The sequence below is a fragment of the Podarcis tiliguerta genome (genome assembly GCF_965153285.1).
Source record: "Podarcis tiliguerta genome assembly, chromosome: 6".
NCBI lineage: Eukaryota > Metazoa > Chordata > Lepidosauria > Squamata > Lacertidae > Podarcis > Podarcis tiliguerta.
The window spans coordinates 1,185,220-1,244,426 of NC_139539.1; the positions used below are offsets into that span (position 1 = coordinate 1,185,220).

Below are 59,207 nucleotides of genomic sequence, written 5' to 3' on the forward strand. Positions count from 1 at the left end.
TGAGAAGCCAAGATACAGGGAACCAGGCCGAGGGCCTTCTCAGTAGTGGCGCTCTCCCTGTGGAACTCCCTCCCACCAGATGTCAAAGAGAAAAACAACTACCAGACTTTTAGAAGACATCTGAAGGCAGCCCTGTTTAGGGAAGCTTTTAATGTTTGATGTTTTATTGTGTTTTTAATAGTCTGTTGGGAGCCGCCCAGAGTGGCTGGGGAAGCCCAGCTAGATGGGTGGGGTAGAAATATATTATTATTATTATTATTATTATTATTATTATTATTATTATTATTATTATCATGGCTAGCAGACAGACTTATCCTCCATGAAATTGGCTAATCCTTTTTCATAGAATCGCAGAATTGTAGAGTTGGAAGGGACAACAAGGGATCATCTAGACCAGGAGCTGTCAACCTGGTCCCTACCGCACACTAGTGGGCGTTTCAGGATTCTAGGTGGGTGGTGGTGGGTTCTACAACACTAGCTGAATCTTCCTTCCATCGAGCGCTGGTGGGCAATAAGGAAATTTTACCATCAAGAAAGATGCATAAGTGGGCAGTAGGGATAAAACGGTTGACTACCCCTGGTCTAGTCCAACCCCCAAATGGGGCTTGAACCCCAACCCTGAGATTCAGAGTCTCATGCTCTCTGCTAACTGAGCTATCGGTGGCTGCCACCGTCTCCTGAGAACTGAGTTCTGTAGTTTCCATCCCTTTGTTTGTACTCCTGTCAGGGTCAGATTTAGGTTTCATGAGGCCCTCAGCACCTGAAGGTAATGGGGCCCTTTATATGTCCAGCTGTCCTTTGCCAAGAACAAATTGTCACTGTTTTTTGTGTTGCTATATGGTAATTTATGGACCTAATAGGTATCTCAAGCTGTTTGCACATAACAATCAGGAGCCTACACAACACAAAACACTGTTGCTGTATGTAGGTTTTATTATATTTGTTTTTTATCTTATATTTTGGAAATGTACATCCAGTTTTTTTCATCCTTTAAATTGTTTTGGGGCCCCCAAGCGAGTGGGGCCCTAAGCTATAGCTTGTTTAGCTTATACATAAATCCGGCGCTGACGCCTGGCCTTTCCCACTTTTAAAATTTGTTTATGTGAGAAATATGACCGCGGTGTTTAAGTACCACCTTGTCTCCTTCGACAATTCTCTGGAGGTTTGCTCTTTCTAAAACCTTGAGGCACAATTTGGACCAGGAGAACTGAAAAGGAAGGTGAGGACAACTGGCATTTTTTGGGCATGAGCTCAGCCATGGTTTTTCCACCCGAGGGTGACATTTGTCACCAGCCAGCACATGCCTGAGCATAAACATCTGAGGCCTCCCTGGGTTTGCCTGTGCATTTCCAGATCCGGTTTGTCCGGTTATGCAAAGAATTCTCCTCCGTCCTTCTTTCTCCCCTGCATGCCCAAAAGATCAATCAATAGGGTAGAAAACCAAGCGCTGCCAACTCAGGTGGGGGCCTTCTGACGTTTCCTTCCTCCTAAGGCCTGCCTCACATTGCTTTGCACTCTTCCTTCTCTCCCTCTCTCTGGACCCCACAGACTTCTGCCGCCTGCCCTCGGTCTGCGGAAACTGCAAGGCCATGTTCGCTCGCTACTTCTACAACGCCTCCACCCAGAAATGTGAGCAGTTCGTCTATGGCGGCTGCGGTGGGAACAAGAACAATTTTGACACGGTAGACGACTGCATCCGAACCTGCGGGAAGTCCCGTGAGTATTCGCTTTTAAGCTTGGCATTAGCTGACAGTGTGATGCTGCAGCAAAAAAGGCGAAGGCTATTCCAGGTTGCATCGACAGAGGTCTAGTGTCCAGATCAAGGGGAGCCCTAGGAGCCCTCTATTCTGCCTTGGTCAGATCCCACCCAGAATCCTCTTTTGGGCACCATTTCTTAAGGTGGATATGGACAAGCTGGAAGGTGTGCAGAAGAGGGCGACCAAGATGATCAAGGGCCTGGAAACCAAGCCTTATGAGGAACGGTTGAGGGAGCTGGGTGTGTTTAGCCTGGAGAAGAGACGACTGAGAGGTGATATGAGGAAGGGCAATGTAGCTCAGTGGTAAGAGCATCTATCTTGCAAGCTGAAGGTCCCAGATTCAGTGGCACCTCCAGGTGGAGTTGAGAGAGACTCCTGCCTGAAATCCTGCAGAGGCGTTGCTGCCAGTCGGTGTAGACCAGCCTTCCTCAACCTCGGCCCTCCAGATGTTTTGGGACTACAACTCCCATGATCCCTAGCTAGCAGGACCAGCGGTCAGGATGATGGGAATTGTAGTCTCAAAACATCTGGAGGGCCGAGGTTGAGGAAGCCTGGTGTAGACAATACTGAGCAATGTGGAACAATGGTTTGATTCAGTATAGGGCATTTTCCTAGATCCCCATATGATCGCCATCATTAAATCTCTGAAGGGGTGTGATATGGAGGGTGGAGCAGCTGGAGTATTTCTTCGGAGCTTCTTGGTGCAGTCATCCAGCTGATATTTGGACCCACCAAGCTCCAGAGGAGGGCATGCCCTTTCTCTAAATTGTCCTCCTTTCTTTTCCAGGGACAGCCTAGACTGAGAAGGCCATCGGGGCAGACCTGTCCCCTCGCTGCGAGACCTGACTCCGTCCTCCTCTCAGCAGCTGCACCTTCTTTCCTGGCCTGGTGGAGAAGGGGCTCAGAGACCCCTGGCATCTTTGACTCTGTCTCAAAAAATGGGATGAGGGGAGCAAGGGATCCTGGGTGCGCGTTCTGCCTGCTCTCCAGCCTGCCAGCTCCTTGATCGTGGTTTCCTGGGAATGCCTCACCCTCTGCAATGCATCCCACATGTTTCTGCATGAAAGCAATACCTGTGTCGAAAGCCCGTGTCACAATCGATACTTAACCCCCGTCTGACACATCTCTGCTGCTTTCTGTCTCCAGAGTGGTAGTCTTGGCAGGGGAGACCAAGAACTTGTGCTTCAGGCCTCTTGGTCCACATCTTCGTAGATCCTTGATCCTGTGGAGAAGTTTAGGGATCTCCAAAATCATAGAATTGTAGGCTTCTAGACCAACCTGCTGCAATGCAGAATCCCTGACAGGTGGCCATCAAACCTCTGCTGATAAACCTCCAAGGAAGGAGATCATTTTACCCAAGGAGTGCTGCTGGATGACCCTCTGACGTGGCTGGCCCCCTCTCATGGTTTCCGTCGCTCCTCGAATGCTGCTTGCAGCCCCCACTGCCTGCTCCCCTGCAGCTGTCCCTGACCTCGGTGATGACCTGAGTGGCATGAGATGCACTTGCTTTGGAAGGGGAGAAGGGCTTTGATAGGATATACGGCTGCGCTTCCCACCCCAAGGAAACGAGAAGCAAAAACTGCATTTGCCCAAGCAAAGCTCATAGCAGATCCTCTCCCCCCATTTGGAAACTGAGCCATGCAAGGCAGGTGCCCGCTGAGAAAAAGAGGTCACTTTATGTCCAAGATACAGAAAAAGGCAGATATTGGCCACCTCCTGAGTGTTAAGTTCCTAGAATCCTAGAACAGTAGAGTTGGACCCCAAGAGTCATGGGCATAGCCAGGATCTTTGCTGGGGGGAAGAACCTCAGTTAGCTATGTATTTTTTAATTTTTTTATTGATTTAGGGGGGCAGCTGCCCCTCCATGCCCCCCGGCTATGCCCATGCCAAGGGTCATCTAGTCTCTCTGTTGATGTGTTGGTGCTTTCTAAATACTCAAATAAAGAAATAAATAAACAGATTTTGGCTGGTGCTCATGAATGAATGAATGAATGGGTACCAACTGTCACCCGTTGGTGGGTCTATGTTCCAGGCAGCACCTGTCCAAGCACAGAGGTGTAGGCAGAGAGGGAGGGGGCTGGACAAGGGGCAGGGACTGAGAACCAGTCTTGTTTGTGATGCCAGTCCTTCTTAGGTACTCCTTAAAGGTAAAGGGACCCCTGACCATTAGGTCCAGTCGTGGCCGACTCTGGGGTTGTGGCGCTCATCTTGCTTTACTGGCCAGGGGAGCCAGCGTACAGCTTCTGGGTCATGTGGCCAGCATGACTAAGCCGCTTCTGGCAAACCAGAGCAGCGCATGGAAATGCTGTTTACCTTCCCACTGGAGTGGTACCTATTTATCTACTTGCACTTTGAGGTGCTTTCGAACTGCTAGGTTGGCAGGAGCAGGGACTGAGCAAAGGGAGCTCACCCCGTCACGGGGATTCGAACCTCCGACCTTCTGATTGGCAAGTCCTAGGATCTGTGGTTTAACCCACAGCGCCACCCATGCCCCAACATGGGTGCTCCTTAGCTGGGTCTAAAGAGACATGTAAACTGGGCTGGACTGGCCAAGCTTCATCCTTTGCAGATCTTTCTCTGGCGTCCTCAGGTTCAGGTCCTGGCCAGCAGAGAGGGCTGTGTCAGCTGCTTGCCTTATTTGAAGGCAGAAGTTTCCAAGCTGTAGCACTGAGACCTGGACAGTGCTGGATTTACGTATAAGCTAAACAAGCTCTAGCTGGGGCCCCCCAAAAAAATTAAAGGAAAAAAACCCTGGATGTACATTTCCATAATATAAGATAAAAAACAAATAAAATGAAACCTACATACAGCAGCCGTGTTTTGTGTTGTGTGGGCTCCTATGATGTAAGTCATGGTCCCCGCCTGCTCGCCTGCTCCCTAAAATATCACTGGTTTGCTCATTTCTGTATATTGGGTGCAACTCTTGAGAGTTGCATGGACTGCAAGAAGATCAAACCTCTCCATTCTGAAGGAAATCAGCCCTGAGTGCTCACTGGAAGGACAGATCCTGAAGCTGAGGCTCCAATACTTTGGCCACCTCATGAGAAGAGAAGACTCCCTGGAAAAGACCCTGATGTTGGGAAAGATGGAGGGCACAAGGAGAAGGGGACGACTGTGGACGAGATGGTGGGACAGTGTTCTCGAAGCTACCAGCATGAGTTTGACCAAACTGCGGGAGGCAGTGGAGGACAGGCGTGCCTGGTGTGCTCTGGTCCAGGGGGTCACGAAGAGTTGGACACGACTAAACGACTAAACAACAACAACACATTCTGCATGGACTGGTTGCATGACCACATGTGCAAATGGCTTCAGATACCTATTAGGTCCATAAATTACCATATACAGTGGTGCCTCGCAAGACGAAATTAATTCGTTCTGCGAGTTTTTTCGTTCTACGAGTTTTTTCGTCTTTCGAAGCACCACTGTGTATTGACGGTTTCCCGTAGGAATGCATTGGCAGTTAAAAAAAAAAAAGGCGCAAGACGTTTCGTCTTGCGAAGCAAGCCCATAGGGAAATCCGTCTTGCAAAGCAATTCAGAAAACGAAAAACTCTTTCGTCTTGCGAGTTTTTCGTCTTCCGAGGCATTCGTCTTGCGAGGTACCACTGTAGCATATATTCCACACACAAGGAGCAACAATTTGTTGTTGACAAAGGGCAGCTGGACATATAAAGGCCCCCATTACCTTCAGGAACTGAGGGCCTCATCAAACCTAAATCCGGCCCTGGACCCAGAGGACGCCATGACCCTCATCCTGCTTCAAAAAGCCCTTTTAGAGCTCATTTGCATGCCCTCAGGCTTCCCACAACAGCTGGGGCTAGAAACTCGAACCTTCAGCAGGAATTCCCCCACCGCCCTGCAGTTTTCCAGATCTTTTGATTCAGAAGAATTTGGGGTCTGGAAAATCCCCACAAAGCCGCCCTCCGCATGGCACCAGCAGTCGACAAAGCTGGGAGGAGAGTGGGCTGGCGTTGGAGTCTGGGCTGAAGCTGCTCACAAAACCTTGGGGTAGGAGCACGACAAGCGATTCTACCACGAGCCCCCCAGGCCTGGCAGGCTCAGAGCAGAGGGGCAGGGTTGCGGTGCTGTGAGTTTTGGGGTCAGTCTGGATGATGCCCCTTCCAGTTCTTGGGAGCCTACGAGGGTGAAATGGAGGAAGCAGCTGGCCAAACGAGTCTCTTTGGCCAGACAATGGCTTTGGCTATTTATGCACCACCATTAGCTGAACCGAAGTAACTTCTCTGTGCCATAGAACAAATGGGGGGCAGTTTTCTTCCACCCCCTCACCTAGCTGCTAGGTAGGTGTTACGTACTGGGTTGAATAGGATCCAAAAGGCAGCAGTTTGATTGGTCCTAGAACAATAGGATTCAGAATGCAGCAGTCTGATTGGTCCTAGAACAATAGGACCCAGAATGCAGCAGTCTGATTGGCCCTAGAACAATAGGACCCAGAATGCAGCAGTCTGATTGGTCCACAGGAGCCACCCAATCCAGCTCCAGGTGGAAGTGAATCCGCAACCTGATTGGCCTACAGGAGAATCCCGGAATTAGCCAATCATATGGGGCCCATTGTGTAAATAATGTACATAAAGCAGACATTCTGGCGGAACTCCCATTCCTCCTCACCACTATGAGCTGAATAAAGAGCATGAAATCCACTCTCGACTCCGAGTATGTTTCAGTAGGAGTCAACTGAGATAGAAAGCAGGCTGGAAGCTGGAGACACTGAGACCTGCTTGCGAGAGCTGTTTGGGTGTCTATGCTGTAAGCCTCCAACCCCACCCTGTTCTCTGGATGTTGTTACGGAGCAGAAGGGGGGGGGCAGGTTTGTTAGGTCCCCCTTCCCAGAATACCTTCAGATACCTCAGTCCGACGAGCTAGGTGGCAGAGCAGCCTCGCACCTAGATTTCCGTAACAATGTACATGAGTGTAAATAAAACCCTCTAGTCTAAATAAACCACAGTCTTCTCTGACCTTCATTCCAAGGAAACTGTGCCTGCAACTCCAGGAGGCCATCACCGTTTGGCGATTGGAGTGTCATGTAACAACACAATCACCAGATTTTCCAGGCTGCAGATAAGGCAGTGATTATTATTTTTTAAATTTTATTAAATGTTTTCACATAACAAAGTATTCCAACAAATCATCTTCATTATGTTTTCCCCCCATTTCCCCCTCCCCTCCCCCCTCCCTACGACTTCCCTCAGTTTCTCTCTCTGATTTTTTAACACATATTATTCTCTGCATGCTATAAAAAGGTAAGGATCCTCAACTTATCTATCTATTATATTAGTAACAATAAGTTTGTGTATGTTTGTTCAAAACCTGCCAAGGAGTCCAGTTCATTTTGTTGTTTTTTAAAATAATTTGCAAAAGGTTCCCATTCTTCTTTAAAGTCACAGTTGTCCTTATCTCGCAATTTATATGTCAATTTCGCGATAAGGCAGTGGTTTTATTGCAGGGTGCACAAAGCTCAGCTTAACCCTCCAAGCAAACCAGCAGCTGGAACAGCCTTATAATGGTGGGGGTGGAAATAGTACCAGCAAGCATGGGCATAGCCAGAGCCCTCCCTAAATCCTCCCAAATGACCGAAAAGTATTAAAAATACAAAATTCACTTTGGTTCTGCCACACCCCAGCAGAAGCCTGCTCCCTAACAACTCCCACCCCCGACAACAAAAATCCTGGCTATGCCCATGCCAGCAAGGCATATGGTGAGTACCAGAAGCAAAGCCAGGTCCCTGCCCCAAAAGCTTACAGTATGATGGGAGGCAGGGAGGGTAACGTAACGAAGGATGATTGTATTGTGCATAGACTTTGCAGAAAAGGAGTTTTGAGAAACGAGAGAGATGGTATCACAGGGCTATTCTCTGGAAGGGGGGAGGAGGACACAGAATCATGAAATTGTAGAGTCGGAAGGGACCCCAGGGGTCATCTAGTCCAACCCCCTGCAATTCAAGGATCACCGTTGTTATTGTCACATGACCTTTCTATCCCACCCAACAGAATCATAGAATAACAGAACTGTAGCATGGCTTAAGTTGGGAGATGGGTGACTTGCCCAAGGTCACCCGGTGGGCTTCATGGCAGAGTGCTCTAACCACTGCCCCACACTGCCAGAAGGGGCAGCAAGGGAGAAGGAGTCCCTCTGAGGGAGCAGGGACCCTTCTGAGGGCTGTGGCTGCAGAAGCAAAGATCGAGGTCTTAAGATATAAGTGTGGGCAAGTAAGGGGGAGAAAGAGAGGAGAAGGAAGGGGGAGTCAGCCTCGGGTTGGTGGTCTCTTCCTTGGAGGGTCCCAGGAGCTTTGTATCTTGCCTTGGAGGGGGGTCACTGTCTACCTGGAAAAAAAAGAGAGGCACCTCCATCAGTCTCAGACGGCTCGTCTTACCAGCTGGAGATTTGGAACATGATAAACCCATCAGAAGACATGCTGGGTCCGGCCAGGGACCCACCTAGACCAGCATCCTGGACACACAGTGGCCAAACAGATTCCTGTGGGAAATCAGCATGCAGGATCTCTTGCGGTTTCCAGAAACTGGCAGCTAGGCTGGTGATTGGGAGCGGCCACCGAGACCACACAACACCAATCTTGAAAGACCTACATTGGCTCCCAGTACGTTTCCCAGCACAATTCAAAGTGTTGGTGCTGACCTTTAAAGCCCTATATGGCCTCGGTCCAGTATATCTGAAGGAGCATCTCCACCCCCATCGTTCAGCCCGGACACTGAAGTCCAGTTCCGAGGGTCTTCTGGCGGTTCCCTCACTGCGAGAAGCCAAGTTACAGGGAACCAGGCAGAGGGCCTTCTCGGTGGTGGTGCCCGCCCTGTGGAACGCTCTCCCACCAGATGTCAAAGAGAAGAACAACTACCAGAGTTTTAGAAGACATCTGAAGGCAGCCCTATTTAGGGAAGCTTTTAATGTTTAACAGACTACTGTATTTTAATACTTTGTTGGAAGCTGCCCAGAGTGGCTTGTGAAACCCAGCCAGATGGGCAGGGTACAAATAAATTATTATTATTATTATTATTATTAGTATTATTATTATTACCATGAGCTGCGCAGAACTGGAGGCAGTCTTCTTTCGTCAAAAAGTTGTTTCCGTTGCCTCCGTGCCCTCGATAGATGAACCCCTCACAGGTCCTGGAGGTGGGGCTGTAGTAGAAGCGAGTGCGCAGAGCATCCCCGTATCCTTGATGCTGTGGGAGCCGGCAGACACCTGGAAGGAAACAGCAGGAATTTGCCTCCCCAAAATCTTTCTCTGTGCAGGCACAGGGCCTTCTTGGTGGTGGCGCCCTCCCTGTGGAACCCCTCCCACCAGATGTCAAGGAAATAAGCAGCTACCTGACTTTTAGAAGACATCTGAAGGCAGCCCTGTTTAGAGAGGGTTTTAAAGGCTTGGTGTTTTCATTATGTTTTAATTTCATTTTCACTTTTTTAATTTTGTGTCTTTTATTCTGAGGACTGTTTTTAGGAGACTGAACTTAGTTTGACTTCACACTGAATATAAATTTTCTGACAAAGGGAAAAGCCATGTAGAATCAGATGAACAAGTAGCATATTTTTTAATCAGAAATGTAAGAGAACTTTTAAAAAGCCAAATTTAATTTAATGAAAATGGGGGTGGGGAGAAATTTATTATGTTTTTAGTTATAAAGCCAGTGTGGTGTAGTGGTTAAGAGCGGTAGTCTCGTAATCTGGGGAACCGGGTTTGCTTCCCCGCTCCTCCACATGCAGCTGCTGGGTGACCTTGGGCTAGTCACACTTCTTTGAAGTCTCTCAGCCTCACTCACCTCACAGAGTGTTTGTTGTGGGGGAGGAAGGGAAAGGAGATTGTGAGCCGCTTTGAGACTCCTTAAAGGGAGTGAAAGGCGGGATATCAAATCCAAACTCTTCTTCTTATGCTGTAAGCTGCCCAAAGTGGCTGGAGAAACCCAGCCAGATGGGCAGGGCATTATTATTATTATTATTATTATTATTATTATTATTAATTTAAGAGAATACTGTAAACAACCACTCCCATGTGGCCCCTGAAAGATTGTCCATGAGGGAAAATAGCCCTCAGGCGTAACGGGCTCCTCAGCCTGGTCTAGGGCCTTTTCAGTGGTGGCTCCACATCTGTGGAACTCCTTGCCCAAGGCAGTCTGTTTGGCCTGTTCCCTTCTGGCCTGTAGACAGCAGGTAGAAAACTTTTGTTTCAAAGAGCTTTAGACTGTAGGAAACTTTAGCCCATGAGTAGACAAACTAAGACCCATGGGCTGGATCCGGCCCAATTGCCTTCTAAATCTGGTTCGCAGACTGTCCGGGAATCAGCTTGTTTTTACATGAGTAGAATGTGCCCTTTTATTTAAAATGCATCTCTGGGTTATTTGGGGGGCATAGGAATTTGTTCATTCCCCCCTCCCAATATAGTCTGGCCCCCCACAAGGTCTGAGGGACAGTGGACCGGCCCCCTGCTCAAAAAGTTTGCTGTCCTCTCATTCCTTGGCCCTTCTTTCATCTTGCATACAGTATTTCACGGCATGCATAAAGCAAACAGAGAAAGGGATGAATTTACCCTCCCTGTCCCCAGCCCACCGGACTGCCCCCTGCCTGCTCACCAGGATCCGCGCACGTCTGCAGGCAACTCAGCTGTGTCCCAAAGTTGTTCCTGTTGCCCCCGCAGCCTCGGTAGAGAAACCTCAGACACTGCCCCGTGTGGGAGCTGTGGTGGAATCGAAGGGTGGAGTTGTCGCAATGGCCGGGGTCACTGGGGAGGTTGCAGAAATCTAGGTACGGAGGAGAGACCCGTTTTACAGACTGTGGCGAGGTCAGAGAATCATAGAATGGTAGAGTTGGAAGGGACCCCGAGGGTCATCTAGTCCAACCCCCAGCAGGAAGGAATCTCAGCTCAAGCATCCCTGACAGATGGCCACCCAAGCTCTGCTTAAAAACCCCCAGGAAAGGGGACACTGGGTGGGGATGGCGCTGTGGTTGCCATATGTATGGCGCTCAGAAATAAAATCCACAACAGCAATGAGATGACATGGTTGGAAACGTAAAAAGATAAAATAAACTTTGGGGAATTATTTATAATGAGCTAAAACAATAACATTTAAACATTTAACATTTCATCAAAAACCCAGAAGCCTCCCTTTTAGGCATCATGGCGGCAGATATTCCGAAGGAACTGAGGAAGGTATTTTTGCATGCAACCACCGCTGCGAAAATGCTGATAGCCAAATGGTGGAAGGGACACAAAATGCCAGCTAAAATGGCGTGGCAGGCGAAATTATTTGGCCATGTAGAATGACAGGAAAAATTAGGAAGCAGACAAAGCAAAAGTTTAACAAAGAATGGGATACGTACAGATTATATTTAAAAGAACATTGCTCACATATGAAATCTTTGACGTGCTTTGATTAACTTCTGCAGTGTTCTATGCTACAAAGATTATAGATAATTTATGATAAGTTAAAGGTCACACAATATGCAGTCAACAAGGAAACGAAGAACCCATGCTGAGAATGGCGGAAGTCTCAACGTATGGAAGAATTTATTTTATATGTAACATGTCCTTTGTAGTTGATGTGTTTTGCTTTTCCTTTGGTTCTTTTTGTGGGGAATGGATTCAATATTAAAATCGATAAAGATTAAATTGCAGAGAGAGAGAGAGAGAGAGAGAGAGACAGAGAGAGAGAGAGAGAGAGAGAGGACATTGGAAGAGCCAAAGGAGGTCAGGAGAAATAAGCAGGGTGGGAGGGGAGTGTTGGTGGGTGGGTGGGAAACATTAAACTAATAATAATCGTAGTAGTAGTAGTAGTAGTAGTAGCAATAATAATAATAATAATAATAATAATAATAATAATAATAATAATTTATTTATTTATACCCCGCCCATTTGGCTGGGTTTCCCCAGCCACTCTGGGCGGCTTCCAACCAAATATTAAAATACAGTAATACATAAACCAAGAACATAAACACATCTCATTCAGCATCCTGTGTTCACAGCGGCCAACCAGAGGCTTGTGAGAAACTCAAGAGCAACTCTGCCCCCCTGTGGCTTTCCAGCAAGTGGCCTTTGAAGCCATTCACTGCCTCTGACTGTAGAGGCAGAGCAGAGCCATTCTGCCTAGGAGCCATCGACAGCCCTCTCCTCCTGCTTAAATCAATCCAAACCTCTTTTAAAGCCATCTGATTAGCCCAGCGGTTTTCAGCCAGTGTGCCATGGCACCCTGGGGTGCCTTGAAGGATGGTGCTGCGAGCAACACTGGCCTCCATCCCTCTTTCCTTCCATCCCTCCTCTGATGCCTCTTGCATCTCTGCCTCCCAAAGGCTTGAGCAGCTGGAGGGGCGTAGGAAGGGGACAGTGGGGCGGCCCACCCTGGGTGTCATCCTAGAGGGGGGTGACAAAATCTGCCCTGGGCGGATCGCTGCCCCGCCCCCTGGGTGCCAATCACCGTGCCGATCGCCTCCCTGGGTGGATCGCTGCCACACCCCCTGGGTGCCAATTGCCATGCCGATTGCCCCCAATGGGCACTGATTGCCATGCCAATTGCCCCCCAGGTGCACAGGATGTGCTCCACTCTGGGTGCCCGAGTGGCTAGCTGCACTACTGAGGCGAATGGTGCTTCTGCGTCTGGCCAGGGGGTGCTGGTGGCCAGGACCTGAGGTGTCCTTGGAGTAAGCAAGCAAGCAGGAGCCCAGCCAGCCAGTCCACCAGCCCTTGCTGTTGGGAATGGACAGACAAGTCCCAGGCCCCTGTGGGGCAGGGTGAGGAGGCACCTCTCTATGGGGTGGATGGGGGGCAGCTCAGAGACAGGAGTGGCAGCAGCGGCTGCTGGAGGGATTCCCAAGGAGGCTGAGGGAACACTCCACATGGGAGGGTGTTTGAAAAGGGTTGGGGGCTGCTGGCTTTGCAGTCAAGGGGTGGCGTAACTGGGCTCCCGAGCCCCACAGGGGTGCCACAGAAAGAATGTAGTTGGTCAAGGGAGCTGTGGACTCGCAAAGGTTGAAAACCTCTGGACCAGCCAAACGATTTGCAAATAACTTGAAGAGAGAGAGAGAGAGAGAGAGAGAGAATGCTAAAAACACACAGAGGAATGTTTGCCATGCTAGAGGCATCACCAGCCTGTTGAGAAAACTTGTGAAGGTGCCTTCACATCACAGACTTTATACTTACCAGGAACAGAATGGGATGCCAGCTCTGTCAGAAGCTCCTCATCAGCTCCTAAAGGAAGAGATAATGGCAGGTGAAATTCAAGAGGCCAACCTCAAGTTCCATGTACGAGGGAAAGGCTAGAAATTAACCGGGTCGCGTCAGCTTCCGTCTGGCACTTGGCATCACTCCTAACATCTTTCTCAGTGGGGCCCTGCCCCAGAAGCATCTTGATGCCAAACTAGAGGGACCTTTCCTTTCCATATGCCAGGTGTGGGGAACCTTTGGCCCCCTGGGTGCTTGCTGAACTACAACTCCCATCTTCACCCCTGGCCATTGGGCATGCTTGGTGAGGTGGAAGGGAGTTGTAGTTCAGAAACATCTGCATGGGCCATGAATGCCTCGATCCTATTGCAGCACAGCCAGCTGCCGTAATCCAAAACAGCTGCCAGGACTCAGGCTAGAAAAGGCTTCATTACCAAGACCTGCCCTCAACACCTAGAGGGCAGAAAGCATGCACAGCTGGACATGCAGGGCCACCAAAAGCGGGTTTGGCCCCTGGTGAAATTTTTTTGGGGGGGGGCACCTCTGCGAAGGCTAAGAATCTTTACATGGATATAAAATAACGGTGCGGTCTCATTTTTATGTTAATAATAAATATGATGGTATCCATACTTGTTGAGAATATCAAGATCCTAATGACTCCTATCAATAATACAAACACCCACACGATTGTTGCAGAACCAACCATGCACTTTAAATGTTAAGCCTGCGTGGGCAACAAAACCCAATGTGTATCACACAAGCGCTTTGTTGTATTCGCACGGGCTTCGCTTACGAAAACATACAATCATAAAACGAGGCTGTGCTGTCCTGCCATCAAAGCGCAGGAGCAAATGTTCCTATAGATTTGGAAATGCTCAGAAAGGCTCAGTTCACAGCACAAGTGTGCAAGCCATTGCTCAGAACTGTGCGTGCATTGAACGTAAAATATGGATTTGTTTAAGAATTACATAAACCAAGAGTTGGACTGCCAGGCCCCAGGAATCTGGACCTCATCTCAGCCCTGTGAACCTGCAAGCGCTGAGGGCGAAAGGGCTAAATGCTTCTGGGCATGACCACCCGACGCAGTCCTTGCCTGGTTGTCCTCATGAGTCCCCTCTGGCCTGGGCAAACAGAGACCACCCTCAGGTGGGGTGCATGGCCGCCATGTCCCCCACTCACCCCTTGGCAGGTGACGCCGGCTCTCACCATCACCACCAGCAGCAGAAGAGTTGGCACAGCTGGAGAGGAGCCCCAGAATCAGGAGGAGAAGGGCAAGGTGGAGCTGCATGGTGCTCTCTGGAAGCAGAGTGGGGGCTCCCTGGGGGTGGGACCTTCTCATAAGGCAGCTGGGGGAGGTGAGCCAGGAGCAGTTGAACCACAGGCAGCAGGCGACAGTTGCCCATGGCTGGCGCAACTTTCCTCTGGGCCAGAGAATGACATTGGGAAACCAAATAAAAAAATTCCTTCCAGTAGCACTTTAGAGACCAGCGAAGTTTGCTCTTGGTATGAGCTTTCGTGTGCATGCACACTTCTTCAGATACACTGAAACAGAAATCACCAGACCTTTATAGATGGCTAAAAATAGCTTTATCATGTATAATGAGATAAGAATCCAATTTCTCTATTCAGACCAGGTCTCTCCATGGTTTTAAGTTTGGCAATAAGTTTGGCAATTCAGCAACTTCTCTTTCCAGTCTATTTCTGAAATTCTTTTGTAATATGACAGCTACTTTGAGATCTTGTCTAGAATGTCCTGGGAGATTGAAGTGTTCTCCTACTGGTTTCTCTGTCTTGCAATTCCTGATGTCAGATTCATGTCCATTTATCCTTTGGCGTAGGGTTTGGCCTGTCTGTCCAATATAGAGGGCTGAAGGGCATTTGATGGCCCTTGATGGCATACACAATGTTTGAAGATGAGCAATTAAATAGGACTATTACAAAAGAATTTCTCATTATACATGATAAAGCTATTTTTAGCCATCTCACCCCTTGCTTTTTCCTGTAAGACCAATTGCAGTCATTAACTGTTGTCAACAGGTTTACCACACCTATCAGCCAATCACCCATCTCCCACCCCCCTTCTGAGTAATACCCCTCCCCACCCTCTCACTATATATAAGGGTCTGGTGACTTCGGTTTCAGTGTATCTGAAGAAGTGTGCATGCACATGAGAGCTCATACCAAAAACAAACTGAGTTGGTCTCTAAGGTGCTACTGGAAGGAATTTTTTTATTTTCTTTCGACTACGGCAGACCAACACGGCTACCTACCTGTAATTGGGAAACCAAACCCCTAAGTGCTGGGGCAGTGAGGAACCCCAGAGCAACTAGGGGTCTTAGCAGACTGCAAGCTGAACACGAGTCCACTCTGGGATGCAGCAGCAAGAGAGCTGCTCCTGTTCTAAGCTGCGTCAGCAGAGCTATAGTGTCCAGGTCAAGAGAAATAACAGTACCACTCTATTCTGCGTTGCAGGGGGTTGGCCTAGAGGACCCTTGGGGCCCCTTCCAACCTGACAATTCTATCATTCTATGCTTCCATGGACTCCCTTGCACAAATGTGCATGGATGTTCAGTCTGTGTGTATGTGTGTGTTTGTGTACCTGTATGCAGAAAATATTTTGGAGAAGAGCTGCCTGTTTAACAAGCACCTGGCTGCTGAAATAATATTTTGCAACTGTCAGGTCTAACCACTCCAGATAGTATCGCAATTGCTGCATCAGCAGTTGAAGAAATACTCCTGGCTGTTGCTGCCACCAGCTGGGTTCTCCTAGGTAGCACAGAGCCCAGGATAACTCCCCAAGGCTGAGTTTGAATGAGACTCGTCTACCTGCAGAACTCTTCTAATGTCAACCTGCCATTTCTTTTTCCCCAGATTCGAATTGTGAGCTGAGAGTTTAGTGGGCGGCAGAGTCCATGATGCACCCTTTATTCTTTTTTAAATTTTTTTTGTACTCAATAAATATTGAAAAAAAACAAGACAGATGTTCCATACCTGCATTGATTTTCCCACAGGACTTCTGACATTCCTCCTTTGTGCTAAATCGGTTGCTGTTGCCCCCGCAGCCGCCATAAACAAACTGAAGGCACTTCCTCCGCACTGGGCAGTAGAAGTAAAGTTGAACGTATGCTCTGCAAAATCCGGTCTCCGGAGGCAATACGCATCGGTCGCTGGGAACTGTGGGAGGCAGAGGGGATGGAGTTCAAGGAGGGGATGTTCTTGGGCCCCAGAGCCCTGAGGTCTGTGCCCTTTTTGCCCAGGTGTCGTGCCAGTACCTGGGTCCAGGCAGTCCCGGCCACAGCCGCTGAAGCAACATTTCTTGGTGACGTCACAGTCTCTGTCGTCTCGGCACTTGTCCTCGCAGGGGGCAGAGCTATGCACCACTTTCTTTCTCGGACACATGCCAGGATGCTCTGGGGGAAGAGAAAAGAGTGGTGAAGGAGGAGAGGTTTGCATCTGTGCCCTGAACCACAGAAGCAGGAGCCCAGTTCTAAGTAGCTTATTTTTCCTTCTTTTAATAAGTTCAATGTGGTGGTGGTGGTGGGGTGACAAGAATTTTTCTGCACTGGGTACCACCTGACCTTGCTATGCCACTGGTTCTATCTCCTCCAGCCACACTCTTGTCTGAATGACGCCGCGAGTCCCTTCCAGTTCTTGGTGTGGGATGTGAAACACAAGATCAGTCAAGTACAACATTCCTAGAGTGAATATGTTTAGAGATGGGGAGGAATGTTTGTCCAGCCAGCAGGTCAACTTCCTGTTTCCTTCTGGGCTGGGACAGACTTCCTCTGCATGTGACTAGAGGTGGGCGTGGCCTCACCTGTGCAGGTAACGACAAAAGCACAGGGCAGGGCAGCCATCTCTCTCTTTTTGACTATATGCATTGAAGAAGCAACATCTGCTTAGCCAAAGATGCTCTCTGGGCTTCCAGAGAGGACAAAGGGACTTTCCCCTTATGAGATAGTTTCCAGTTATATATTACTTTTCTAAGCTAAGTCTGCCTTCTGGGATCCTATTGTGAACAGAATGATGTGTGAGTAAACCTTTTTATACTTTTATAGAAGACTGTGTCGTGTCTTATCTTTTATGAGGGAATAAGGGGAAAATACCAGAATAGTTATTATAGAGGCTTTAGTGACCCTGAGTAAATGCATCCGCTGCAAGTTTAAAAAGGGGAATGTTACTCTGCTAAATTGTGAACTTGTTAACACAAGTTGGAAAAGGATATAATCAGACAATATATTCTCTCCTGCATCCCTGAACATTCCCACACTTGGGGTCTTGCACCCAGGGAGGGTTAGAACAGAACAGTGGACAGTCTCTTTGTGAGCCATTGGCCTTGGCTGGCCCCTTAAGTGTCCTCTTCAGCATCCCCAAAGGATGAGTGATGGAGCTCTCCAGGCTAATGGTGTGTGGGGAGCTTTCATCGATCCCCCTCACCCAAGTGCTACATAGCAGGAGTTTTTGAGTGTGAGCTGAGCTGGAAGCAGGCTGGAAGCTGGAGACACAGAGACAGAATTGCTCTGTGCTGGATCCAAGGCTGTGGCTAATGGAGAAGCAGGGGCTGTTGGGGTGTTAATTGTTAGAATTCCTGCTCCGTCATGGGATTGTTGTCTATCACATGCCGGTGTATGTTTTGACTCCACAGAGTGGGAAGTGACGGAGACAGGATGTTTGTGTTCCTGTGTTTCGTGAAGAGGGACTATTGTCCTTTGTTCTTTCTCTCTTTGCTGTTTGATGCTAGAGAGAGAGGGAGCCATGTTGCAGTGCTCCATGTGTGTTTATATGTAAATAAAGTAGATTAGCCAAAATGCTGAGTTGCTGAGGTCTGTTACGCAAGCTGCAAAGACTCTGCGGATCCCTAAGTGTGCCGGTGTTGGTTGGCATCAGTCGCTGTGATGTTCAGGCTGAAGAAAGCTTATGAAGCTCCTGAACGATCGACCAGTCGGGCATGTGTCTCTGCCAGGGTCCTACTTGAGTGTAGGCTGAACTCCTGACATTAATGCCATGAGCCCCTCCATCCTATGCCCAGGCTGGATATATGTGTGAATACAACCACATATCCTAAAGACACCACAGTCTGACCTCCAAGGAAACCTGGGTAAGTGCCTTGAACCCCTGTTTGGGGAACCCCTGTTTAGGGAAAACCCAGCCAGATGGGTGGGATATAAACAAATTATTATTATTATTATTATTATTATTATTAACCCTCTCCCTTCTTCTGGCCAATGCTAATGGTCTCTCTTGTCTTTCATAGCTGCATGTACCTGAACTATCCTCTCTGGATATCTCTGAAAAAGGCACTGTGGCAACAGAGTCCAGAGGCTCAGGATAGTGTTTTGAATGCCAGGGCTCAATCCTAGAATGTATGAGGAAGTGACAAATGAGAGTGCCGCTGAAGCATGTGCAGAGTGCATTGCTCTCTCCCACCCCCGGGTCCCACAGTACTACCACAGGCAATCACAAAACAGCTGGGCATTAGGGAGTGGAGATTCTGCAAGCGGCCTCTGCACCACCCCTTCTTGGGCAGGATCCAAGCTCTGGGCTCTACAAAGCCCCATGAACATCCTTCCCAAGTCCAGCTGGCATCGCCCCCCCCCGTCATTCCTGGAGAAGCAATACCTTCCTCAGCCTCCAGGCAAGTCTGCAGATGCCCGTAAGTGCAGCACTTCTTCTTCCTTGGGGAGTCAGTGCCTGAACCACAACTTAAGTCAGAAGAACAATTTGCCACATTCTGGCTGGATTGGGGAGGCTCCTTGGGGCAGTAGCCTCTGGGCACTGGGTAAAAAAAAGAAAGGGAGACGATTGAACAGGAGGAAATTCTGGAAAGGCTGCAGGGAAAGTTGAGGATGATCTGGCAAGCCAAGCTGGAGAGCACCCCCGGTGTTTTCTTCTATCGCCAGGGCCTTTCTCACCTCCGAAAGGGAGCAAGCATTGCCGCCCACACATGGTCTCGCAGCAGAGCTGGTCCCCTGGGCAGCTGGCATCCGTGGAGCAGAACTGGAGGGGCAGCGACTCATTGCCTTGAGCCAGAGCAGGGCAGATGCCAGGCTTGACTGTAACAGAGAGAGAGATTACATTGAGCCCTTCATTGGCACTGAGGATTTCAGCTCTTCTGCTTTTGCTTTTATTGGGTATTCTGTTTTCTTATTTTGTACAGTGGTACCTTGGGTTAAGTACTTAATTCATTTCGGAGGTCCGTTCTTAACCTGAAACTGTTCTTAACCTGAAGCACCACTTTAGCTAATGGGGCCTTCTGCTGCCACTGTGCCGCCGGAGCAGGATTTCTGTTCTCATCCTGAAGCAAAGTTCTTAACCCGAAGTACTATTTCTGGGTAAGCGGAGTTTGTAACCTGAAGCGTATGTAACCCGAGGTACCACTGTATTTTCATGTTGTGAACTGCCCTATGATCTTCGGATGAAGGGGCAGTGTACAAATTAATTAATTCAATCAATCAATCAATCAATCATAAAAACATCAATTTCATTTTCTCTCAATTTCTCCTTTTCCCCATTCTTAAATTCAGTTATCCACATTTCTGTATCATTTGGCACTTTAAAAAATCACCAGAATCTCCTCCCTACACGTTTTCTTTTTATTCAGTTTCCATTCTATGCTTTCTTCGCCAAAGTTCTGTCCAATTTGCCCAGGTGTAGAAGACCCACTGCCCCACAGCTACCCCACAGCTTGCTCAGTTCCAGATCCAAAGGTGTGACTCATGGAGAAGCGAGATCTGCTGGGGTGCTGATGCTGCGAGCGCCTCCATCTTAGGTTAAGGTTGCATAGATGTGCAAATGAAGCTGCTCAGAGCGATGGCTTGGGCACCCGCTGACTTCTCTTACCTCCAGTGACTTTCATGCATTGGTGGCCACAGCCGTTGCTGCAGCACTTCTGCCCAAGCGGGCAAGAGGCATCACTGCGACAGAGCTCTGCGCACGTCCCGGATCCATGGGGCACAGGGCACCGTCCGGGGTGCACTGAAAGAGAGAAAGGGGACTCTCACACTAGGATGCTCTACAGAGGTGGGGTGCAACCAGGGGTGTCACGGGGGGGGGGGTGTGTGCCCCAGGTTTCATGCCTGGGGAGGGCGACAAAAATCCCCCCTGGGCATGGTGACGCTCTCACCTCTGGCAGGTGGATTTTCATGACTGGCACGATCGTTGCAAATACGCTCGCGATCAGCCTGGCACTCCCCTGGTGGGTGGCACTTGCATCCCAGGCAGGCGATTTTATGCGATCAGCGGTCAGATTTTTGTGGTTAGCGGATGCCGCTGGCACCCCTGATGGGCAGTGCTCACACTCCCGGTTGCCAGTGCTCACACCCCTTTCAAAAGTATGTATTCTGACAAGGAATACAAACTCAAATATCTTTATGAGTTTGAGTTTGTAATCTCTGTTAGAGTTTGTAACCTCTATTTGAGTTTGTATTCATTGTCAGGATACATACTTTTGAATGGATTAGTTTTTGTTACTATTGACTATTGATTTGTGAGTAGGGACCACTATTGAAACTTACATTGGCCTGAGTTCTTGGTGTGCTTTTTTCTTGGTATATTTAATAACAGGAACTCCAGCTTATCTTAGGTTAGTGCTCACACCCCTGGCAACGTTCCCAAAAATTGCAAGGGGGGGTGACAACAATTTTTTCGCACCCGGTACCACCTGACCTTGCTATGCCTCTGGGTGCAACCAGTGTCGGCAGGAGCCTCTCACTGCTTGCCTTGGACCACTGAAAAATGGGTGGGGGGCTATGCAGAACTCTAGACTTGGAAGTAGCAGCTCTTGAAGGCTCTTGGTTCCTTTCACTCCCTTTTTATGGAACCTCAGACTGAAGCCATGAACAAAATCTCCTAACAACACACTTCCTCTGGGACACCTGCCCAACTGTGGAAGACCCACCACCCCACTTCTACCCCTGTTCGCCCTGCCTTCCTCTGAAGGAGGGGGCTAGGCCCTCTTCCTGGAGTCAACAGGAGCTCTTGACCTCCTTGCAATGAGGCCAAAATGAGAATCCTGCAAACATTCCCACTGCTGCTGTTGCTGCTTCTGGAGCCTCTAGACTCTGCTGACGAAAGACCCTCCCTTGGCCCAGCGGCAACTTGCCAGAGAGAGATCCACAGCAGACCCCTCCCTCCGAGGCAGCTTCGGTTCCCCCCTAGAGCAGGGATCGGCAAGGTTTACCACATCTGGGCAGGTTCACTCCAGCAGAGACCCCTCCATGGGCCAGATTATGTGCACGCCCGCGATTTCCAGTGTCTGCACAGACACAATTTCTGGCACTGCGGAAGCGAGTCCCCGCGCAGCATTGTGCCGGTTTAGCGCAGCACGTGGGAACTTGCCAAGTGGGTGGCTGAGTTCAGGGGTGGCTTGTGGGCTGGCAAAATGACCCTCGTGGGCTGATTGTGGCCCATGGGCCTTAGGTTGCCAACCCCTGCCCTAGAGCATTGCAAGGGGGATCCGTGGGTCCCTGCCAACTCTACAGTCCTCTGAGTCTGTGGTTCTATAACTCACCTTCCTCCTGCCCGCCATGCCCGCTGGGGTCAGCCTTCTCCCTTTCCCAGAGCTGCCTGTCGCGCTGCCCGCTGCCCTGATGGTGAATCTCGGGGTCGACACACTTCAAGCCACAGTCTTTAAAGCAGCACTTCTGCCCAAGGCTGCAACTTCGGTCGTCCGTGCACTCGCTGTCGCACGGGCGGGACGCGGGCAAAAGGCGGCTCTTGGGGCAAAGGCCCCTTTTCTCTGGAGAGGAAGGGAAGAGTGAAGCAGGGAAAAGGCATCCTGAGTCTGTTTCCGTCAGAACTTAAGGACATAAGACGAGCCATAAGAAGAAGTTGCATTGGAGGAAATGACGATTCAAAATCATGATCAATGATTCACGTATATGGATTGACAAAGGACGATTAAATCTACTTGATTAACTGGGGAAATAGTTAAAGAAAAGTCTCAGCGGGAATTGAACATGAGCAGTCCATGGCAATAGAGAATGGATGGGAAAGTAATAGAAATTAGGAAGTATTTTATTGTGAGCAGCAAAGAAGGGAGGGAAGAGAAACATTTTGAAGGGGGGGGGGTTAAAAGTCAACTTTCACGTCAAGTATGGTCATAGACCAGCATAAGCAAAACATCCAAACAAATAGCAGAACAGTATGGATCCAAGCGAATAATTATTAAATAAATAGGAGCAAGAACCAAACGTAGATTTGAACATATACATAGAATACTTAATTAAGCATAGATAATGGGTGAGTAAAAAATTAAGTCGACTTTTAAATTTGTGTTAAATTTGAATTAATTTGCTGTTAATCTGTTAAAAATTTGGAAGATCAATAAAAATTAATTGGCAAAAAGCAGAGCCCTAAGAGGAGGCTGCTGGATCAGGCCCGGCTATGCCAAGTCATCTTCTGGAAGGGGAGGAGCAGGCCAGGCAGGGGATGCCAAGGGGCTCTTGGCTTGAGCCACGTCCCTGATTCACAACCCTCCCTGCTCTCAGGTCTGCTGATAAGGCAGGGTCATCCTGACACACCCTTAGCACCTTTGGCACCAAACCTTCTCCTGTGGCTGCATCATGGCTGGCCAGCTGCCCAGGGGGCTTTTCTTTGCCAAGGACAGCAAAGGTTGGTGGCTTGGGACAGGTTGGCAGGACTGAGGTGCTCTTGGGTTCAGAGTCTGAAGGAATGTCTCCACCCCCATCGTTCTGCCCGGACACTGAGGTCCAGCTCCGAGGGCCTTCTGGTGGTTCCCTCGCTGCGAGAAGCCAAGTTACAGGGAACCAGGCAGAGGGCCTTCTCGGTAGTGGCCCCCGCCCTGTGGAACGCCCTCCCACCAGATGTCAAAGAGAGCAACAACTACCAGACTTTTAGAAGACATCTGAAGGCAGCCCTCTTTAGGGAAGCTTTTAATGTTTGATGCATTACTGTGTTTTAATATTTTGTTGGAAGCCACCCAGAGTGGCTGGGGAAACACAGCCAGATGGGCGGGGTATATATATATAAAGAATCAGGGCTGGGAGCGGGTTCTGGAAGGAAAGATCAACTCTTCTGCCCCCCAGTGCTTGCTTTGGCCCTTCTGGAGGCCCCTGCAGTGTGGGGTGGGGGTGCTGGGGCCTCAGGTGCTTGTCACGGTACCTGGCTGAGCCTTGGTGCATCTCCTGAGACCACCCCTCATGCAGCACTTCTCCTGTGAGGCGCACTGGGAGTCATCAGAACAGGGGCTGGAGGAGGAGGAGGCAGCAGCAGCAGCATGATCTTCCGAGTGGGGACAGTAGCCACGATGCGCTGCAAGGGGAGAGGGCAGTTAGTGGATCTCTTGTGCCACAGGCGAGCAGTCTTCTGCTGGGTTTGTTGCTGCTGGAGGTGGCCATAAATGAAGGCTGGAGCATTGCAAGTTATTTACAGTCATACCTCGGGTTACACACCCTTCAGGTTACCTTTTTTTGGGTTACGGACTGCCGAAACCTGGAAGTACCGGAATGGGTTACTTCCGGGTTTCGGTGGTCACGCATGCGCAGAAGCACTAAATTGCGCTTTGCACATGCGCAGACGTGCCGCTGTGGTTGCGGACACTGCGGGTCGCGAATGTGCATCCTGCATGGATCACGTTTGCAACCCGAGCATCCACTGTATTTATTTCATAAAATGTAAGCGCCAGCGAAAGAATAAAATAAAACACTAATCAACAACAGCCATGTAAGGCTTTTGAAAAGTTAAAATAGGGCTGCCATACGTCCGGGTTTTCCTGGACACATCTGGGAATCGGGCTGCAAAACAGCGTCTAGGCAGATTTTTGCTGAATCGGCAAAATTAAGATTAAGATTCCCACAGATGCAGAACGGGAATTTTGTGGCACCTGCAGTAGTGCCCATTCCACTGATTGAAGTGGTGGAGTGAGAACATGTGAGGTAAGCTGATTTCGTAGGTAAACTGGTCCGAAGTTAAGTGTTTTACTGTATAAAGGTAAAGGGACCCCTGACCGTTAGGTCCAGTCGTGGCCGACTCTGGGGTTGCAGCGCTCATCTCACTTTATTGGCCGAGGGAGCTGGCGTACAGCTTCCGGGTCATGTGGCCAGCATGACTAAGCCGCTTCTGGTGAACCAGAGCAGAGCACGGAAACGCCATTTACGTTCCCACTGGAGCGGCACCTATTTATCTACTTGCATTTTGACGTGCTTTCGAACTGCTAGGTTGGCAGGAGCAGGGACTGAGCAACGGGAGCTCACCCCGTCGCAGGGATTCAAATCGCCGACCTTCTGATCTGCAAGTCCTAGGCTCTGTGCCACCCGCGTCCCACTTTACTGTATATACTTGGCCCAATTGCAGATGAGCAACCAGGGCACATCTCTGAGCACAGGAGTTACACGCTGACGAGGTCTCACTCCTGTCAGGGCAAAGTGCTTTACCTCCTCATCCACTCAGGCCACTGTAAGGCCACTTACTCATGGCAGAGGAGATCAGGAAGGGGTTTTTCTTAGGGCGAGGCTCGGCCATTGCACCCTGTAACTCCTCCAGATGCAAGAACCTCAACTCTTGGATTCATGGTTGTGCGCAGAGGGCAGCATAGGCAGAGTCCTTTCTCAAGGGCACTCTGGCAAAGAGCAGGTATTTCAGAGGGCTCCTCCAGGATCTTGAGCATTGCTCCATCCCAGCCAGGAAAGTAGCTGCTGATTTTTAGAAGAACCGTGTCCCTTTCCACCATGCATAGCACTGGGATATGGGGAGCATGGGCAGCATACATACCTCCTTCAGGAAGGACACACTTCAGAATATTCCCCACACGGCAGCACTTCTGGTCTCCTGGGCAGGGCCTCCCCTCGCTGCAGTAGGCAGCTCCCAGCTGGTGGTGGGTGATAGTGGCAGGGCACTTGCCGGGCGTCGGGGACCCTGGAAAGGAGATGAGAGGACACCATTGACCAAAGCACAAAGACAGTGATGGCCACCAACCTGTGTGGCTGTGAAAGAAGACGAGACGCTTCCACAGAGGAGAGGGCTATCATTGGCTGCTAGTCACGATGGCAATGATGATGATGATGATGATGATGATGATGATGATGATGATGATTTATACCCTGCCCTTCCCGGTTCAAAAGCCGGGCTCAGGACAGCTAACAACAAATTTAAAACACTTAATTATAAAAGCAGCATAAAATACAGTATAAAAACATGAATAACAATAGAATTCAAAAATCAGTTAGATAATTCCCCAGGGCTAGCTGGCTGAATTGGTCCTGCTTGGGCCAGTGTGGAGACCAGGGGAGAATTAGCTGTGGGGTCTCAGAGCGGGTGATCTTCATAAAAGGGAAGGGGGAGGGAAGAGAAGAGAAGGGGAATAAAAGATCAGGCTGAATTCCAATTAAAGGCCAGGCGGAATATCTCTGTCTTACGGGCCCAACGGAAGGAGGTTAAATTCTGAAGGGCCCTGGTCTCCTGTGACAGAGCAGTCCACCAGGTCGGAGCCATCACCGAAAAGGCCCTGGCCCTGGTGGAGGATAATCTGACTTCCTTAGGGCCCAGGACCTCTATGGTTGTTCATGGACCTTAAGGTCCTCTGCGGGGCAGACCAGGAGAGGCGGTCCCGTAGATACGATCTCCACGGTCATCTGAATACCAGCTGCTGGAAACTGCAGGAGGGGGAGAGTTTCTCTTATGCTCGGATTCTACTTATGGGCCTCCCATAATGGGACCTGGCTCGCCACCATGAGAAAAGGATGCTGCACTGAGTTGCACCTGAACGTGGACCGATGACCAACTGTGGGGTCTTTGGTCCACAGCTTGAGAAACACTGATGTCCCAAAAGCTTGTTAGACTCCTGCTGAACTTTGCAAATAGTTTCTCACCATTTGTTGAGAGCTCTGGAGTCTGGAAGGTCTCCTCATCCATGTGAACTTCTCCTGCCTCGTGATGATACGCACCTATAAGGAGGAAATAAAAATAATTGATTAGGTGCTCAGCAGAGCCTGTGGGCTTTTCACCATCAGCAGCTCAGCACGGAATTTACCCTCCATACAGCTGTTATAATAATAATAATAATAATAATAATAATAATAATAATAATAGTTTATTTATACCCCACCCATCTGGCCGGGTTTCCCCAGCCACTCTGGGCAGCTCCCAACAGAATATTAAAAACACGATAGAACATCAAACATTAAAAAATTCCCTAAACACTGGGCTGAAAGTGTCATTGAGCCACCCTCCACAACCCCAAAATCTCCTTCCTGGTCAGTCCATACCAGTTCAGACTCTGTGATGTGTGTACATGTGAACAGTTGTCACTTCTATGCCTCAATGCACATCACTTTACACTTGCTTAAACTCAACAGCGTTTGTTGGAAGATTCAGGACAGATAAATCAAAGTACTTCTCCATGTAGAGCATAGTTGATCCCACAGTAGGATCAAACTGAGAAACAAAGGCACAGAAATTATAAATTTGTTTCTTTAAAAAATCCCCTTTTCTCTCTTCCCTGCAGCTTCTGCTGCTCTTAACAATGTTGTTTACTTATTACAGCTCGGCTTTTAATACCATTCTTCTGGACATTCTTATCAAAAAGCTGATGGAACTAGACCTTTCTTCTACCATCTGTGACTGGATTAAAGACTTTCTGAGGGATCGGGCACAAACAGTGAGGATTGAGCCTGTAACATCTACCTCCCTGAAGCTCATCACTGGCGCCCCACAGGGATGGGTGCTGAGTCCCTACCTGTACTCGTTGTATACATACGACTGTATTTCATCTGATCCATCTACTGCCATTATTAAGTTTGCAGATGATACTACCATCATGGGACTAATTACAGGTGGAAATGAATCAGTGTACAGGGGGGAGGTTCAAAAAGTATCTACATGGTGCTTAGAGAATAACTTGCACCTAAATATTAGCAAGACAAAGGTTGGACTTTCAGAGGAAGAGAGGGGAACTAGCCCCATTATATGGGGGGGGGGTTGTGTGGGGAGAGTCTCTTCCTTTAAATTCCTGGGAGTTTACCTTAGTGAAGACCTCACTCTGAAAAACAGTATAACTCAGGTGGCAGAGACTCCATTTCCTCAGGGTCTTGCGAAAGAACAATGTTAAACAACAATTGATGACCTTTTACTGGTCCACACTAGAAAATGTCCTTTCATATTGCATCACAGTGTGGTACGTTGGCTTGACAGCCACAGACAGAAAGTCTTTACAGAGGGTGGTGAACACAGCACATGATATCATGGGCTGTCCCCTGAACCTGCTAGATGACATCACAAGGGATCGGGGCCTTAGGAGAGCAAGAAAAATTCTCAGGGACGATTCTCACCCTGGCCAGCACCTCTTTAATCTTCTACCCTCGGGCAGGAGATATAGAAGTAGAATCAGTCATAGGTAAAGGTAAAGGTACCCCTGACCATTAGGTCCAGTCGTGGCTGACTCTGGGGTTGTGGCGCTCATCTCGCTTTACTGGCCGAGGGAGCCGGCGTACAGCTTCCGGGTCATGTGGCCAGCAGGACTAAGCCGCTTCTGGCGAACCAGAGTAGCGCACGGAAACGCCGTTTACCTTCCTGCCGGAGTGGTACCTATTTATCTACTTGCACTTTGACGTGCTTTCGAACTGCTAGGTTGGCAGGAGCAGGGACCAAGCAATGGGAGCTCACCCCGTTGTGGGGATTCGAACCATTGACCTTCTGATCGGCAAGTCCTAGGCTCTGTGGTTTAACCCACAGCACCACTCGCGTCCCATAATCAGTCGTACCAGCAGGCTAAAAAACAGTTTCTATCCGTGGACTGTTAGGCTGCTGGACGGAAAATAATATAGTGCAACTGACTTTCAGGGTTGGTGTGTTGTGCGACAAGCGCACAGAGTGCAATGAGATTGAGTGTTTGTGTGGTGGGGAGGGAGGCTCGGTTAATTTCATTGTACACAGGTTGCACATTGGCAATAAGGGTATGACTATTATTATTATTATTATTATTATTGAAGTCGTGGTTTGGGAAAGGCTCCTAGGGCTGCATGGTGGGGCAAGGCAGCTGGAAAAAGCCACTGCCTGATGAGCAGCACAAAGTCTCTCTCCCCTCACAGTTCTTCCTTTGGAAACAGCTCCCTTGGGAAGCCTCCTAGGGCTGGAAGGTGGGGCTTCAGGAGAGGAGAGGGCCACTCTTGGGCTCAGATCCTGTTGGGAATTTGACAACGTGCAATTCTGTGCAGCTGCACACAGAGTCAATTAAGAGTTGGCCAACAGCCAAGGATGACTGAGCAGAAAGGAGAATTTCTGCCTGGAGAGATAGGAGCCTGGAAACAGCTCTACCGTTGGTCAAGGTCTCACACAGGCATAATGATTTATGACCTACTGACTGGAATGTGTTCGTGAACTCTGCGCATGCTCTGCTAAGGTCCTGCAACAGGTCAAAGTTGCAGAACACCAACAGATCCTGCTTGGGGGCTTCTGCACTGGGGCATCTGGTTGGCCATTGTGAGGATTCTGGACCAGATGGGCCACTGGCCTCAACCAGCGGGCTATTCTTAGGTTCTTATTTTTAATGCCCATTTCCTGGGCAGTCACTGCCACTTCAGACCCCATTACTCCCCATGTAAAGTTAGAATTTCCGCCCCCAATATGCATTATGCTGAACTGCATTTTTGTTTTAGCCAGGCCGAACATTTCTCTCTCAGCAGCAAATTTGGCTGCTTCACCGCTCACTGTTCACTCCGAACCATTTATGAACAAGTTTAAAAGGAAAAATTTCAAAGTTGCTGCTCAAGGGACCATCCGGAAAACTCCCCATTCATTCCCACTCGCTTCTTCTTGCCATGTGGCCGAGTTCTGATCCATCGGGGGACCTCTCTCCTCTGACTACATGACTGCTAGATTTATCCCAGAGTCTCTCTCTTATAAAGCCACCCCAAGGAGTTTCTTAGATCAAGAGCAACTAATAATGACCATCGCCTCAAGGGATGTGGGCCATCACTGCCTCCAGAGGAAGGGAGTCCCACAGTTTAACTATGTGTTTCATGAAGAAGGGTTTCCTTTCATGCACCCTGAACCTTCCAACATTCAGCTTCAGGATGTCTGCGAGTTCTGGTGTCAGGAGAGAGGGAGAAAACCTTTCTCCTTTGCCGCTGCCTGTCATATCAAACCCAGAAGCCCCTCAGCGCCTCCTCCTGACTGCGTTTTCTTGGCAAATCAGTGCTGGGGTTTCCAGCAATTGCTTTTCAGAAGCACTGCCAGTATCTTATTGGGAGGAACAGAAGGATATTGTGCAAATATCCTCTTTTGCACTCTTTCTTTGAACAACGAGGATTCCCTAAGCAAGAATGATTCTGTTTCTGCCTGGAATGATTCTGGAATGGAAATGCGGGGAAGGAGAATTTCTGCAAGCACCAACCTTGTTTGCCCCCCCCCCCCGAACAGCAGAATCAGCACTCACCCTGTGCCCTGTGCTTCATCATTTTGGCAGAACTGGGCTCCACTTGGAGGGCCAAGAGCCCCAGAAGGAGGAGAACGGCAAGGTGGGCTCTCATGGCTGTGGCTGGAGCTTGCAGTGCCTCTGCCAGGGTGGGCGAGGCTGGAATATAAACCCCCCAGGCTGGACCTGACTGTTCTGCTTGTGACACACACAGCTACCTGCCCACCTGGTCAGCTGGTGACAATTCCCAGAATCCTGTGTGCGGGTCACTCTGCCAGAGTGTGTCAACAGCCTTATCTAGTGGCCCAGCAAAACTGCTTGGGGCAGGTCAGTGTGACTCTGGGAGGAAGGCAAAAGTTGTGAGGTTTGCAAAAACTGCCTGCTTGGGTCTTTCACCTCGCCACCCTTAGAAGCCACCCAGCCAGCCTGGCTGACTCTGGTCTGCAGGGCCCGATGAAGGTGGCCTCACCCCTTGAGAAGCATCTTTTCAGCCACCACCTGGAGGTGGCTCAGTCTCAGATGGGCCGACAGCAGCACATCCCAAGCTGGACCTTCCTTGGGCCACACACGGGCATTTGCCTGATGCTATGCATCTTCTGCTTCTTGGGAGAAAAGCAACGACAAACCTAGACAGCATCTTAAAAAGCAGAGACATCACCTTGCCAACAAAGTTCTGTATAATTAAAGCTATGGTTTTCCTGGTAGTGATGTACGGAAGTGAGAGCTGGACCATAAAGAAGGCTGATCGCCAAAGAATTGATGCTTTTGAATTATGGTGCTGGAGGAGACTCTTGAGAGTCCCATGGACTGCAAGAAGATCAAACCTATCCACTCTTAAGCAAATCAGCCCAGAGTGCTCACTGGAAGAACAGATCCTGAAGCTGAGGCCCCAGTACTTTGGCCACCTCATGAGAAGAGAAGACTCCCTGGAAAAGACCCTGATGTTGGGAAAGATGGAGGGCACAAGGAGAAGGGGATGACAGAGGACGAGATGGTGGGACCGTGTTCTTGAAGCTACCAGCATGAGTTTGACCAAACTGCGGGAGGTAGTGGAAGACAGGAGTGCCTGGCGTGCTCTGGTCCAGGGGGTCACGAAGAGGTGGACACGACTAAATGACTAAACAACAACAAACATGCATCTTCCAAGCCCTCTCCAGGATCCTGGAGCAGTTGGACCCAAAGACATTGCACAACCGGAGTTTCTGCTCCTCTGTTCCCCCTTGCAGAAGTTACTTTATACAATAAGGAACATTTCCATGATAAGATTCTGGCCTCATTTATTCCGAAGGGAAGAAGAGCTCAGAATCGCACTCAAGCCAGCCTCACAGTCAGACTGCAGCATGAATCAAGACAGTCAAGTTTCACGCAGGCAAAATGAGGCCTGGGTTACCCGCGGCACCAATCCAGTTTTGTCTTATATATACTGGGCTATTTTCCAAATAGCTGGTGTAGCAGCAGCGCTTAATCCTAGCTCTGACTCCAGTTAATTCTACATTTCCAGGTTTTGCTGTTCTTTATTGCGTTAAAAGAACAACAACCACACACGATATTAAATACTGAACTTTATTTGTTCCCTTCAGTTTCAGCATAACAGTGTCAACAGTAAAAATAAGAGTGTTAAGTTCCAGGTGAAATATTTACTTCATTTTAAGCAGCCTATGGGTTCTACTGGCTATTTATGAACTCTGTAGACAGAGGCCTTCTTGGTCATCACACCTGTAAAAGATAATGCACACAAGTGACAGGTGAATAGGAAATTTTTAGTGAATCATAGCCTCAGACACATTAAGGCTGGGATTTCTGGGCCAATGCCTCCTTAGGTCCATAATCTCATCCCCAATTTTTGCAGCACTGGAAGGGGCACAAAGGGTAATCTAGTCCAACCCCTTGCAACACCTGTGAAACAGCTTGTGAGCCAAGAACTTGGCCCTCTTCCCATTATGGCATTTCATAATTATTATTTTTTAAATGGGTAAAACATTCTTTTCAACGCTGGTTCACTTTACTGCAAACTTTTTCTTAACACGGAGTTCATAACTGTGTAAGTAGAAAACGGCTTGAAAATTATGACCACCTATTTTGTCCTGGTTACACATATTTAGAAATGGCTCTACAAGACTGCAGCATCTTCTGATTCATCAAATGCTTTTTTTAGAGTCGAAACAAAATAAAAAAATTCCTTCCAGTAGCACCTTAGAGACCAACTAAGTTTGTTATTGGTATGAGCTTTCATGTGCATGCACACTTCTTCAGAGACACTTTGCATGCACACTTCTTCAGATACACTTTGCATGCACACGAAAGCTCATACCAATAACAAACTTAGTTGGTCTCTAAGGTGCTATTGGGACCCGGGTGGCGCTGTGGGTTAAAGCCTCAGCGCCTAGGACTTGCCGATTGAAAGGTCGGCAGTTCGAATCCCCGCGGTGGGGTGCGCTCCCGTCGCTCGGTCCCAGCGCCTGCCAACCTAGCAGTTCGAAAGCACCTCCGGGTGCAAGTAGATAAATAGGGACCGCTTACTAGCGGGAAGGTAAACGGCGTTTCCGTGTGCGGCTCTGGCTTGCCAGAGCAGCGATGTCACGCTGGCCACGTGACCCGGAAGTGTCTTCAGACAGCGCTGGCCCTTGGCCTCTTTGAGTGAGATGGGCGCACAACCCTAGAGTCTGTCAAGACTGGCCCGTATGGGCAGGGGTACCTTTACCTTTTAAGGTGCTAATGGAAGGAATTTTTTATTTTTTATTTTTTTTATTTTGTTTCGACTACAGCAGACCAACACGGCTACCTGCCTGTAACTTTTTTTGGAGTGCGTGGGTAATCAGAAAAGGACAGTATTGTCATCTGGCTGAGCAGATTGTGCTAAATATGGTCTCGCCACAATTCACCATGGGAAGAACCCAGACTGCTGACCTCAGGTTCAAGACTCATGCAGGAGCCCACAGGTGAAGCTGGTGCTTCAGGACCATGGATAGCTCCAAGCGAGCCACTTGCTCCCAAAAATGATGAGCGCAGATTGAAGTTTTTGAAACCTCTATCTCCTGACCCCCTATTCTAGACTCCACCCCCTTGCAGAGACTTTTCTAGATTCATACAGGACCAATACTTCAGGAACGGCAGATCACTGGGTTTAAGCAGCTTGGAGGTTTCCTAGACCTTCTCACGTATTAAAAAAAGGATATGGACAAGCTGGATGGGGTACAGAGGAGGGCAGCCAAGACAATCAAGGATCTGGAAACCAAGCCTTAGGAGGAACAGTTGAGGGAGCTGGGTGTGTTTAGCCTGGAGAAGAGGAGACTGAGAAGCAATAGGATAGCCATCTTCAAATATGTGAAGTCACCTGGATGAGGAAGCAAGCTTGCTTTCTGATGCTCCAGAGGAGAGGACTCAAACCCATGGATTTGAATGATAAGAAAGGAGATTCTGACTCAAAATTAGGAAGAACCTTTTGATGGCAAGAGCTGCTTGATGATGGGAAAGACCACCTTGGAAGGTGGTGGACTCTCCTTCAATGATGGTTTTTAAACAGAGATTAAATAGCCTCCCCCGCCCCCCGTTTGATTTGATTTATTGTGTTTCCTTGCCACTTTGCATTGAAATGAATCTTAAAGCAGCTTACAAACATTAAATAACAATAATGTAATAAAACATAATGGAAAAAACACCCATGATTTAACTGGGTCACTCGTTTCATGATCATGGAGGATCAGAGGACCCGTCCGTGTTGCATTTGGGTGAGCTGTCTTAACAACGGGCATTATGAGTATTTTATGTGTAGTGAACTGAATAGAAAGATTATGAATCACGGGGAGCATGGAGAGAGTGCATATGAACTTAACAATGCTCAGCTTATTTTTTTAGTTGCCGTTTTGTTAATGCTGTTTTATGGATTATAGAGTGGCTGGGGAAACTCAGCCAGATGGGTGGGGTATAAATAAAGTATTATTATTATTATTATTATTATTATTATTATTATTACTGCCATATCAATTGCTAATCGTGTGATACGCCTTTTGCTGTAATTGTGATGTTTGGCTTATTTTTTTTAGTTGCTGCTGTGTTAATAGCATTTTATAGATTGCAGTTGTTTCATGCATCATATTAAATAGCCATTTGTTGGGGATTTTGATGCTGTGATGGCAGCACTGCAGGGGGTTGGACCAGATGACCCCTGGGGGACCCGCTTCCATTTCTGCAGTTCTATGATTCTATGAATTCTGGCCTCCATAATCTCTTTGGTGCTTTGCAACTCATCACGGTTAAGAGCATTTTGTCCAGAGCAGCTGGAATTGTGGGTGTTGAGCAAAGGCTCCTGTTGCAAAGGGATAAAGTTGGGTGACCTCCTCTTGCCAGGCAGTGGAGGTAGGGAATGTTGGACATTTTCCATATCTGCTCTTGGGTCCTCAGAGCACAGATTCACACGAAGTGGCAACCAACCTTGCAGGATTTAACAGGATTTATTTGAAATGCATATGCAGAACAAAGGTACAGAGCAATGAGTTTGCCATCTGCACACCCCAGTCAGGGTGCGCCCCCTTTTTATACATTTGCAGAATACAATACCACCCGATTTCTTGTAAACCACCTGATTTCTGGGACATCAAAAGTTATAGCAACTTCCTATGTCCTTACATGGGCTTGCCCCCCCTCCTTCCTGTAATGGCCCCACCAGCTTCACCACACCACAGCAATGTGCATTCCTGCTTATCTCTTTACAACCTTGAATAATAAACATTTGAGCCTGTTCCATCAGTGCCAGCCTTGTTCACCTGACGGACCTCTCCTTTCTCAGAAAGGCCTTGGGGGGGGGGGGTTGCTATGGCCCTACCGGGGGGGGGGGTCTGACTGCCCTTACCTGGCTCCACACACTTCCAAGAACAGCCAATCAGGCAGCACTTCATGGTCCCACTGCAGCTGCTGTCGCTCTTGCATTCATGGGTGAGCATTGACTTCCCACACTTGTATGCCGACTCCCTGCAATGGCCTGGTTTTGCTGTGCAAACAGAAAGACACCCGAGAATGGAAAGGCTTGAGTCCCCTGGCCAAAAGCTCTGGGCTCAGGCTGACTCCACATTGCCTCAGATGCTCTGGCATGGGAGAAGCAGAAATTACACCCCACCCACCCAATGTTCTCCCCCAATGCCTTCCTCAGCACAGTTGATGGGGCTGGGGCTGCTGGAAGTTGTATATACTTATATTCAGGTCATTTATGAACCGCTACGTCTTTCTTTCTTTCTTTCTTTCTTTCTTTCTTTCTTTCTTTCTTTCTTTCTTTCTTTCTTTTCATTGTTCATGCTCAATGTTTTGTATTTTTATCCTACCTGTTTCTCCAAGGAGATCCAAGTGGCATTTTTTTAAAAAAAAAAATTCAATGCAAATTTACAACAAAAATTACATTGAATCCAAAATAAAACAGTACTAACAAGCAAAAAGAAAAAAAACAAAACACAAAAGAAAAAAAGACCCCCCCCAAAAAAAACATAAAGCAAAAACAAACATCTACAAATAAAACCATGTCATCATTCTAATCTAGTCATTACCTACATATACACATGTTGACCTCCTTCCTTTGTTCTAAGACCTCAAATTTTTACTCTTTCTAAGTTGTTGTGTCTAATGTAGATTACCTCTATCTTTATACTTTTCGCACCATTTTTCTCTTTCTTTAACCCTGCAAAGCATCATTCTAATGAATGAACTGCTACGTATTTCAAGGAAAATCTCCTAAGCATTTACAACATCCTAAAAAATATTATAGATAGAAGTCCAATACAACAAGTACAGTTTTTTAAAAATAAATAAATAAATCACATTTTAGAGCAGCATAGATAACAGGCAAGAAATCGTTAATCATCAACATGAACGGAAACAACTAGCATGCAGGGACTAGAATGAGTATTAGGAGATCAAAAATGGAGAAATACAGGGAAGAAAAACAATCCCATCCGCCAGTTAAATGACTTTATAGGTGGAAGAAGCACTCTCGCTTCTGATGTTTTAAGGATCTCAAAAATCTGCATTTTTGAAGAGCGGGGCACTTCTCAAAACCTGATTTCCCAAAAACTGGACCTTCAAATCATTTGTTGCCAGGATTATCTGGTGTAGGCAGACCTTGTTGGTCTATTGCTTAATGGTTTTCTGCAAGTGGATGGTTTTATATTTCACTGGTCTTTATATGAAGAATGCATGAAGTTTCACTATTCACTTTGGGGGGGGGCAGCAGGTGAAGGTCCTTCAGCAAGGTTGTGCCTTTCTAAACACCCCCCCTCTAGAGACGTGAGCTACCTGAGCAACCAGCTATGGCCCCTTGTTGGTCAGAAAAGGTTGCAATCCATCATGTCTAGCAGGTGCCACGTTGGCAAAGGCTCTCCTCTCGCCCTCCTTACCTGCTGATATTGGTGACTCTGTTGGCTTCTCTGTTTTCCTCAGAAGAGGCGTAAGAGTTGGAGCCCCTGGGGAAAAGCACCGTGAAAGAAACAAGAAGCGTAGATTGACACCTTAACACTTGATATTTCATTGGCTCTTGGAATTTGGGCAATTTTCTGGGTGTGCAAGACTGCCGCTCTCTAGCAAGAAATACCAACAACAGAAGACTGGCAGATGAAGACATTGGATTTTTTGGAGCTGGCTGACCTAACTGGAAGAATCGGCGACCAGAAAGAAGAGGAGACACAAGAGGATTGGAAGAAATGTAAAGAATATTTAGCTAAATATTGTAATATAAGATAAATAGAAAATTCTTGGAAGTAACAAATAGGCTTAGGGGTAGAATAAGAATAAAGGTAAAGGTACCCCTGCCCATACGGGCCAGTCGTGTCCGACTCTAGGGTTGTGCGCCCATCTCACTTAAGAGGCCGTGGGCCAGCACTGTCTGGAGACACTTCCGGGTCACGTGGCCAGCGTGACGAAGCTGCTCTGGTGAGCCAGCACCAGCGCAGCACACGGAAACGCCGTTTACCTTCCCGCTATAAAGCGGTACCTATTTATCTACTTGCACTTAGGGGTGCTTTCGAACTGCTAGGTGGGCAGGAGCTGGGACTGAAAGACGGGAGCTCACCCCATCACGGGGATTCAAACCGCCGACCATGCGATCAGCAAGTCCTAGGCACTGAGGTTTTACCCACAGCGCCACCCGCGTCCCAGAATAAGAATATGTGGTAGTAAATATTAATGATTAGAATAATAATAAAGAGGTTAGTCGATGAAAGGAGTTAATATTATTAGAAATATGAAATTGAAGAACTGTTATGCAGGTGATATAATGAAATTCAGATAGAGGGAATTTGAGGAAGTCAGTTACCAATGTTAAGAGATTTAGGTATTTGAAGTACGGTAATACTTTTCTTTTGTGTTTATTGTCTTTGTTGTGTGTTTTGTCATGTTTTTTGTCATATGTGAAAAATCTGGAAAATCAATTTAAAAAATTGGGGGGGGGGGGGGGAAGACTGCCTCTCTCTAAAGAGTCTCCAAGGGCAGAGTTTCTGACAGAAGAGGGAAGGGTTTCAGTGGGAAGGGATAAAAGCTGGCATGGTGTAATGGTCAGAGAGTCGACCTAGGACCTGGGAGAGACCGGGGTTCAAGTCTCCCCCTCAGCCATGAAGCTCCCTGGGTGGCCGTCTCTCAGCCTTGCTGAGTGGTGCTCCCAAGGTGGTGGTGGGGTTTCATTGAGGAAGCAGGGAGGCAGGTACGTTACCTGGAGGTCCTTGGAGGAAAAGGTGGCATATAAAGGTGAGAATAAAATGGGACCCTTGATATCCTGGGGGCAAAGGGGTCCTTTTATAAGTCCACCTGGGGGGGGGGGAGAAAAGAGCAGCTCCCTCCCTTCTTCCTTCTGTTCTTTCTCTCTACCAACCTGTGGCTCCAAGTTCTGTCTGGGCTTCAGCGCTGAATGTCGGTGGTTCCGCAGCTGGACTATCTAAGAGAAGAGCATTATCAGCGGCTTGGCATTAATGTTGCCTGGAGGCAGCAATGGGCCACAGGAGATTGAACAAATGGCAGCTTAATCCAGACCAGACAAAGGTGCCCTTCATCATCATCATCATCATCATCATCAGACATCTGAAGGCAGCTCTCTTTAGGGAAGCTTTTAATGTTTGATGTATTACAGTATTTTAATATTTTTTTGGGAAGCCGCCCAGAGTGGCTGGGGAAGCCCAGCCAGATGGGCAGGGTATAAATTATTATTATTATTATTATTATTATTATTATTATTATTATTATTAATATCCCGCCCATCTGCCTGAGTTTCCCCAGCCACTCTGGGCGGTTTCCAATCGAGTATTTAAAACAATACAGCATTAAACATCCATCATAACATGAATCCAGCCTGTTTTGGGTGGGGCATGACTCCCATTCAGCAGTCCAGATTACAGTCTAGGGGTGTTCCTGGACTTAACCTCATTCATTCATGCATTCCCTATACCACCCTTCACCAACAGTTCACAGGGTGGTTCATAATATATAAAAAACCAAAAATACATACCATAATAGCAAACGAAAACAAGAACCCCTCCACACACCATTTAAAAGGCCATAGATTGATTAATCAGCCAAAGTTCTTGTTATAGAGAAACCCCTGGCATTTAATAATAATAATCATAATAATGATTTATAACCCCCCCCCCTCCCTGGCCAAAGCCGGGCTCAGGGCGGCTAACACCAGTAAAATTACAATGGGGGGGGGGGGACCCAATTTAAAATACAGGTTAAAATGCAATTTAAAAAGCAGCTTCATTTTAAAAGTAGCCCATAAATCAAAACCGTAAGGGGAATAATTAGTGGAGGTGCCACCCCCCACCCCCAAATGGGCAAAGGAACCTCCAATCTCCAGCCCTGACTCCAGGATGTGCCCAGTTCATGTGCCACCCCCCCCCCCGAGCATCCCCTCCCCTCCCCAGCCAATCCTCAGCCTCACCTGGGGGAGCCTCACCTGTGACAGCCAGGCAGACCCACCCGCAACTCAGCCAGCAGCACTTCTCGCTGGGCCCGGAGCAGTCGTTGTCTCTGACGCAGAAGGTCAAGGTGGAGCAGTCTGGCTCCCGGCTCTTTGCAGCTTCGAGGGGGCAGGTCCCAGGGCGCACTAAGGGGGGGGATCAAAAGGGAGGAGGGAGAAACTGGGGCCAGAGGGGGTGGCTGCAGTGGGCCGCCCCAGGACTCTCTTTCTCCTTCCCCCTATTTTTCTTGGCACGAACGGTGGATTTACTTCCAGAATTTGAATCTATACATATAAATTAGCATATGCAAGTTTTGTGCAAATTTGGGCCATAGCTGTCAAGTGTCCCTTATTTGGCGGGACAGTCCCTTATCCCAGCGCCATGTCCCGCTGCTGTCCCGTATTGATGAGGCTTCATTTGGCTGCTGGCTGGGCTTTCTGCCTTTGGCTCGGAGGGGCTCAGAAGCTGAACATACCTGTCCCCGGAAAATCCCTTATTTTGGCTGGATCCAATAAGGCTGCTGGTCCCTTATTTTCAAATCTGTAAGTTGACAGCTATGATTTGGGCCATAGGACTGCAAACCAAATCTCTTTAGGGCCTATAGCAATGACCCCAACTGTCCGGGCTCCCACCCAAAACACAATGGCGGAGACTCTTACTTGTAGGTGAGAGTAGTAGAATTGCAAAGTTGGACGGGAACCTGGGGGTCATCTAGTCCAACCCCGCAAGGCAGAAATCACAGTTAAAGATTCCCTGACAAATGGCCATCCAACCTAATGTTTAGGCAGAATCTTGTTTCTTGCAATTTGGAGTCATTGGTTCAGATCCTAGCTTCAGGAGGAGGGGAAAACGAGCTTGTTCCATCTGCCATGTGACAGCCCTTCAGATATTTGAAGACAGGACTGCCAATCATCCATCAGGAATAGTGTCCTGGCAGAATTCCTGAACATTCCCCTTTAAAAAATAGCTCAAAAATGTGGTGGGGTTTTTTTTGGAGATTTTGTAAAAAAGCTCAGCAACTTTGTCCCCAAAAAGCTCCATATTTTCACTTATTGAAATATGGCAACCCTATTTGAAGATTGCTCTCATATCTCCTCTCTCTCTCTCTCTCTCTCTCTCTCTCCAGGCCCTTTGCCATCTTGACCCCGTCCTCTGCACAGCAAGGAAAATATCTTTTTTAAAGCAGAGTAACAGTATAGATTCAGCGGATGTAACCTTTGGTGAAAATGTAATCATACTTGGTGACACAGTAATTGTATAGCAATCGGAATGCAGTACTTTATAGAAACAACCTTTCTGAGTTAAGAGTCAGGAGAGGAAGAAAATATAGACTAGAGCAGATCCCAGGGTTAAATGTGGCAGAGTTTGTTTAAGCCTTGAGCAGGATGCAGCCCTGTGGATCACCCAGTCTTTTTCTGCTCAGCTCCCCATTAACTTCCGTCTCCAAACTTGCTGGCCTCCCAGTGTGTGTTTCTGTGCAGACTCAGCTGTGGCCACCAAGAGCTCTCCTAGCCAGGCCCAGGAACTGGGAGGGAGGGGAAGAGACAGGGTGGGCTTGTGTGGCCCCCAGAGCCTGGGGAGAAGCAGGGCAGCCTTACCTTCTTCCGCCTCCTTGCAGACATTGGTGCAGCTGATGGAGCAGCATTTCTTGGTGCCCTCGCAGTCAAAGTCATGGCTGCAGTTCTTCAGGGATGGTTCTGGGCAAGGCCCCATGGAGCCCCTGAGCTGCAAAGGACATGCTCCGGGCTTCACTGCAACACACAAAACCCATGGACCTCTGAGGCACAAAGGCAACGGTGGTGAGGATCCCACCAGAGCAGGCTGGAGAGGGGTCAGGGGACGAATGAAGCAGGAAAGCTTTCCAGTGTCCATCTGGCTGGGCAGTGCAATTCCCAGAGAGGAGGAGTTGGGAGATGGTGACCAGGAGATAACCGAGGAAGCTACCGTTGACTCATCTCACTCAGTAATGTCAGGGCCGTCTTCACGGTGCGGGGCACCCGGGCGCCAAATTCTGGGGGGCACCAGGTGCCTGGCACTGAAGCTGCCTAAGCTCTTAACTATCTACCTGTTATGAAATAATAAATAATTTTGATCAAGCTAGAAAAACAAAATACATATATACCTAGGTATTACCGAAATGTATACCTACTGTTTCACTAAAGAACTTTTGACTTTGTGTGCTCATTTACCAAAGACGTGCCGTGCCAGCAGTGGCACTTGTCATTCACACAACGGCACTTGTCATTCTCAACGGCGCCGTGCACGCAAAATTAACTCTTGTTATGTTACATATTGTATTGAGCTGCTCTGCAGCAGAGGGGTCAGCGGCACCTTTGACATGACTGATGTTTCTCCTAAGTAGGTGCCTAAACAACACTTATAAGTTTAAGTGTGGTGGTGTTGTATACTTAGGTATAAGTGTATTGTAAATAATAATAATAATAATAATAATAATAATAATAATAATAATAATAATAATAATAATTTATTTATACCCCGCCCATCTGGCTGAGTTTCCCCGGCCACTCTGGGCGGCTCCCAATCAAGTGTTAAAAACAGTACAGCGCTAAATATTAAAAACTTCCCTAAACAGGGCTGCCTTCAGATGTCTTTTAAAGATAGGATAGCTGCTTATTTCCTTCACATCTGATGGGAAGGTGTTCCACAGGGCAGGTGCCACTACTGAGAAGGCCCTCTGTCTGGTTCCCTGTAACCTCACTTTTCGCAATGAGGGAACCGCCAGAAGGCCCTCGGCACTGGACCTCAGTGTCCGGGCTGAACGATGGGGGTGGAGACTCTCCTTCAGGTATACTGGGCCGAGGCCATTTAGGGCTTTCAAGGTCAGCACCAACACTAAATACAACAATAAATGGGCAAATAAAAATGTTTGTTTCTTTTTCCTCCCTTTTTTCGTAAACAAGAGATAAGGCATAAGCGTGGTGTCTGACATAAACATAATAAAAGTTAATTTGGAGGCTAAACTACATTTGGGGGCACTGGGCAGATCTTTGCACCCCAGAGGTGCATATGCTAAAGACGGCCCTGAGTAATGTCCACCCTGACAGGCCACAACTCTCTGGGGTTAAGGCAGGGAGTCTCTCCCAGATCTACCTGAAGACCCTGGTGGGGACTGATACTAGTCAACCTCCTTGCAATGCAGGAAAAACAACTAGAGAATTTTGTGGATAGTTTTTGGGCAATGACTGCTCCTTAAATAAAGAGGAGGTTGGGGTTAATGTTAACAATGGTTTGTAAACCAACTACAAGCCTCTAGCCATAGTTAATAAACCTCAAGTAAGCTCCTGAGCTGCGTTCACACACAGCAGAAAGCCACAGCTTACTGAACCATAGCTTAGCAAACCCTGTTTCGTGTTATGTGTGAACCAAGCTACTGTGGAAGATCCTGAACTAATGGACCAATGGTCTGACATTGGATAAGGCAACTTCCCATGTTTCTATGTAAAATACCATTAAGAAGATCAGAAGAACATCTGCTGGATGAGGCCAATGGCCCATCAAGTCCAGTATCCTGGTCTCACAGTGGCTAATCAGACTCCCCAATGGAAATCTTGCAAGCAGTTGTTCAGCGCATAGCTTCCAGACTTGATTATTGTAACTCGCTCTACGTGGGGCTGCCCTTGAGACTGACCCAGAAACTCCAGCGGGTGCAGAATGCCACGGCGAGGCTCCTTACGGGGTCTTTGCCATGGGATCATATGGCTACCAGCTGCACTGGCTCCCAGTGGAGTACAGGATCAGGTATAAGGTGCTGGTTTAAACCTTTAAAGCCCTATACAGCCTAGGACCCTTGTACCTACGGGACCACCTCTCCTTGTATGTCCCACAGAGGACCCTACGAGCTTCAAACAAAAACATCTTGGAGATCCCGGGCCACAGGGAGGTTAGGCTGGCCTCAACCAGAGCCAGGGCTTTCTCGACTGTGGCTCCGATCTGGTGGAACACTCTGCCACAAGAGACTAGGGCCCTGCGGGACTTGACATCTTTCTGCAGGGCCTGCAAGACAGAGCTGTTCCACCAGGCCTTTGGTCAGGGTGCAGCCTGACTCCCTCCTTCTGTAATCCTCACAGAACTCTAGCCCAATGGTTGCCATTAATTTGATTCTGAATTGATTTTAGAATGAATTGATTTTAGAATGCTGTGTTACTTTTATTGTTGTTGGCCGTTCTGAGCCTGGCTTCGGCTGGGGAGGGCGGGATATAAATAAAATTTTATTATTATTATTATAGCCCTTTCCCCCTCCTGCAGTTTCCAGCAATTGGGATTCAGGAGTCATTGGCAGCCTCCTCCTCCTCCTCCATGAATTCATCTGATCTCCTTTCAAAGCCTGCTAAAAACCACATTTGTGCACCACAACCGCCTCTGTTCTGGTGTGTCCTCTGAAAGCCACACTCCTCATCCTCATGATGCAGAATGAAGCATGTTTCTGCAGCATCCCTGATACCTGAAGGAGCGTCTCCACCCCCATCGTTCAGCCCGGACACTGAGGTCCAGCTCTGAGGGCCTTTTGGTGGTTCCCTTGCTGCAAGAAGCCAAGTTACAGGGAACCAGGCAGAGGACCTTCTTGGTGGTGGCACCTGCCCTGTGGAACGCCCTCCCATCAGATGTCAAAGAGATAAACAACTACCTGACATTCAGAAGACATCTGACGGCAGCCCTGTTCAGGGAAGTTTTTAATGTGTGACATTTTGATGTATTTTTAATCCTTGTTGGAAGCTACCCAGAGTGGCTGGGGAAACCCAGCCAGATGGGTGGGGTACAGATAGTAAATTATTATTATATTATTATTATACCTGACCCGTAACCCCCTCCAAGAGGCAACTTACCCAGGAGAGGCACCAAACAGACGCGGGCACAGCCATTCCAGCAACACTTCCTGGCTCCGGGGCACTCGCTGTCAGCCCTACACCCCTGCCAGCACCACCGTGGGGTATTTGGGGGCACGACAGGACAGGCTCCAGGCCGCTCTGCCTCTGACAGGAGAGGGAAGCAGAGGGGAAGAGTTTAGGAATTCCATTTGTTTCCACAATTAAAACTTGTTCATTGGTTACCGCGTAGATGCCCACTTTGCCTTTCTCGTGTTTGACCACTTTGACCACCAGAACCGGCACTTTTGCTGGTGCTGCACAAAACCCGTTCTGCATTTCTAAGACATTGATGTTCCAGCACCTGAACTTGGGAACTGCCTGCCTCATGATATCAAGCGGCCGCCTTTACCTGCGCCCGCTGAAAGCATTCTTGTTTAATAAGCAAGCAAATTCTTATTAGGAATTTTAGGACAAGATTTGCCAAAGGATAAGGAGAATCTATTCATGCATACGACAACAGCAGCCAGAATTTTATTAGCTCAAAGATGGAAAAGTGATGAAATGCCAACGAAAGAACAATGGCTCCAAAAGTTGGTGGAATACCTGAAATGGCAAAATTGACTGAAAGACTGAAAGACAAGGACAGTGATGACTTCAAAAAAGTGAATTGTGAATGAGCCCCTACAGAGGAACTCTAAGGGGTGTGGTGAACAGGAAAGGTGTGTGGGTCTGAGATTTTGAGGAGGGTTTTTTTTTGGGGGGGGGGGAGATTCTTGAGTTTTCAGAGGAGGGCTTTGCCCTTGTAACCCCAGTACTCCCTCCAGAGTCACTCACCTGCAGGTGGGGGGGTCAGGATGGGGCCCTTGCCTGACTGGCCAGGTGCGTAAACGGTGGCTGAGGTGGGTCCCACGAGTCTTGGTTCCGCTGTGTTTGTTTTGGTTGCAGCTGGGGAGAAATGGTGAAGAATCAACAGCAGGACCAACTGGAACAGACCGCCTCTCCTGGTCTGCCCCGCAGAGGACCTTAAGGTCCACGAATAACCATAGTTTAGAGGTCCCTAAGGAAGTCAGACTATCCTCTACCAGGGCCAGGGCCTTCTCAGTGATGGCTCCGATCTGGTGGAATGCTCTGTCCATGAGACCAGGGCCCTGCAGGATTTAACCTCCCACCTCAGGGCCTGTAAGACAGAGCTATTCCGCCTGGCCTTTAATTTGAATTCAGCCGGATCTTTTATTTCCCTTCCCTCGCCCGCTCTGAGACGCCACAGCCAAATCTCCCCTGGCCCAAGTAGGACCAATTCAGCCAGCAAGGCCTGGTGATTATCTAACTGATTTTTGAATTTTATTGTTATTCATGTTTTTATACTGTATTTTATGCAGCCTTTATAATAATTTTAAAGTGTTTTAAATTTGTTGTTAGCCGCCCTGAGCCTGGTTTTTGAACCGGGAAGGGCGGGGTATAAATAAAAATTTATTATTATTATTTATTATAATAAAAAAAGAAAAAGAAAAGACAAAAGAAAGCATTCTTGTTTAGACCAGCCAGCACAGACGCATTGGGTGCTGCCGGTGCATATTTAATCTGTATTTAGTTTATTGCAGAACTTATTTTTTGAATCTTTTCAAGAGTGGCTTTCAATGACCATTTTATTGTTTCATTCTCTTTGTGAACCGCTTTGAGGGTTGTTTCTGGGTTTTTCCAACCATGAAACGGTGCATAGATTTCAAGATCCAACTGGCACAAAATACTCCACATCCCCCTCCTCCCCCCTCCAAGCGCTCAGAAAGAGGGAGGGACCTTGTTGCCATAGCTACATGCCTGGGTGAGGATTGGCTGAGTAGTGCAAGGAGCCGACCGAGGAGGAGGAGGGGGGGGGGGGAGACTGGCAGAGATGCCCCTCTATGGGCTCCTCCACACTTCACTGGTGCCTCAACCAGAGAGCATGGCAGTCTGGAGAAAACTCGTTGTCCCCTGGAGAAAACCACTCTCTAGTGCTCAACGGGAGCAAGCAGGAATTTCCCCCTGGTGGCCATGCTTTCTAGGCAAGGCACAAGTGAATTGCGAATGAGCCCCTACAGAGGAACTCTAAGGGGTGTGGGGAACAGGAAAGGGTGAGTGGCTCTGAGATTTTGAGGAGGGTCTTTTTGGGAGGGGAAAGATTCTTGCGCTTTCAGGGGAGGGCTGTGCCCTTGTAGCCCCAGTACACCCAGCAGAACTCCCTCCAGAGTCACTCACCTGCAGGTGGTGGGGTCAGGATGGGGCCCTTGCCCGGCTGGCCAGGTGCGTAAACGGTGGCTGAGGTGGGTCCCACGAGTCTCGGTGCTGCTGTGCTTGTTTCGGTTGCAGCTGGGGAGAAATGCAGCAGAATCAAGAACAGGAGAAGCGCTTCCCATTTAGACCAACTGGAACAGGGATGTCCAACTGGTCAATTGCAATCTACCGTTCGATCGCGGGGCCTTTCTGGTTGATTGCGTGATCCTGATTGATCGCCACTGCCCCCCCCCGCTCCAAAAAAGTTCAACAACTTTGTTGAAGTCTCCCGAGAAGAAGCAGAACAACTGGGGGGGGGGGGGTTCCTCCCCAAAAAACTCAACAAGCTCAACAGCTCTGGTCAATCCAGATCACTGCCAGTGTTTTCATAGTGGGAGTAGATCGCAGTCTCTTGGGAACTGGACATCCCTGAACTAGAACAATAGATCTAGTTACAGGTAGGTAGCCGTGTTGGTCTGCCATAGTCAAAAAAATTTAAAAAATAAAAATTCCTTCCAGTAGTGTAGCACCCTGCTTGTGGTTAACGCTTAGCTGGAATGAAATATTCAACGCAGCAATAGAGAAATTAAAATAATAATTTATTTGTCAGACAAATAAATGATTGGCACAGTGGTATATTTACCAAAAGCTCTGCACACCCCAGCCCTGGTGACCAGCACTTATATTCCCTCAGCCCAGCCTCCTTACTCCTCCTTTGGCTGCCTCTGTCCAATCAGCCTGGTTGAAATTCCTATTGGCTGTCTGATAGAACCAATCATAAAAGATACACCCATTTCCTATTACCTTTTATGGGAGACAAAGAGCTATATTTCCTTCTATCATATATCTTACATTTGCCTTGACAAGGCATCTTAATTATCAGATCACCCTATGCCCTTTGCTCTTCTGCTCTTTGCTCTTCTGCCCTTGGCAACAGGGGCAGATGGCTAAAACAGATGGCTCATGGTTTTAAATTTTGTCATATAAACAGAGGTCTTGGGTTCACCTTCTCACACACCATCAATGAAATAAGAATCTAATATAAGAATCTAACATTTCTTACTTTCTAGATTTCGCATAATTACACTAAAGTCAATACATTTCATATATATAACACATAGATTTTTAGAAGAAAAAGAACTTAATAAAAAAACAGTTTCTAAAGCAACCCCTTCAATTTACAGCCCCGCCGCCAGCTGTTGTTGCTATTAGCTCTTTGCCCCTTTAACCTTCTCAGGATACCTTAAACCTTGGGAAGATATGGCTGAGTCTGAGTAATTACCAACTCTAATTAATGTTTTTGCAGCTTGGATTGTATTCTGTAATTTGTATGACCTTTGTTCCCAGCTTTTGCTCCTTTTTACAACTTTGAGGTACTGCAACAAATCAATGAGGGGCCCTGTTCAGAAAAATAAACATCTGCCAAGGCTAAACATCTGCCAAGGCACTCAGCAACTTTTACTGCCTAGCCTGGAGCAAGCATCTGAAGCAAGCATCTACAGATATATTTTTAAGCTTATTTAAAATACAGATCTTTGATCAGATGCCTCATTAGCACCTTAGAGACCAACTAAGTTTGTTATATGCCTGTTGTCTTTGTCCATGGAGTTTTCTTGGCAGGGATACTGGAGTGGCTTGCCAGTTCCTGCTAGACAGCATCTTAAAAAGCAGAGACATCACATCATTAAATGACAAAGGTCCATATAGTTAAAGCCATGGTTTTCCCTGTAGTGATGTATGGAAGTGAGAGCTGGACCATCAAGAAGGCCAATCGCCAAAGAATCAGTGCTTTTGAATTCTGGTGCTGGAGGAGACTCTTGAGAATCCCATGGACTGCAAGAAGATGAAACCGATCCATTCTGAAGGAAATCAGCCCTGAGTGCTCACTGGAAGGACAGATCGTGAAGCTGAAGCTCCAAGACTTTGGCCACCTCATGAGAAGAGAAGACTCCCTGGAAAAGACCCTGATGTTGGGAAAGATGGAGGTCACAAGGAGAAGGGGATGACAGAGGACGAGATGGCTGGACAGTGTTCTTGAAGCTACCAGCATGAGTTTGACCAAACTGCGGGAGGCAGTGGAAGACAGGAGTGCCTGGCGTGCTCTGGTCCATGGGGTCATGAAGAGTCGGACATGACTAAACAACAAGTTTGTTATTGGTATGAATGTCGTGTGCATGAAGGTATCTGAAGAAGTGTTCATGCACATGAAAGCTCATACCAATAACAAACTTAGTTGGTCTCTAAGGTGCTACTGGAAGGAATTTATTTTATTTTGTTAGAACAATAGAATCACTGAATTGCAGACCTGCAAAAAAACCCAAAAGACATTCAGCCCAACCCTTGCAATGCAGAGGTTTATACTGGGTGTGTGTGTGTCACCTGACAGACTCCAGCCTTCCTGCGGTGGCTTGAGAAAGAAGTTGACCTTTCCGGAGTGCCACTAGGGGAAGACAAGGTACCTGGGAGAAGCGCTGAACACTTGAAGCCGCAGTCCGTAGCGATGCACTTCTCGCCTGCTGGGCAGTCAAAGTTATCCCTGCAGAAATCGATGCAGCTCTTTGGAGTGGCTTCAGCTGGTGCCTCTGAACACGGAGCGGGATTTTCTGGAGGGGGGAAGAGGGTTGTTCACAGTCACAACCTTGCTCACTGCCTCCTGCAGGAGGGAGTTCCACAAGTTAACGCTGCGCTGCATGAAGAGAACCCTGTCTTTTATCTGCCCGGAACCTCCCCAAATGCAGCTTCATTCGATGCCCACAAGTTTTAATGTCATTCGTTTATTTTATTTTTTTAATTTTTAATCTGTGTATCAGGGCAGTTCACAAGGTAAAAATACACATAAGTAGTTAAAACAAAAACAACAAAACAATAGCACGCCACCTAAAACACAGTGCTTTCCCCCCCTTAAAAATGCTTAGGGGTTACTCTCATGGAAACGATGCCTTATGAGGAACGGCTAAGGGAGCTGGGCATGTTTAGCCTGGAGAAGAGGAGGTTAAGGGGTGATATGATAGCCATGTTCAAATATATAAAAGGATGTCACCTAGAGGAGGGAGAAAGGTTGTTTTCTGCTGCTCCAGAGAAGCGGACACGGAGCAATGGATCCAAACTACAAGAAAGAAGATTCCACCTAAACATTAGGAAGAACTTCCTGACAGTAAGAGCTGTTCGACAGTGGAATTTGCTGCCAAGGAGTGTGGTGGAGTCTCCTTCTTTGGAGGTCTTTAAGCAGAGGCTTGACAACCATATGTCAGGAGTGCTCTGATGGTGTTTCCTGCTTGGCAGGGGGTTGGACTCGATGGCCCTTGTGGTCTCTTCCAACTCTAGGATTCTATGATTCTATGATTCATTTTGACTCAAGAAAACCACAGTTTTATAGTTCAAATCGGGAAAAACACTGTAAATGGACAAAAGTCGAAAGATTCACAAAATGTTTGGGGTATGTGTCCCCCCAGAGAAAAGCACTGTAAAAACACATTTGAAGGGCTGTAGAATATTAATCAGCCAAAGGCCTGGTTGTAGAGGAACATAGTTTAATTATGGATGTTGATATTTTAATGACTGTATACTGGGTTTCTATGCTGGGAATCTGCATGATAAATAATAATAGGAGTTGGTTTAGCATTTCAAATCAAAAGGGAGAGAAGCATTAAAATTGTTTGAATAAGGCAACCCTTTAAATTGCACAAATAAATCACTGTACCAAAAAATACATTTGATTTGTCCCATGTGCCACATTCACTGTGTGATTAAAGAGACACATGTGCACAGATGACCTGCCAGGGACTGTTTTCCTTTCAGGTCACACAAGCCCACGTATTTAAAACTTTTCCAATGATGTCTTTGGGTTGTTGTTTTCTCTGCTGCTTTTATTTCGCTGTGTTTTATGTCATTGCGAACTGCCCTGGATAAATATTTCCTAAGTAAACATGATGGCAGAAAGTGAGGAGGAATTAAAAAACCTCTTTATGAGGGTGAAAGAGGAGAGAGCAAAACATAGTCTGAAGCTCAACATCAAAAAACGAAGATCGTGGCCACTGGTCCCATCACCTCCTGGCAATGCGGGAAGACCTGGGTGCATTTCTTCCAAATCCTTCATATTTTAACCCTATGCTTAAAGACACCCGTGTCCAGGAACAAACCTCTCCCCTTCTCCAGGCTCCCTGGCCCACAGCCTCTCTGAGCTCGGTCCTATTCCTGGGAGACAGTGGGAAAGGCAGAGGTTTGTTGTGTGAAGAGGCCTGAACTGGCTGCGGAGGATTTTCTCAGAGCCTTGGGAACTGGCTCCTGGCCACCTTCTCTTAGATCCAGCGGGGAGTTTGGCAAACAAAACCTGCTGGTGCATTTCATTGAGCAAATAAGGTTAGCAGGAGGGTCACTGGCACAAAACTCCCTCCTCCCTCTGCTCTCTCCTACAACTGTTTTCCAGGTATCGCTGCACCTCCTTCATCCCTGCCTTGTCATGTGACACAGATAACTGTAAGTATCGGTGGGTCCATTTAGTTTAGCATTGCCTGCACTGACTGGCAGCAGCTCTCCAGGATTCCAGGCAGGGATTTCTCCCAGCCCTACCTGGAGATGCTGCCAGTGGGGATTGAACCTTGCATGCAAACCAGGCGCACTGCCACTGATCCGCGGCCCTGCCCTAGGGCTGCTTCATCCCAAACTTGCTTTCTGTGGGGACCAGAAACCAGGAAGGACTTTGCCTGTCCAGGACTTTTCTGCCCAGGAAAGGGTGCCCAATTTGGAGAGTCTGGGAGTTTCCCTCTTTTCTCTTCTGGTACGATGTGGCTGGGCTTGCTTGCTTGAGCCACCTGCAACTATTTGCACTGTATGCAGCTGACTGCTAAGGTCTGGGTGGCCTGGCTTGATCTGTGAGAGGCCGGCTGGCTAGCAGGTTTGGTGTCGTGGTGAAGAATCAGACGGGATGGCCATGCCTGCGTTTGCAACCTTTGGCTGGATGCACCTGAGAGTTTAGAATCACAGAATGATGGAATTGTAGAGTCTGAAGGGACCGCGAGGGTCATCCAGTCCAACCCCCAGGAAAGTTAAGCACCCGGAAACTCCCCACCCCCATGCTTGGCGCCCCAGAGATGCTCATGAGACGGTTCTGGTACCTGCAGAGAGGTTCAGGCACTGAAGGCCACAGCCAGCGAAGCAGCACTTCTGGTCCTCAGGGCAGTCTCTGTCATCTTCACATTGGTTCCCGCAGGGGGTGCCATTCGGCCTTGCCATCCTCCGTGGGCAGATGCCAGGCCTAACTGGGGCAGAAAGAAGCACAACGCCATTCAGTCGAAGCCTTTGTTCTCCTGCCCCAAGGTTGCTGCCCAAGAGCCTTTCAGTATGACATGTATTGCAGCATCTACACTTTGGGTTAGACCCAGAATGCAGATTTCTCAGAGGCCGGTGGTGCGCATACCTCCCCCCGCCTCAGAAGTGGCATGCCTGTCCTCTGATGTTAGTTATGCAAATTTATTGATTTGGAGTGTTTATTTTGCTCCCCGATCTTGTGACCGCCAGGCCTCTTCATGCCTCTTCCCATCAAGGCTGCCATTAATCTTCTGTCCCAGTGACCTGTTTCAGTCTGTTCCTTAGACATGAACACCATGATTTAGAAGAGGCAACACGGAGGGCACCTACCGTTTTGGCAGGCAGCGAGTGCCAGGATGTTGTCATTGTTGCCACCTGGAAAGCTCAACCCCTCGCAAGCGGAGAAGGAACGTTATGTGCCCGCTACGGAGGTCAAAGCGGTTGGCGGGGGAAGGCGATTCTTGGACTGAACTGACTCTGAGCTCTGGAGGGCTTTATCTACTCAAAGGGAAGCCTTTGAATTTGGCCAGGTAACAAACTGGCAGCCAGGGCAGATCTTTGAAGAGGGAGGATTTCTTCACTCAGCACATCTGGGCATTAAGCCATGTGCAAATAAATAATGTCTGGTATCAGCAGTGCTCCCCGCCCCCCCCCCTAGAAAAATAGCTGCTGGCCATGAAGTTGTTGCAGTAAGTGCCACACTTTTTAACAACAACAAAAAGAGGTGCCAGACTACATACCCTTGAGTGCCCCCTGAAAAAAAGCACTAGGTATAAGCAACATCACAATGTCTGCCTGAAATCAAGGAGAGCTGCTGCCAGTCTGTGCAAGAAGTGCTAAGCTAGGAGGCCCAAGGGATAATAAGGCAGCTGCTTATGTTCCTAGGAGCAGCTCTCAATTGCCTTCATTTGCTTCATGGATTTGTCTGATCCTCTTTTAAAGCCATATAAATGAGTGGCCATCATTGCTCCAGGTGGGAGCAAATTCCATAGATTAGCTGCATGCAGAGTGAAGGATTCCTTCCTTTCTGTTTCATCTTATGCATGCGACATAAGGTCTATTCTACCCTGGGTCCAATTCTGGGCACCACAATACAAGAAGGATATTGACAAGCTGGAAGGTGTGCAGAGGAGGGTGACCAAGATGATCAAGGGCCTGGAAACCAAGTTTGAGGAGGGAGTTGGGGAAGCTGATCACCGAAGAATGGATGCTTTTGAATTATGGTGCTGGAGGAGACTCTTGAGAGTCCCATGGACTGCAAGAAGATCAAACCTATCCATTCTTAAGGAAATCAGCCCTGAGTGCTCACTGGAAGGACAGATCCTGAAGCTGAGGCTCCAAGACTTTGGCCACCTCAGGAGAAGAGAAGACTCCCTGGAAAAGACCCTGATGTTGGGAAAGATGGAGGGCCCAAGGAGAAGGGGACGACAGAGGATGAGATGGTTGGACGGTGTTCTTGAAGCTACCAGCATGAGTTTGATCAAACTGCGGGAGGCAGTGGAGGACAGGAGTGCCTGGCGTGCTCTGGTCCAGGGGGTCACGAAGAGACGGACACGGCTAAATGACTAAACAACAAAGCCTGGAAAAGAGGAGTCTGAGAGGAGATATGAAAGTCATCTTCAAATATCTCAAGGGCTGTCACATGGAACAGAGAGCAAGCATGTTCTCTCCTGCTCTGGAGGGTAGGACTCAACCAATGGATTAATGTTACAAGAAAGGAGATTATGACTAAACATCAGGAAGAACATTTGGACAGTAAGAGTTGTTTGACAGTGGAACGCACTTCCCTCAAAGGGTGTGTCTCTCCTTGGAGAGGTTTTAAGGCCACCTGTCAGGGGTTCTTCAGCTCTGATTCCTGCCTTGTAGTGGGTTGGATTTGGGGATTCTTTCTGAATCTACAGTTCTGTGATTCTTTGGTTAGGAAGACAGGCGAGAGCTTCCCTCTCCCAAGCTGAGATCCGCCAGCTCAAAGACCCCCCCCCTTACCTGGGCCAGCTGCCACACAGCGCATGTGGCAATCGTCAGGGCAGCACTTCTCCCCGGGGCCACACCAGGTGTCATCCAGACAGCTCACGTGACAGGCCTCCTTCAGTCCAGAGCAGAGCTTCGGACAGTAGCCTGGGCTCACTGGGGAAGAAGAGGGATGGGGGCCAAAATCTGCCAATGTGATTTCTCATATTTGCAAACTCAAGTCCAGTTCCCCATATTGCTGTGGATTTTCTTCGTGAAAATTCACCATATGAACATAGAAGAGCTCTGCTGGATCAGACCAGTGGCCTATCTAGTCCAGCCTCCAGTTCTCCCAGTGGACAGCCAGATGCCTCAACAGGAAGCCCACAAGCAGGATCTGAGCGCAAGATCACTTCCCCCTCCTGTGGTTTCCAGAAACTGATATCCGGAAACATTTACTGTGTCTGACATGGAGGCAGAGTATTACCGTCATGGCTTGTCACCATTGGCAGCCTCTTGTCCATGAAAACATACATGCTTGTGTATGCAGTTTGGCTGATATACAATTTTTGCAAGGAATTTGCTTGTTTGCATGTTAGTTTCACTTATGCATGCATTTTTATGCACACACTCCCCTGTTATTTGCACTCTTGTACACATTTCTCATCTCTTTTTTTAAAAAAAGTATTATTTTTTTATTTATGCTTTTCACTTATATGCATTTCAATAGCTTTACAATTCATAGCTGTCAACTTTTCCCTTTTCTTGCAAGGAATCCTATTTGGAATAAGGGAATTTCTTTTTAAAAAAGGGAAACGTTGACAGCTATGATCATTCTCACATTTCAAAAACTGACTTCCTTCCTCCTCTTTCTGCGGTTCCTTGAATTAATTTTTTTTTACATTTCCTGCATATTCTAACTTATTAACTTATTCTTTCATCAGATTTCTCATGTGGGAAACTGCGCCGTGCTGAAGAAGTGAAAAATTTGAAGGATCCCTGCATTTTTGGAAGAAGCAGGTTTGCCTTGAAGTGTGACCTGAACGGAATTTCACCCCATTGGCGAAGACTTCAGCGAGAGGCGAGGTTCCTCCAGAAATGTTCTTGAGATGAGGCCAAGCCAGGTGGGAGCGGAGGAGACAGACCAGAAGGGATGCCGTGTTCCCACAGCAGAAACCCCTTTGGCCAGGGAGCCTGTCCCTCAGAGTGGCCTCAGGGCTTGTTCTGGTGACTCAGGGCTGAGGGAGGATTCCGCCTGACCTTCTCCTCCCAACTCCAGCTTGATGGATAAAACGTTGTGGTTGATTCACCTGCAGGAGGTATCAAAGTTCTGGACTGGATTCAGGAAGATCAGACGATTCAGGAGAGGTCAAAGAAAGAACACAATGCATTGATAAACTATGGAACTCCCTGCAACAGGAGGCAGTGATGACCACCAGATTAGAGGGCTTGAGAATAATAATAATTATTATTATTATTATTATTATTATTATTTATTATTTACACCCTGCCCATCTGGATGGGCTTCCCCGGCTACTCTGGGCGGCTTCCAACAAAGAATTAAAATACCGTAGTCTGTTAAACATTAAAAGCTTCCCTAAAGAAGGCTGCCTTCAGATGTCTTCTAAAAGTCTGCTAGTTGTTCTTCCCCTTGACATCTGGTGGGAGGGCGCTCCACAGGGCGGGTGCCACCACCGAGAAGGCCCTCTGCCTGGTTCCCTGTAACCTCACTTCTTGCAGGGAGGGAACCGCCAGAAGGCCCTTGGGAGATGGACCCCGGTGTCAGGGGTGGAGACGCTCCTTCACGTCTACTAGGCCTTTGAGGCCATTTAGGGCTTGAAAGGTCAGCACCAACACTTTGAATTGTGCTCGGAAACGTACTGGGAGCCAATGTAGGTCTTTTAAGACTGGTGTTATGTGGTCTCGGCAGCCACTCCCAGTCGCCAGTCTAGCTGCCGCATTCTGGATTAGTTGTAGCTTCTGGATCACCTTCAAAGGTAGCCCCACGTAGAGCACATTGCAGTAGTCCAAGCGGGAGATAACCAGAGCATGCACCACTCTGGTGAGACAGTCCGCGGGCAGGGAGGGTCTCAGCCTGCGTACCAGATGGAGCTGATAAACAGCTGCCCTGGACACAGAATTGACCTGTGCCTCCATGGACAGCTGTGAGTCCAGAATGACTTTAAAAGAGAATTGGACAGATTCATGGAGGAGGAAATGGCTATGGATGGCTACTAGGTAGGATGGCTCTGCTCTGCCTCAACAGATGGAGGCAGCAATGCTTTTGAATCTCGGCTGCTGGAAAACAAAGGAAGGGAGATGGTTCTTGTGCTCAGGTCCTGCTGGTGTTTTTCCACAAGAGGCATCTGCCCGACCATTGTGAGAAGAGGATGCTGGCCTGGATGGGGCCCCTCTGGCCTGATCCAGCTGCTACTGCAGGTCTTCGCTGAGGTTATTCCTGGAGGTGATTCTTTCACCCTGGTTTGACAGTCATCTTGCCAAGAAACTGAGCTAAATGAAAATTATGGCATCCTTACCACTGAATTTTTTTCTCTAAAATTTATGTTCAACAGAAATAATGGCGCCTGTCTGCCGGCTTTGATGTATGTGATTTTTGCATTGCAGAGGGTTGCATTAGACGAACCTTAGAGTCCCTTCCATCTCTGCAAATCTATGATTCTATGAAGGTTTGCTGCTGGAAAGGCAGAATCAGGAGGGATGTTTCAATATCTCTTTCCTGTTCACAGAATATAAGCATTTTATCTCTGAGCCACTTTTTGTTAGCATTTCAGAACAGAGTCTTTCCCCTCAAAACACTCAGAGTGTTTTTGAATATTCATGGCAGAAAGTTGGCTGAGCCAATGGCCAGGGGTGAGGGGAGGCTTGAGAAGATAAGAGGAGCCCTGGTGAATCAGGGCAATGGCCCATCTAGTCAGAGAAGCATAGAAGCATAGAATGGTAGAGTTGGAAGGGGAGCTGAGGGTCATCTAGTCCAACCCCCTGCAATGCAAGAGTCTCAGCTAAAGCATCCATGACAGATGGCCACAGGCCCAGACATTGGGGGGGGGGGGGTCATATGGGCCTCAGATGCCAAAGGGGGCCTTGGTCAGCATATTCACAAAACAAATTAAGTCTTTCTTTCGATCAAGAACGCCTAAATGGTTTAGCAATGATAAACATAAACCACGATAAGGCGAAGTTGCTTGATTTTTCCTGCGTAATTCAAGAATTTGCAGAAAAGAAAGCTAGGAAAGCATTTTTAAATGTAAATACTTAAAATAATCATTTTCCCTATGTATTTTTTAAAAAGCACTATTGTATATCTGTATTTTCCATTTTGTCTTTATATGCAGAAGCAGTTCAAGCCTTGAAATAAAATTATTTGTCAGCATAACTTTTGTGAAAATTATTTATATACTTACTTATTTATAAGACTTCAGTTATCCCCAGGGTAAAAAAAAAAGGGGGGGCAGATTATCTACCTGGCCTGGGTCTTTGCCTGGCTCTGCAAGGCCCTGGATGGCCATCCAACCTCTGATTAAAAACCTCCAGTGATGGAGAGTCCACAACCTCCCGAGGGAGACCAGCCTCCTGTTCTCACAGTGGCCCACGAGACACCCACTATGGGAAACCTGCCAGCAGGACCTCTCCCCTCCTGTATCTTCCAGCAGCTGGTGTTCAGAAGCAGAGCCATCCTGGTTACTAGCCACTGGTATTCATCTCCTCCATGAACTTGCCTAATTCTCTTTTCAGGGCATCCAGACTGGTGGACATCACCTGCCTCTTGTGGGAGTGAGTTCCATAGTTTAACTCTGTGCTTGTGGAAAGTCAAACCATTTGGCCTCCCCTAAGCCCGTGGTTCTCACCATTGCTGCTCCCATCCTCTGTCTGCCCCACTTACCCATTGCAGGATGCGCACAGATCCTCAGAGTCCCCACGTTGCAGCACTTCTCACTGCCGGGACAGGAAGCGTCGGAGAGGCAGAAGACCTCGGAGGGCTGGGCATCCGGATTCCTCCCTGGTGGGCACAGGCCAGCTTTCTCCAGGGCAGAGGCAGGGGTTGAGGGCAGCGGGCTTCCCTTTTCAGCGCCTGCTGTGGAGAAGAAGACACCATTCGGGCAGCAGAGCGTCTCAGAGACAAGTCACAGCCCTGCCTCCTCTTGGCCGGCCGGCCTTTCCTGTGAATTCCTCTGCTCCAGAGGGTGTTTCTCTGGAGAGGAAGGTCCTCCAGAAAAGCTGCCAGCGGGTGCTGCTGATCCCTCAGTGGCAGAGCAGCTGCCTTGCAAGCAGAAGGTCCCAATCCCCAAAGACATCTGCAGACAGGACTGGCAGAGAGCCCTGCCTGAAGCTCTGGAGAGCCATTGCTGCCAGCCAGTGTAAGGCAACACTGGACTAGATGGACCAACAGTCTGATTCAGGAGAAGACAGCCTCCTAGTGGGAGCCAGTACAGTGTAGCGGTTAGGGTGTCAGAGTAGGACCTGGGAGAGACCAGGGTTCAAATCCACACCTGGCTATGAAGCTCACTGGGTGTGACCGTGGGGGGGGGGGGGGAGATGGTGCCTCTTAGCCTAGCCTACCTCACAGGAGTGGGGATTAAGTGAGGAAGGGAGGGAAACCACATACGCCACCTTGAGCTCCTGGGAGAGAAAAAGGTAAGATATAAATGCAATTAGTAAAATAAAAAATAAATAGTCCCTGAGCTGCTAATGCCTTTGTAGCAGCTCCTGGAGAGGAGAGGAGAGGAGAGGAGAGGAACTCCCGGCTTGTGCATGAGAAGAGTCAGATCCCTTTCTTGCAAACCCAAACACACACACACACACACACACACACACACACACACGTTTCTCTTTGGCTCAGCTTGCACACCCTTCTCCACTAACCTCCCAGCCCTGGCTTGGCCACTGAGACGATTAGCCCCGCGAGAAGGCAGAGGGATGGGCGCTGCATGGCTCTGCATGGAAGCGGATGGCCTGCCCAGAGTTGGACCGCCTTGGGCTATATATATATATACATTGGCCTGGTGGACCTCCCTCCCTCGCCGCCTTCCCAGGAGAACAGGGGGCGCTTGCACAGGAGTTTCCCATCTGAGCCGGCGGTGGGTCCCTGCCAGCATGAAAGCAGCCTCTGCCCTCCTTCTCCAGGGTTTTGTTATCCTAGTTCCCTGTAAGCCACGATTTCTCATCTGCAGCTGTCACCGTGACATGAGCAGAGCTGATGGGTCAAGGCTTGAAGCAGCGGAGCACAGGCCCAGGGAGGCCTGAGCACTGAGCCGTGGAAACACAAGAAGCGCTGGAGGAGATGACTCAGTTGCGCTTCTGAATTCCAGCTGCAGGAAACCGCAGGACGGAAGAGAGTTGCTCTTGTTCTCAGTCCTGCTTGCTGGTTTCCCATAATGGGCATCTGGTTGGCCGCTGTGAGAACTGGACGCTGGACTCAGTGGGACCGGGAGTCTCCCCTTACCTAAGCCTGAAATGTTGCTGCCAGTGTGATAAGAATTTTAAAGTCTTGGGTATATGTTAAATGTTCATAAGTGTACCAGCCAAGCACGTACATAGATCAGCACAGGAAGACCATTTTTGATTCCCAAACTGACCAAATGTTTTCTCTGCAAGGTCAAAGGAAAATGGAAAAGCCTCCCCATTGTCTTTTCCTTCACAAATCCTGTCTTAAGGGCACATTTAAGATATGAATAGGGTGTGAGCCTGTGACCTGGCTCAGGAACTAAGCATTTATCATTACAAAAGACTGGCCAGGCTCCCCAGGGTATCCAATCAAATGAGCATTAACAGGTAACCTGTCAGATGAGATAAACAATGCACTCAGATTTCTACTTTAGACCACCTTTTCTGTGATGTAGGTATGCTGTATCTGGAGGGGTGGTCTTGGGTTACACCCGTTCTGTGATGTATGTATGATGTATGGAGGGGTGGTCTTGAGCTTCAGGGCAGGGAATTTCAAAAGTCTATATAAGGGCAGGAACACATTTGTTCTAGGTCCTCCTCCCTTTCTGCGTGTGAGGGGAGCACCCTGTTGCAACAGATCCATAAAAGATCAGGCTTATCCAGTCAAGGGTATCCAGTCAAGTAAGCATTAACAGGTAACCTGCCAGACAGAACTCAGATTTCTGCTGTAGACAGCTTTTTCTGTGATGTAGGTATGATGTATCTGGGGTGGTGGTCTTGAGCTACACTCCTTCTGTGATGTATGTATGATGTTTCTGGGGGTGGTCTTGATCTACAGGGTGGCAATTTCAAAAGTCTGTATAAAGGCTGCACGCCATTGTTCTGGGTTCCTCCTCCTTTCTCCTGCGTGTGAAGGGGGCACCCTGTTGCAACAGATCAATAAAAGATCAGGCTTACTAGCTGCTTTGCTTCTCAATATTCTCTGCTTGACCTCTGTTATTTTCTCCTACCAATAGGGAACCTACGTAACGACTCTATATGGGCTCTTGGGTACCCAATAAGGGAAAAGGGCAGATTTTTGTTTACAACACCAGTCATTGCAGACAATACCGAGGTGGATGGGCCAATCTTCTGATTCCATATGGCAAAAATGTAGTTCTGTTTTATTGGAGTGAAGCTGTCCTTGTAGGCAGGAACTGGTGGTAAGGGGATGCAGTTAAAATTGAAGTGATTGGGAGGG

The 59,207-nt window shown here is 48.2% G+C and overlaps 3 protein-coding genes across 3 annotated transcripts in view; 1 reads left to right on the plus strand and 2 right to left on the minus strand.

The window, feature by feature from the left end:
- The window catches only part of LOC310680713 (eppin-like), an 8,434-nt gene extending 4,717 nt beyond the window's left edge, over positions 1–3,717 (plus strand). Inside the window, exons 3-4 of the mRNA XM_083447730.1 lie at positions 1,549–1,716; positions 2,545–3,717. Of these exons, the coding sequence (XP_083303856.1) occupies positions 1,549–1,716; positions 2,545–2,555 (179 nt within the window). The 3' untranslated portion in view covers positions 2,556–3,717. The remainder of the gene's footprint in view (positions 1–1,548; positions 1,717–2,544) is intronic.
- A 4,258-nt stretch (positions 3,718–7,975) lies between these two features.
- On the minus strand, positions 7,976–27,529 carry LOC310680584 (uncharacterized protein). The gene is made up of 14 exons (XM_083447437.1): positions 26,914–27,529; positions 25,763–25,837; positions 24,666–24,809; positions 23,058–23,207; positions 21,445–21,672; positions 19,776–19,910; positions 18,848–18,988; positions 18,555–18,710; positions 16,208–16,345; positions 15,927–16,109; positions 12,915–12,962; positions 10,354–10,521; positions 8,805–8,972; positions 7,976–8,094 (listed from the first exon to the last, which is right to left on the minus strand). The coding sequence occupies exons 2-14, from the start codon at positions 25,803–25,805 to the stop codon at positions 8,084–8,086; spliced, it is 1,713 nt and encodes a 570-aa protein (XP_083303563.1). The 5' UTR covers positions 25,806–25,837; positions 26,914–27,529; the 3' UTR covers positions 7,976–8,083.
- Positions 27,530–30,853: 3,324 nt separating this feature from the next.
- Positions 30,854–57,643, minus strand: LOC310680586 (uncharacterized protein). The gene is made up of 14 exons (XM_083447439.1): positions 57,446–57,643; positions 56,466–56,657; positions 52,601–52,741; positions 50,422–50,565; positions 47,767–47,910; positions 45,293–45,403; positions 43,892–44,002; positions 43,076–43,222; positions 39,830–39,982; positions 38,213–38,377; positions 37,151–37,213; positions 35,685–35,750; positions 34,154–34,291; positions 30,854–31,020 (listed from the first exon to the last, which is right to left on the minus strand). The coding sequence occupies exons 1-14, from the start codon at positions 57,510–57,512 to the stop codon at positions 30,977–30,979; spliced, it is 1,686 nt and encodes a 561-aa protein (XP_083303565.1). The 5' UTR covers positions 57,513–57,643; the 3' UTR covers positions 30,854–30,976.
- Between the last annotated feature and the right edge of the window lie 1,564 nt (positions 57,644–59,207).

Bases quoted from the DNA above. Each gene is read 5' to 3' on its own strand.
- LOC310680584 (XM_083447437.1), bottom strand. From the start codon at position 25,805: ATGGATGAGGAGACCTTCCAGACTCCAGAGCTCTCAACAAATG. The intron at 10,522-12,914 runs GTAAGTATAAAG...CTCCGTACCTAG, and splicing joins GGCATCCCATTCTGTTCCTG to ATTTCTGCAACCTCCCCAGT. The intron at 8,973-10,353 runs GTGAGCAGGCAG...GTTTCCTTCCAG, and splicing joins GCAGACGTGCGCGGATCCTG to GTGTCTGCCGGCTCCCACAG.
- LOC310680586 (XM_083447439.1), bottom strand. From the start codon at position 57,512: ATGCAGCGCCCATCCCTCTGCCTTCTCGCGGGGCTAATCGTCTCAGTG. The intron at 56,658-57,445 runs GTTAGTGGAGAA...TCTTCTCCACAG, and splicing joins GGCCAAGCCAGGGCTGGGAG to CAGGCGCTGAAAAGGGAAGC. The intron at 45,404-47,766 runs GTACCTTGTCTT...ATTTCTCCCCAG, and splicing joins GTGTTCAGCGCTTCTCCCAG to CTGCAACCGAAACAAGCACA.